The following is a 72,089-nucleotide window of genomic DNA, read 5'->3' as shown; positions in this document are numbered from 1 at the left end:
TGATACTCCTGACGTAGAACAATGACAATGTATTTCTCGTGTTTTATTTGACTGATACTCATTCTGACGTAGAACAATGACAATGTATTTCTCGTGTTTTATTTGACTGATACTCCTGACGTAGAACAATGACAATGTATTTCTCGTGTTTTATTTGACTGATACTCCTGACGTAGAACAATGACAATGTATTTCTCGTGTTTTATTTGACTGATACTCCTGACGTAGAACAATGACAATGTATTTCTCGTGTTTTATTTGACTGGTACTCCTGACGTAGAACAATGACAATGTATTTCTCGTGTTTTATTTGACTGATACTCCTGACGTAGAACAATGACAATGTATTTCTCGTGTTTTATTTGACTGATACTCCTGACGTAGAACAATGACAATGTATTTCTCGTGTTTTATTTGACTGGTACCAAGACGTAGAACAATGACAATGTATTTCTCGTATTTTATTTGATTGATACTCCTGACGTAGAACAATGACAATGTATTTCTCGTGTTTTATTTGACTGATACTCCTGACGTAGAACAATGACAATGTATTTCTCGTGTTTTATTTGACTGATACCCTGACGTAGAACAATGACAATGTATTTCTCGTGTTTTATTTGACTGATACTCCTGACGTAGAACAATGACAATGTATTTCTCGTGTTTTATTTGACTGATACTCCTGACGTAGAACAATGACAATGTATTTCTCGTGTTTTATTTGACTGATACTCCTGACGTAGAACAATGACAATGTATTTCTCGTGTTTTATTTTATTTGACTGATACTCCTGACGTAGAACAATGACAATGTTTTCTCGTGTTTTATTTGACTGATACTCCTGACGTAGAACAATGACAATGTATTTCTCGTGTTTTATTTGACTGATACTCCTGACGTAGAACAATGACAATGTATTTCTCGTGTTTTATTTGACTGATACTCCTGACGTAGAACAATGACAATGTATTTCTCGTGTTTATTTGATTTGACTTATACTCCTGACGTAGAACAATGACAATGTATTTCTCGTGTTTTATTTGACTGATACTCCTGACGTAGAACAATGACAATGTATTTCTCGTGTTTTATTTGACTGATACTCCTGACGTAGAACAATGACAATGTATTTCTCGTGTTTTATTTGACTGATACTCCTGACGTAGAACAATGACAATGTATTTCTCGTGTTTTTTTTGACTGATACTCTGACGTAGAACAATGACAATGTATTTCTCGTGTTTTATTTGACTGATACTCCTGACGTAGAACAATGACAATGTATTTCTCGTGTTTTATTTGACTGATACTCCTGACGTAGAACAATGACAATGTATTTCTCGTGTTTTATTTGACTGATACTCTGACGTAGAACAATGAACAATGTATTTCTCGTGTTTTATTTGACTGATACTCCTGACGTAGAACAATGACAATGTATTTCTCGTGTTTTATTTGACTGATACTCCTGACGTAGAACAATGACAATGTATTTCTCGTGTTTTATTTGACTGATACTCCTGACGTAGAACAATGACAATGTATTTCTCGTGTTTTATTTGACTGATACTCCAGACGTAGAACAATGACAATGTATTTCTCGTGTTTTATTTGACTGATACTCCTGACGTAGAACAATGACAATGTATTTCTCGTGTTTTATTTGACTGATACTCCAGACGTAGAACAATGACAATGTATTTCTCGTGTTTTATTTGACTGATACTCCTGACGTAGAACAATGACAATGTATTTCTCGTGTTTTATTTGACTGATACTCCTGACGTAGAACAATGACAATGTATTTCTCGTGTTTTATTTGACTGATACTCCTGACGTAGAACAATGACAATGTATTTCTCGTGTTTTTTTTATTTGACTGATACTCCTGACGTAGAACAATGACAATGTATTTCTCGTGTTTTATTTGACTGATACTCCTGACGTAGAACAATGACAATGTATTTCTCGTGTTTTATTTGACTGATACTCCTGACGTAGAACAATGACAATGTATTTCTCGTGTTTTATTTGACTGATACTCCTGACGTAGAACAATGACAATGTATTTCTCGTGTTTTATTTGACTGATACTCATGACGTAGAACAATGACAATGTATTCTCGTGTTTTATTTGACTGATACTCCTGACGTAGAACAATGACAATGTATTTCTCGTGTTTTATTTGACTGATACTCCTGACGTAGAACAATGACAATGTATTTCTCGTGTTTTATTTGACTGATACTCCTGACGTAGAACAATGACAATGTATTTCTCGTGTTTTATTTGACTGATACTCCTGACGTAGAACAATGACAATGTATTTCTCGTGTTTTATTTGACTGATACTCCTGACGTAGAACAATGACAATGTATTTCTCGTGTTTTATTTGACTGATACTCCTGACGTAGAACAATGACAATGTATTTCTCGTGTTTTATTTGACTGATACTCCTGACACGTAGAACAATGACAATGTATTTCTCGTGTTTTATTTGACTGATACTCCTGACGTAGAACAATGACAATGTATTTCTCGTGTTTTATTTGACTGATACTCCTGACGTAGAACAATGACAATGTATTTCTCGTGTTTTATTTGACTGATACTCCTGACGTAGAACAATGACAATGTATTTCTCGTGTTTTATTTGACTGATACTCCTGACGTAGAACAATGACAATGTATTTCTCGTGTTTTATTTGACTGATACTCCTGACGTAGAACAATGACAATGTATTTCTCGTGTTTTATTTGACTGATACTCCTGACGTAGAACAATGACAATGTATTTCTCGTGTTTTTATTTGACTGATACTCCTGACGTAGAACAATGACAATGTATTTCTCGTGTTTTATTTGACTGATACTCCTGACGTAGAACAATGACAATGTATTTCTCGTGTTTTATTTGACTGATACTCCTGACGTAGAACAATGACAATGTATTTCTCGTGTTTTATTTGACTGATACTCCTGACGTAGAACAATGACAATGTATTTCTCGTGTTTTATTTGACTGGTACCCCGGACGTAGAACAATGACAATGTATTTCTCGTAATTTATATAACTCATTACCCTGACATAGAACAATGACAATGTATTTCTCATGTTTTATTTGACTGATACTCCAGACGTAGAACAATGACAATGTATTTCTCGTGTTTTATTTGACTGATACTCCTGACGTAGAACAATGACAATGTATTTCTCGTGTTTTATTTGACTGATACTCCTGACGTAGAACAATGACAATGTATTTCTCGTGTTTTATTTGACTGATACTCCTGACGTAGAACAATGACAATGTATTTCTCGTGTTTTATTTGACTGATAATACCCCTTACGTAGAACAATGACAATGTATTTCTCGTGTTTTATTTGACTGATACTCCTGACGTAGAACAATGACAATGTATTTCTCGTGTTTTATTTGACTGATACTCCTGACGTAGAACAATGACAATGTATTTCTCGTGTTTTATTTGACTGATACTCCTGACGTAGAACAATGACAATGTATTTCTCGTGTTTTATTTGACTGATACTCCTGACGTAGAACAATGACAATGTATTTCTCGTGTTTTATTTGACTGATACTCCTGACGTAGAACAATGACAATGTATTTCTCGTGTTTTATTTGACTGATACTCCTGACGTAGAACAATGACAATGTATTTCTCGTGTTTTATTTGACTGATACTCCTGACGTAGAACAATGACAATGTATTTCTCGTGTTTTATTTGACTGATACTCCTGACGTAGAACAATGACAATGTATTTCTCGTGTTTTATTTGACTGATACTCCTGACGTAGAGAACAATGACAATGTATTTCTCGTGTTTTATTTGACTGATACTCCTGACGTAGAACAATGACAATGTATTTCTCGTGTTTTATTTGACTGATACTCCTGACGTAGAACAATGACAATGTATTTCTCTGTTTTATTTGACTGATACTCCTGACGTAGAACAATGACAATGTATTTCTCGTGTTTTATTTGACTGATACTCCTGACGTAGAACAATGACAATGTATTTCTCGTGTTTTATTTGACTGATACTCATGACGTAGAACAATGACAATGTATTTCTCGTGTTTTTATTAACTCATTCCCCTGACGTAGAACAATGACAATGTATTTCTCGTGTTTTATTTGACTGATACTCATGACGTAGAACAATGACAATGTATTTCTCGTGTTTTATTTGACTGATACTCCTGACGTAGAACAATGACAATGTATTTCTCGTGTTTTATTTGACTGATACTCCTGACGTAGAACAATGACAATGTATTTCTCGTGTTTTTTTTGACTGATACTCCTGACGTAGAACAATGACAATGTATTTCTCGTGTTTTATTTGACTGATACTCCTGACGTAGAACAATGACAATGTATTTCTCGTGTTTTATTTGACTGATACTCCTGACGTAGAACAATGACAATGTATTTCTCGTGTTTTATTTGACTGATACTCCTGACGTAGAACAATGACAATGTATTTCTCGTGTTTTATTTGACTGATACTCCTGACGTAGAACAATGACAATGTATTTCTCGTGTTTTATTTGACTGATACTCATGAAGTAGAACAATGACAATGTATTTCTCGTGTTTTATTTGACTGATACTCCTGACGTAGAACAATGACAATGTATTTCTCGTGTTTTATTTGACTGATACCCCCTGACGTAGAACAATGACAATGTATTTCTCGTGTTTTATTTGACTGATACTCCTGACGTAGAACAATGACAATGTATTTCTCGTGTTTTATTTGACTGATACTCCTGACGTAGAACAATGACAATGTATTTCTCGTGTTTTATTTGACTGATACTCCTGACGTAGAACAATGACAATGTATTTCTCGTGTTTTATTTGACTGATACTCTCCTGACGTAGAACAATGACAATGTATTTCTCGTTTTTTTTATTTGACTGATACTCCTGACGTAGAACAATGACAATGTATTTCTCGTGTTTTATTTGACTGATACTCCTGACGTAGAACAATGACAATGTATTTCTCGTGTTTTATTTGACTGATACTCCTGACGTAGAACAATGACAATGTATTTCTCGTGTTTTATTTGACTGATACTCCTGACGTAGAACAATGCCGTTGTATTTCTCGTGTTCTCATGTTTTATTTGACTTACGCTCCTGACGTAGAACAATGACAATGTATTTCTCGTGTTTTATTTGACTGATACTCCTGACGTAGAACAATGACAATGTATTTCTCGTGTTTTATTTGACTGATACTCCTGACGTAGAACAATGACAATGTATTTCTCGTGTTTTATTTGACTGATACTCCTGACGTAGAACAATGACAATGTATTTCTCGTGTTTTATTTGACTGATACTCCTGACGTAGAACAATGACAATGTATTTCTCGTGTTTTATTTGACTGATACTCCTGACGTAGAACAATGACAATGTATTTCTCGTGTTTTATTTGACTGATACTCGACGTAGAACAATGACAATGTATTTCTCGTGTTTTATTTGACTGATACTCCTGACGTAGAACAATGACAATGTATTTCTCGTGTTTTATTTGACTGATACTCCTGACGTAGAACAATGACAATGTATTTCTCGTGTTTTATTTGACTGATACTCCTGACGTAGAACAATGACAATGTATTTCTCGTGTTTTATTTGACTGATACTCCTGACGTAGAACAATGACAATGTATTTCTCGTGTTTTATTTGACTGATACTCATGAAGTAGAACAATGACAATGTATTTCTCGTGTTTTATTTGACTGATACTCCTGACGTAGAACAATGACAATGTATTTCTCGTGTTTTATTTGACTGATACTCCTGACGTAGAACAATGACAATGTATTTCTCGTGTTTTATTTGACTGATACTCCTGACGTAGAACAATGACAATGTATTTCTCGTGTTTTATTTGACTGATACTCCTGACGTAGAACAATGACAATGTATTTCTCGTGTTTATTACTCTTATATTTATTTGACTGATACTCCTGACGTAGAACAATGACAATGTATTTCTCGTGTTTTATTTGACTGATACTCATGACGTAGAACAATGACAATGTATTTCTCGTGTTTTATTTGACTGATACTCCTGACGTAGAACAATGACAATGTATTTCTCGTGTTTTATTTGACTGATACTCCTGACGTAGAACAATGACAATGTATTTCTCGTGTTTTATTTGACTGATACTCCTGACGTAGAACAATGACAATGTATTTCTCGTGTTTTATTTGACTGATACTCCTGACGTAGAACAATGACAATGTATTTCTCGTGTTTTATTTGACTGATACTCCTGACGTAGAACAATGACAATGTATTTCTCGTGTTTTATTTGACTGATACTCTGACGTAGAACAATGACAATGTATTTCTCGTGTTTTATTTTGACTGATACTCCTGACGTAGAACAATGACAATGTATTTCTCGTGTTTTATTTGACTGATACTCCTGACGTAGAACAATGACAATGTATTTCTCGTGTTTTATTTGACTGATACTCCTGACGTAGAACAATGACAATGTATTTCTCGTGTTTTATTTGACTGATACTCCTGACGTAGAACAATGACAATGTATTTCTCGTGTTTTATTTGACTGATACTCCTGACGTAGAACAATGACAATGTATTTCTCGTGTTTTATTTGACTGATACTCCTGACGTAGAACAATGACAATGTATTTCTCATGTTTTATTTGACTGATACTCCTGACGTAGAACAATGACAATGTATTTCTCGTGTTTTATTTGACTGATACTCCTGACGTAGAACAATGACAATGTATTTCTCGTGTTTTATTTGACTGATACTCAAGACGTAGAACAATGACAATGTATTTCTCGTGTTTTATTTGACTGGTACTCAAGACGTAGAACAATGACAATGTATTCCTCGTGTTTTATTTGACTTGATACCTGACGTAGAACAATGACAATGTATTTCTCGTGTTTTATTTGACTGATACTCCTGACGTAGAACAATGACAATGTATTTCTCGTGTTTTATTTGACTGATACTCCTGACGTAGAACAATGACAATGTATTTCTCGTGTTTTATTTGACTGATACTCCTGACGTAGAACAATGACAATGTATTTCTCGTGTTTTATTTGACTGATACTCCTGACGTAGAACAATGACAATGTATTTCTCGTGGTTTTATTTGACTGATACTCCTGACGTAGAACAATGACAATGTATTTCTCGTGTTTTATTTGACTGATACTCTGACGTAGAACAATGACAATGTATTTCTCGTGTTTTATTTGACTGATACTCCTGACGTAGAACAATGACAATGTATTTCTCGTGTTTTATTTGACTGATACTCCTGACGTAGAACAATGACAATGTATTTCTCGTGTTTTATTTGACTGATACTCCTGACGTAGAACAATGACAATGTATTTCTCGTGTTTTATTTGACTGATACTCCTGACGTAGAACAATGACAATGTATTTCTCGTGTTTTTATTTGACTGATACTCCTGACGTAGAACAATGACAATGTATTTCTCGTGTTTTATTTGACTGATACTCTGACGTAGAACAATGACAATGTATTTCTCGTGTTTTATTTGACTGATACTCTGACGTAGAACAATGACAATGTATTTCTCGTGTTTTATTTGACTGATACTCCTGACGTAGAACAATGACAATGTATTTCTCGTGTTTTATTTGACTGATACTCCTGACGTAGAACAATGACAATGTATTTCTCGTGTTTTATTTGACTGATACTCCTGACGTAGAACAATGACAATGTATTTCTCGTGTTTTATTTGACTGATACTCCTGACGTAGAACAATGACAATGTATTTCTCGTGTTTTATTTGACTGATACTCCTGACGTAGAACAATGACAATGTATTTCTCGTGTTTTATTTGACTGATACTCCTGACGTAGAACAATGACAATGTATTTCTCGTGTTTTATTTGACTGATACTCCAGACGTAGATCAATCACAATGTATTTCTCGTGTTTTTTTTGACTGATACTCATGAAGTAGAACAATGACAATGTATTTCTCGTGTTTTATTTTACTGATAATTCTGACGTAGAACAATGACAATGTATTTCTCGTGTTTTATTTGACTGATACTCATGAAGTAGAACAATGACAATGTATTTCTCGTGTTTTATTTGACTGATACTCCTGACGTAGAACAATGACAATGTATTTCTCGTGTTTTATTTGACTGATACTCCTGACGTAGAACAATGACAATGTATTTCTCGTGTTTTATTTGACTGATACTCCTGACGTAGAACAATGACAATGTATTTCTCGTGTTTTATTTGACTGATACTCCTGACGTAGAAACAATGACAATGTATTTTCTCGTGTTTTATTTGACTGATACTCCTGACGTAGAACAATGACAATGTATTTCTCGTGTTTTATTTGACTGATACTCCTGACGTAGAACAATGACAATGTATTTCTCGTGTTTTATTTGACTGATACTCCAGACGTAGATCAATCACAATGTATTTCTCGTGTTTTTTTTGACTGATACTCATGAAGTAGAACAATGACAATGTATTTCTCGTGTTTTATTTTACTGATAATTCTGACGTAGAACAATGACAATGTATTTCTCGTGTTTTATTTGACTGATACTCCTGACGTAGAACAATGACAATGTATTTCTCGTGTTTTATTTGACTGATACTCCTGACGTAGAACAATGACAATGTATTTCACGTGTTTTATTTGACTGGTACCCCGGACGTAGAACAATGACAATGTATTTCTCGTAATTTATATAACTCATTACCCTGACATAGAACAATGACAATGTATTTTTCTCGTGTTTTATTTGACTGATACTCCTGACGTAGAACAATGACAATGTATTTCTCGTGTTTTATTTGACTGATACTCCTGACGTAGAACAATGACAATGTATTTCTCGTGTTTTATTTGACTGATACTCCTGACGTAGAACAATGACAATGTATTTCTCGTGTTTTATTTGACTGATACTCCTGACGTAGAACAATGACAATGTATTTCTCGTGTTTTATTTGACTGATACTCCTGACGTAGAACAATGACAATGTATTTCTCGTGTTTTATTTGACTGATACTCCTGACGTAGAACAATGACAATGTATTTCTCGTGTTTTTTTTTATTTGACTCATTCCCCTGACGTAGAACAATGACAATGTATTTCTCGTGTTTTATTTGACTGATACTCCTGACGTAGAACAATGACAATGTATTTCTCGTGTTTTATTTGACTGATACTCCTGACGTAGAACAATGACAATGTATTTCTCGTGTTTTATTTGACTGATACTCCTGACGTAGAACAATGACAATGTATTTCTCGTGTTTTATTTGACTGATACTCCTGACGTAGAACAATGACAATGTATTTCTCGTGTTTTTATTTGACTGATACTCCTGACGTAGAAACAATGACAATGTATTTTTCTCGTGTTTTATTTGACTGATACTCCTGACGTAGAACAATGACAATGTATTTCTCGTGTTTTATTTGACTGATACTCCTGACGTAGAACAATGACAATGTATTTCTCGTGTTTTATTTGACTGATACTCCTGAAGAAGAACAATGACAATGTATTTCTCGTGTTTTATTTTACTGATAATTCTGACGTAGAACAATGACAATGTATTTCTCGTTTTTATTTGACTGATACTCCTGACGTAGAACAATGACAATGTATTTCTCGTGTTTTATTTGACTGATACTCTGACGTAGAACAATGACAATGTATTTCTCGTGTTTTATTTGACTGATACTCAGACGTAGAACAATGACAATGTATTTCTCGTTGTTTTATTTGACTGATACTCCTGACGTAGAACAATGACAATGTATTTCTCGTGTTTTATTTGACTGATACTCATGACGTAGAACAATGACAATGTATTTCTCGTGTTTTATTTGACTGATACTCCTGACGTAGAACAATGACAATGTATTTCTCGTGTTTTATTTGACTGATACTCTGACGTAGAACAATGACAATGTATTTCTCGTGTTTTATTTGACTGATACTCTGACGTAGAACAATGACAATGTATTTCTCGTGTTTTATTTGACTGATACTCCTGACGTAGAACAATGACAATGTATTTCTCGTGTTTTATTTGACTGATACTCCTGACGTAGAACAATGACAATGTATTTCTCGTGTTTTATTTGACTGATACTCATGACGTAGAACAATGACAATGTATTTCTCGTGTTTTATTTGACTGATTCTCCTGACGTAGAACAATGACAATGTATTTTCCATGTTTTATTTGACTGATACTCCTGACGTAGAACAATGACAATGTATTTCTCGTGTTTTATTTGACTGATACTCCTGACGTAGAACAATGACAATGTATTTCTCGTGTTTTATTTGACTGATACTCCTGACGTAGAACAATGACAATGTATTTCTCGTGTTTTATTTGACTGATACTCCTGACGTAGAACAATGACAATGTATTTCTCGTGTTTTATTTGACTGATACTCCTGACGTAGAACAATGACAATGTATTTCTCGTTTTTTTTTATTTGACTCATACTCCTGACGTAGAACAATGACAATGTATTTCTCGTGTTTTATTTGACTGATACTCAAGACGTAGAACAATGACAATGTATTTCTCGTGTTTTTATTTTTGACTGATACTCCTGACGTAGAACAATGACAATGTATTTCTCGTGTTTTATTTGACTGATACTCCTGACGTAGAACAATGACAATGTATTTCTCGTGTTTTATTTGACTGATACTCCTGACGTAGAACAATGACAATGTATTTCTCGTGTTTTATTTGACTGATACTCCTGACGTAGAACAATGACAATGTATTTCTCGTGTTTTATTTGACTGATACTCCTGACGTAGAACAATGACAATGTATTTCTCGTGTTTTGTTTTATTTGACTGATACTCCTGACGTAGAACAATGACAATGTATTTCTCGTGTTTTATTTGACTGATACTCCTGACGTAGAACAATGACAATGTATTTCTCGTGTTTTATTTGACTGATACTCCTGACGTAGAACAATGACAATGTATTTCTCGTGTTTTATTTGACTGATACTCCTGACGTAGAACAATGACAATGTATTTCTCGTGTTTTTATTTGACTGATACTCCTGACGTAGAACAATGACAATGTATTTCTCGTGTTTTTATTTGACTGATACTCCTGACGTAGAACAATGACAATGTATTTCTCGTGTTTTATTTGACTGATACTCCTGACGTAGAACAATGACAATGTATTTCTCGTGTTTTATTTGACTGATACTCCTGACGTAGAACAATGACAATGTATTTCTCGTGTTTTATTTGACTGATACTCCTGACGTAGAACAATGACAATGTATTTCTCGTGTTTTATTTGACTGATACTCCTGACGTAGAACAATGACAATGTATTTCTCGTGTTTTATTTGACTGATACTCCTGACGTAGAACAATGACAATGTATTTCTCGTGTTTTATTTGACTGATACTCCTGACGTAGAACAATGACAATGTATTTCTCGTGTTTTATTTGACTGATACTCCTGACGTAGAACAATGACAATGTATTTCTCGTGTTTTATTTGACTGATACTCCTGACGTAGAACAATGACAATGTATTTCTCGTGTTTTATTTGACTGATACTCCTGACGTAGAACAATGACAATGTATTTCTCGTGTTTTATTTGACTGATACTCATGAGGTAGAACAATGACAATGTATTTCTCGTTATTTATATAACTCATTCCCCTGACATAGAACAATGACAATGTATTTCTCGTGTTTTATTTGACTGATACTCCTGACGTAGAACAATGACAATGTATTTCTCGTGTTTTATTTGACTGATACTCCTGACGTAGAACAATGACAATGTATTTCTCGTGTTTTATTTGACTGATACTCCTGACGTAGAACAATGACAATGTATTTCTCGTGTTTTATTTGACTGATACTCCTGACGTAGAACAATGACAATGTATTTCTCGTGTTTTATTTGACTGATACTCCTGACGTAGAACAATGACAATGTATTTCTCGTGTTTTATTTGACTGATACTCCTGATGTAGAACAATGCCGTTGTATTTCTCGTGTTCTCATGTTTTATTTGACTGATACTCCTGACGTAGAACAATGACAATGTATTTCTCGTGTTTTATTTGACTGATACTCCTGACGTAGAACAATGACAAATGTATTTCTCGTGTTTTATTTGACTGATACTCCTGACGTAGAACAATGACAATGTATTTCTCTGTGTTTTATTTGACTGATACTCCTGACGTAGAACAATGACAATGTATTTCTCGTGTTTTATTTGACTGATACTCCTGACGTAGAACAATGACAATGTATTTCTCGTGTTTTATTTGACTGATACTCCTGACGTAGAACAATGACAATGTATTTCTCGTGTTTTATTTGACTGATACTCCTGACGTAGAACAATGACAATGTATTTCTCGTGTTTTATTTGACTGATACTCCTGACGTAGAACAATGACAATGTATTTCTCGTGTTTTATTTGACTGATACTCCTGACGTAGAACAATGACAATGTATTTCTCGTGTTTTATTTGACTGATACTCATGAAGTAGAACAATGACAATGTATTTCTCGTGTTTTATTTGACTGATACTCCTGATGTAGAACAATGCCGTTGTATTTCTCGTGTTCTCATGTTTATTTGACTGATACTCCTGACGTAGAACAATGACAATGTATTTCTCGTGTTTTATTTGACTTATACTCCTGACGTAGAACAATGACAATGTATTTCTCGTGTTTTATTTGACTGATACTCCTGACGTAGAACAATGACAATGTATTTCTCGTGTTTTATTTGACTGATACTCCTGACGTAGAACAATGACAATGTATTTCTCGTGTTTTATTTGACTGATACTCCTGACGTAGAACAATGACAATGTATTTCTCGTGTTTTATTTGACTGATACTCCTGACGTAGAACAATGACAATGTATTTCTCGTGTTTTATTTGACTGATACTCCTGACGTAGAACAATGACAATGTATTTCTCGTGTTTTATTTGACTGATACTCCAGACGTAGAACAATGACAATGTATTTCTCGTGTTTTATTTGACTGATACTCCTGACGTAGAACAATGACAATGTATTTCTCGTGTTTTATTTGACTTACGCTCCTGACGTAGAACAATGACAATGTATTTCTCGTGTTTTATTTGACTGATTCTCCTGACGTAGAACAATGACAATGTATTTTCCATGTTTTATTTGACTGATACTCCTGACGTAGAACAATGACAATGTATTTCTCGTGTTTTATTTGACTGATACTCCTGACGTAGAACAATGACAATGTATTTCTCGTGTTTTATTTGACTGATACTCCTGACGTAGAACAATGACAATGTATTTCTCGTGTTTTATTTGACTGATACTCCTGACGTAGAACAATGACAATGTATTTCTCGTGTTTTATTTGACTGATACTCCTGACGTAGAACAATGACAATGTATTTCTCGTGTTTTATTTGACTGATACTCTGACGTAGAACAATGACAATGTATTTCTCGTGTTTTATTTGACTGATACTCTGACGTAGAACAATGACAATGTATTTCTCGTGTTTTATTTGACTGATACTCCTGACGTAGAACAATGACAATGTATTTCTCGTGTTTTATTTGACTGATACTCCTGACGTAGAACAATGACAATGTATTTCTCGTGTTTTATTTGACTGATACTCCTGACGTAGAACAATGACAATGTATTTCTCGTGTTTTATTTGACTGATACTCCTGACGTAGAACAATGACAATGTATTTCTCATGTTTTATTTGACTGGTACTCCTGACGTAGAACAATGACAATGTATTTCTCGTGTTTTATTTGACTGATACTCCTGACGTAGAACAATGACAATGTATTTCTCGTGTTTTATTTGACTGATACTCCTGACGTAGAACAATGACAATGTATTTCTCGTGTTTTATTTGACTGATACTCCTGACGTAGAACAATGACAATGTATTTCTCGTGTTTTATTTGACTGATACTCCTGACGTAGAACAATGACAATGTATTTCTCGTGTTTTATTTGACTGATACTCCTGACGTAGAACAATGACAATGTATTTCTCGTGTTTTATTTGACTGATACTCCTGACGTAGAACAATGACAATGTATTTCTCGTGTTTTATTTGACTGATACTCCTGACGTAGAACAATGAACAATGTATTTCTCGTATTTCATTTGATTGATACTCCTGACGTAGAACAATGACAATGTATTTCTCGTGTTTTATTCAACTGGTACTCGAGTAACGTGAGTAGAACAATGACAATGTATTTCTCGTGTTTTATTTGACTGATACTCCTGACGTAGAACAATGACAATGTATTTCTCGTGTTTTATTTGACTGATACTCTGACGTAGAACAATGACAATGTATTTCTCGTGTTTTATTTGACTGATACTCCTGACGTAGAACAATGACAATGTATTTCTCGTGTTTTATTTGACTGATACTCCTGACGTAGAACAATGACAATGTATTTCTCGTGTTTTATTTGACTGATACTCCTGACGTAGAACAATGACAATGTATTTCTCGTGTTTTATTTGACTGATACTCCTGACGTAGAACAATGACAATGTATTTCTCGTGTTTTATTTGACTGATACTCCTGACGTAGAACAATGACAATGTATTTCTCGTGTTTTATTTGACTGATACTCCTGACGTAGAACAATGACAATGTATTTCTCGTGTTTTATTTGACTGATACTCATGACGTAGAACAATGACAATGTATTTCTCGTGTTTTATTTATAACTGATACTCCTGACGTAGAACAATGACAATGTATTTCTCGTGTTTTATTTGACTGATACTCCTGACGTAGAACAATGACAATGTATTTCTCGTGTTTTATTTGACTGATACTCCTGACGTAGAACAATGACAATGTATTTCTCGTGTTTTATTTGACTGATACTCCTGACGTAGAACAATGACAATGTATTTCTCGTGTTTTATTTGACTGATACTCCTGACGTAGAACAATGACAATGTATTTCTCGTGTTTTATTTGACTGATACTCCTGACGTAGAACAATGACAATGTATTTCTCGTGTTTTATTTGACTGATACTCCTGACGTAGAACAATGACAATGTATTTCTCGTGTTTTATTTGACTGATACTCCTGACGTAGAACAATGACAATGTATTTCTCGTGTTTTATTTGACTGATACTCCTGACGTAGAACAATGACAATGTATTTCTCGTGTTTTATTTGACTGATACTCCTGACGTAGAACAATGACAATGTATTTCTCGTGTTTTATTTGACTGATACTCCTGACGTAGAACAATGACAATGTATTTCTCGTGTTTTATTTGACTGATACTCATGAGGTAGAACAATGACAATGTATTTCTCGTGTTTTATTTGACTGATACTCATGACGTAGAACAATGACAATGTATTTTTCGTGTTTTATTTGACTGATACTCCTGACGTAGAACAATGACAATGTATTTCTCGTGTTTTATTTGACTGATACTCCTGACGTAGAACAATGACAATGTATTTCTCGTGTTTTATTTGACTGATACTCCTGACGTAGAACAATGACAATGTATTTCTCGTGTTTTATTTGACTGATACTCCTGACGTAGAACAATGACAATGTATTTCTCGTGTTTTATTTGACTGATACTCATGAAGTAGAACAATGACAATGTATTTCTCGTGTTTTATTTGACTGATACTCCTGACGTAGAACAATGACAATGTATTTCTCGTGTTTTATTTGACTGATACTCCTGACGTAGAACAATGACAATGTATTTCTCGTGTTTTATTTGACTGATACTCCTGACGTAGAACAATGACAATGTATTTCTCGTGTTTTATTTGACTGATACTCCTGACGTAGAACAATGACAATGTATTTCTCGTGTTTTATTTGACTGATACTCCTGACGTAGAACAATGACAATGTATTTCTCGTGTTTTATTTGACTGATACTCCTGACGTAGAACAATGACAATGTATTTCTCGTGTTTTATTTGACTGATACTCCTGACGTAGAACAATGACAATGTATTTCTCGTGTTTTATTTGACTGATACTCCTGACGTAGAACAATGACAATGTATTTCTCGTGTTCTCATGTTTTATTTGACTGGTACTCAAGACGTAGAACAATGACAATGTATTTCTCGTGTTTTATTTGACTGATACTCCTGACGTAGAACAATGACAATGTATTTCTCGTGTTTTATTTGACTGATACTCCTGACGTAGAACAATGACAATGTATTTCTCGTGTTTTATTTGACTGATACTCCTGACGTAGAACAATGACAATGTATTTCTCGTGTTTTATTTGACTGATACTCCTGATCGTCGTAGAACAATGACAATGTATTTCTCGTGTTTTATTTGACTGATACTCCTGACGTAGAACAATGACAATGTATTTCTCGTGTTTTATTTGACTGATACTCCTGACGTAGAACAATGACAATGTATTTCTCGTGTTTTATTTGACTGATACTCCTGACGTAGAACAATGACAATGTATTTCTCGTGTTTTATTTGATTTAACTATTGTAATAATGTGGAGATTAAGGGTAAATATTGAAAAGACGAAATGTATGGCTTTAGCAAAGGTCGTAGAAATTAATAATGTAATTCAATCAAAACACACGAATGACGTAAATCTTCAAAGAAACAGCGCAAGTGTGTTTGTTTACACCAAAACGCGTGGCATGGATATCTTTAAATATACTAACCACAGTGACGTCACGCGATTTTGAGGTACAAAAGGGAACTAGTATAAACTGAGAGATAACAAGCACCTGTAAGAAGGCTCTATAACTGTAGATATGTTATGCCTTCATCAACAAAGGAACGTTTTATAACCAAACAAGGACATAGTCATTCAGATCCCCCGCCAATGGAGATATCAAAGCTGAAGTAAGTTTGATTTTGGAGACTTATGTGTATGAAAAAAAAACAGGAAAAAGGAAGTTGAGCGAAAGAAAGATGGAGTATAATTCAAGTAGAGTGGGGCTGCAATTGTTGAATCAGGTATACAGCCTTGACATTTATATTAGACTATATACACAAAGATGGGTGGAGTTTTGCAAAGTAATATTTACCATTTACCATGATATATTCAGCAATGTTTCCATGGTAACGGAAAAAGTGCAAAAAAATGAAAACCTAAAAATAGCAAAAGGCACTACTAGACCATAAGAACAATGTGTCTATGAAGTTTCGTGGAAATATCTCTGCTGGTTTTAGAGTTATGCTCCGGAAACGAACCTGGTACAAAAATATGATATTTTCAGCAATGTTTCCATGGTTACAGAAAAAAGCACAAAAAGTGAAAACCTAAAAATAGCAAAAGACACTACTAGACCATAAGAACAATGTGTCTATGAAGTTTAATGGAAATATCTCTGTTGGTTTTAGAGTTGTGCTCCGGAAACGATTCTTACACAAAAATCTGCCATTTTCAGCGATGTTTCCATGGTTACACAAAAAAGTACAAAAAGTGAAAACCTTAAAATAGCAAAAGGCACTACTAGACCATAAGACTAATGTGCCTATGGAGTTCCGTGCATATATCTCAACCGGTTTTCCAGTTATGCTGCGGAAACGAACCTGGTACAAAAATATGATATTTTCAGCAATGTTTCCATGGTTACGGAAAAAGTGCAAAAAATGAAAACCTAAAAATAGCAAAAGGCACTACTAGACCATAAGAACAATGTGTCTATGAAGTTTCATGGAAATATCTCTGTTGGTTTTAGAGTTGTGCTCCGGAAACGATTCTTACACAAAAATCTGCCATTTTCAGCAATGTTTCCATGGTTACAGAAAAAAGTACAAAAAGTGAAAACCTTAAAATAGCAAAAGGCACTACTAGACCAAAAGACTAATGTGCCTATGGAGTTCCGTGCATATATCTCAACCGGTTTTCCAGTTATGCTGCGGAAACGAACCTGGTACAAAAATATGATATTTTCAGCAATGTTTCCATGGTTACGGAAAAAAGCACAAAAAGTGAAAACCTAAAAATAGCAAAAGGCACTACTAGACCATAAGAACAATGTGTCTATGAAGTTTCATGGAAATATCTCTGCTGGTTTTAGAGTTGTGCTCCGAAAACGATTCTTACACAAAAATCTGCCATTTTCAGCAATGTTTCCATGGTTACAGAAAAAAGTACAAAAAGTGAAAACCTTAAAATAGCAAAAGGCACTACTAGACCATAAGACCAATGTGTGTATGAAGTTTCGTGGAAATATTTCTATTGGTTTTAGAGTTATGCTCCGGAAACCATTCGTACGGACGGACGGACGGACGGACGGAACCCATTTGTATATTCCCCGCCAACTTCGTTGGGCGGGGGATAATAAAACACGTGTCGATAACTGCAGAACACTTGCGAAATGCCGACAGTTTTCGACACCACTAGTAACCTCGTCAAGGTCAAATCGGGTTACTAAAGATTAGTATGGGAAGTGAAAAACATCGTATTCATACAGCTAAAACATTTCAAGATGAATGGCAGACCGTTGCTATACAGCGCTATGGACTATGGTAAATTAATACCTACCTTAACTTTCCCGTAAAACGGCAGAAATTCAACAAGAGATCCCAGAGGGATCTTGGCGCCCACCAAAGAATGATCTATATCTAACAATGGAAAGAGGGATCTTTTCCCTGCTTTTCAGACTTTTTCAAACATACTACATACAAAATTTAAGAGAGCTCGCTTCACTAATTACTGAGAAACAACAGCGGTGAAATCCAAGATAGAGGCCGGTTGGCCATCTTGTTGACCGATCAGTCCCAAAGGTACTATGCACAACTAGGGTCCAAGGGGAACCTACAACCTATGCATGGAATTTGAGATATATCCCTTCAGTAATTTCTGACAAATAGCGATAACTATCAAAATCCAAGATGGCGGCAGGTCGGCCATCTTGTTGACCAATCAGTTACGAAATGCGAAATGCAAAACTAGGGCCCTAGGGGAACCTACATATGAAATTTGAGAAAGATCCCGTCAATACTTTCTGAGAAATAGCGGTAACAAACTTTAACTATCAAAATCCAAGATGGCCACCGGTCAGCCATTTTGTTGACCGATCAGTCCCAAAATGCAATATGCAGAACTAGGGTCCTAGGGGAACTTACATATGGAATTTGAGAAAGATCCCTTCAGTACTATCTGAGAATTAGAGGTAACAAACTTTAACTATCAAAATCCAAGATGGTCGCCTGTCGGTCATTTTGTTGACCGATCGGTCCCAAAATGCAATATGCACAACTAGGGCCCCAGGGGAACCTACATATGAAATTTGAGAAAGATCCCTTCAGTACTTTCTGAGAAATAGCAGTAACAAACTTTAAATATCAAAATCCAAGATGACCACCTGTCAGCCATTTTGTTGACCGATCGGTCCCAAAATGCAATATGCACAACTAGGGTCCTAGGGGAACTTACATATGAAATTCGAGAAAGATCCCTTCAGTACTTTCTGAAAATTAGCGGTAACAAACTTTAACTATCAAAATCCAAGATGGCCGCCGGTCAGCCATTTTGTTAACCCCTTACTCCAAACTACGCATTTCTACGCATTTTCGTGTCGGTGTTATAAAAATCGCAATATCTCCCTTATTTGTTGAGCTATCGGGATACTGTTTACATCCTGTAAAACTACAGATAATAGCCGACAACTTTTGTTCTGAGAAAAAAATCATTTAGCATCGTCTTTTTTCTCTTTCAATGATTTAAAAATTCATGCCAACTTAATTCCGAGCATTTTGAAATTGTTGACGTCGTGTGTCAGACGGCGTAACCGCCGGAGCGAAGATCCGACATTGCATCTCGAATTATGCAACAAGTAGCAAGAAATAATACTTGTATTTCAAGGATTTTGTAGTTGATAATGTCAATTTTATGTGTGACTAATCATATTGAAAGAAATCCGTTCTAACATTATTTTTTCTCGTAGTATTAGTACATGTAATAAGTACCGTGTGTACTACACAGTAAACTTCGACAAAATTCTAATACAAAATAAACAAAATATCTATTTAACCATACATACCAAGAAAGCCGAGAAACCACTGGTCAAAATACACAAATTTGTAATTCATTACATGCCGAAATAAGTTTTCTATTGCCTCTACAAATCAGCTAGTAGTTTCGACGGAAATCGCGGTCCGGTTCAATTTCTAATATGTTGACGTCATTGGTACAAAACAAGCACCTGTGCGATGAAGATGGGTATCGATTCTGAGTTGATTTTCTCAAACGATATAAATATAAGATAAAATTCACACAAGAAACATATTCAATTTATCATTAGAATAATGAACATTGTTTGATATTTGACGATCAAGAACAAGAATTATATGATGCAAGCTGACGACAGCGATCGATATCTATTTATAGTAGTAGGGTATTTCCTGACCGGGACAGCCACTTTCGATTTACAACACGGCCATGTGCAGAATGAAGATGTACATGTATGTGGACATTTTACCTAAATAGTTACCTAAACAACATGACCAACCTTCTGATTATGATATTCAACGAACAAACTTTGAAGTGATATCAACGTTATTGATGATACAAGCCTACATAACAGTTGTTATGAACATACATTGACAGCTGAATTATACTGTAACTGCACCACTTCCGGTCATGGCCGAAGACAGTCGATTCTATGATCAGCTCTCCGATTCTACAAGCAATTGTGTGAATTGTGTGGATTCAGACGAACTATCGTACACCAATGTGAACTCTAAAACGATGCAAAACCCTTACACGTTCAATGCAAGTAATCAATCTGGAAATAATGATAATTCCGAAGAAAATTGCGGTGAGTACAGTTTACGTAACACCAGCACGAACACAAGTAGTCGTACAGAAGCGGACACTTCCAACACTGATCAATCATGTCCTGATATAAGTCAGATACAGAATCAACAGTTTATAGACGAACTTGACCAAACCCTGTATAATTTGCCAAGAGATTCCTATATACCCAGATTACTGACTTTAACAAAGCATGATGATAATGTCCTCCAGTGGTATAGGCAAACATTGTTCAAACGAGCACAAACTGTTCCAAACTGTCCGCAACGTACCCTTATTTCGAGGAAGTCTACCCAAACAAGTTCCAAAAGTGAGAAATATGCCAAAGACTGTCATATTATAAATATGTTTATATGTGGAGACGATTCAGAAATAAACAGTGTATTTACTAAAGGTAGAGATGAGGCTCTAGACCATGAAACCAGACCAAAGGAAATTCTAAGATCGCTCCAATGTGATAATAATGCTCAAAGTACTACTCCAAGTACCTCACAAAACCACTCTTCTGTAAACCTGAACACGTCAAGAATTCCGAATCCAACATTACATACAGTGTTAGAACGTTTAGACAATATTGAAATGACATTGAAGTGTAATACAGTTACGGAGAAAAGATTAATAAATGAACTTGAAAGTATCAAAAAAGAAAACGAAAGTCTTTGTGTTATCATAAGGGACCTTCGAAATACAATTTTGAACAGTGGAACTTCTACAACGTATGCGTCAATTTTGAAATCGCCGAAAGTCGACAGAATACCGCCCGTTCAGAGCCCCACCGATACCGTACTCACATTACCGAGTGATACAAACGACTGTTCGAGTGAAAGCGCAGCCAACCATGCAGAACGAGGAAACGTAGATAGCTCACTAACTGACAGACCGGTTTCAAGTGCGTGTAACGGTACCGGTACCGCTAATAAAAGTGTAAACACAACACCGGGGATACAAAACAGACAGACGCACGCGAACGAAAGACGTGAATATACACCAACCACGTATTTAAAATCAAAATCACCCGAAAAACGTGAGCACCGAAATAACTATATGAAAACCAACGCATATACCAATACTAGTGAACTTACCGAACGTCAAAATCACGGTGGTCCACCAACTGACGTCTTTGTAGGAGTAAAACGGAGAAAATCAGCTCGGTTGTACCTGTGTGGCATCGGTGACGAATCCACAGAATCTGGTATTACTAGATATGTAACGGACAAAGGAATCAAAGTCACTGATCTCGTACTATTCATTAACAAAGGGAATACATATTCGGCAAAACTCAACGTCAGCACGGATAACCCAGATATCCTTCTTAGAGACGATTTCTGGCCTGAGGATATCCTATGCCGTCCCTGGGTAAACCGTAACCAATGGGAAAAGCAGAGACAGGAGACATTCACGCGTCGCAGTAGCGGTTCGCGACGAAGGTTTGACTCTCGTAGTAATCAGAGAGGGACATACCGTTATAATAGATCACGTCAAAATGACTTTGATACAGAGTGTAGTTATAATCGTGATTGGAAGGAGGGTTTTCGCCACAATGAAAATGACTATGAATATCATGAAGATTATAGGGATGAGACACGTCATTCTGAATTTGACTATTAATCAGACAATTTCAATGGTAACTACCAAGAAGATTCCCATCGCCGAGCACATAATAGTGATAATGAACAATTTGTGAACAAACAATGGGCGAAGAGATCGCTGGGGAACAGAACGATACAAATAGAACAATTAAATGGATTACAGACTTTACAAAATGAACAATAAAAATCTACTTATTTGCTTACTATTACTCTTAATGAACTTGTCTATCACTACATGGAATGTAAGAGGTATCGGATCTTCGGGTCTATGTGTGAAGAAATTTATGAGTGAAACAGCTAGTGACGTAATTATCCTCACGGAGGCAAATGTGGACAACGATAAGTTGAGTATTCTTGATGATATTCATTCAGACTATTTTGTTGCTCCAAGGCCTAAGCCCACAGACGGTACAACGGATAAACAGAAGACTGTTATCATGATTAAAAATACAATATATCACAGCGTAAATATACTTGAAAACTCATGTACGGATCGGATCGTCGTTATACAAATAAGTAACAACGAAATTGATTGTCTTACTATAGTTGGAATATACATGCCCAGTAACAATGACTTGAATTTATATGGCTCAATATTACAGCAATTACGAGATACTTGCCTCTTTTACTCACGAACCGGAAAAGTTATCATAGCGGGAGATTTGAATGCGCGATTAAATGAAACCCCAGAACACTACGCTTTGAAGCACAAATCCAACGAAATGAAAACTTTAATAAACGACACGAATCTTAAAATTGTAAACTTAAACAACATTTGTACTGGATACAGATATACTTTCTCTCCAATGAAATCTATGTTGGATTATATATGTATTGACGAGCAGCTTCGACCTTATTTGCAACATGCAGAGATATTTGCGACTGCAGAGACAGATATCGCGTCGGACCACTTACCAGTAACGTGTTACTTATTAATTCCTATTCAACATACATATTCCAATGAACCAATACTATCCGATGATTCGCGATCTTGGAAAAAAGCAACTGTTGAGAACTTGATTCTGTATCAGCGCCAACTCTCAGAAAGGCTCAAACTACTCGAAGATATGCCTCTTAGGACTCAATATGATATAGACGCTTATACAGAAATACTTACCTTGTCGATAATCATGTCAGCAAACTTGACAATACCCCCCACCCCCCCCCCTCCACCCCCCACCCCCACCCCCCCCCCCCCCACGTCTCAAACCGTACTGGACACGTGATGTCAGAACCGCTCACAAGCATGCGCTAAACGCAAGGAAACAATGGATTTACGATGGTCGACCAAGAGGATTTCATAACAAATCATATAAGGAATATAAGGAAGCAAAGCGTTTATTTAGAACTACTCATGATTTAGCCTACGAACAATACAGACAAGAGCTTGAAATGGAGCTTGAAAATACAGCGGATTGTGACATTAGGTTGTTTTGGAAAATCATTCGCCAAAGAAAATGTCCGAAAACAGATCGAAGCCAAAGAATAATTTTTAACAACAACCCTCATGATACACCACGGGAAATATCTGAAGCATTCGCAAGATATTTCGAAGGAATATATCAAACTCCACTATTTCGAGAAAATATTATGACACTATCCGAAGAATATACAGATCAAGAGGCTCAAAATATGCTCAACGCACCGTTTACATTCAATGAACTCAGAGATGCTATTCAGGATACTAAACTCAACAAGGCACCAGGTGTTGACAACGTATGTAACGAACATCTGAAATATGGAGGACGCGATTTACTGTTATGCACTCTACGGTTATTAAAAGCAATCCAAACATGTCATTTTATTCCGAAGACATGGAAACGCGACATCATTATTCCTATATACAAAGGTGGAAACAAATCCAAACAAAATCCGGACAATTATAGACCAGTTTCGCTGCTACCAGCATTATACAAGATCATGGAAAAGTTGCTTCATTTAAGACTTCAAGATTGGCTCCTACTGACGAAAAACAAACTGTGTATACAACAACAAGGATTTCAAAAGAAATTAAGTTGTGAAACTGTAGCATTCAACCTTCGAGAATGTATTCATTACAATATCGAAAAACATAGCAATGTATACGCCGCTTTCCTGGACACTCGTAAAGCATTCGATACAGTATGGCATGAGGGAATTCTGAAGAAAGTGTATGATTTTGGCATAAGGGGACACACATTTGAAATTATTCGTAATTCCTATACAGACATTTCAAGCGCCGTAATGACCCATGGAACTCGATCTCGCTGGATTGCAGTACGGTCCGGAATCCGTCAAGGAGGAGTGACGTCAACATTTTTATATCTGATTTATATCAATGACCTTTTGAAGGAATTAGAATCAACAAAGTTTGGAGCAAGAATCTCTGAGATAAATTGTGGTAATCCAGCGTTAGCAGATGATCTGGCATTATTGGCTACAAATTCTGCGTCATTACAAGAATTTTTAAATATATGTGGGCGGTACTCGAACACATGGCAGTTCGAATACAATGCAAGTAAAAGTGCAGTCCTAGTCTTTGGAAAAACTACTATTAACCCTAACTACAATTGGACATTGAACACAACAAGTCTAACAATTGAAACTTCGTACAAACATGTTGGAATGCTGATAACTTCTAACCTTAAAGTTGGTGATGCAATATCAAATGGAATTCAAAAAGGAAGGAAATCATTTAATCTTATGACAAAGTTTGGTCAAGATTGCAAAACTACAAACCCTACGGTAATCGCCGGGCTATATAGGAAAGTCATCCTACCCAGCGTTTTATACGGGTCACAATTCTGGAATAAACTACTATTCAAAGACGTTCAACGACTCAATGTCTTCCAACATGAAATCGTTAAACGAACCCAGTGCTTTATAAAACCTACTCGATCAGACATTGCCGAGCCAATGCTCGGAATGCGAAGAATCGGCGCAGAGATCGACAAAAAAAACCTACTATTTCTACAAGCTATTATCGCTTTGCCATCAAAAACATTAACAAAACAAATATTTTTGTCGCGATTATACCAGTATTTGGATCAACCTTCTGTACAAACTGGATTTATTCCTGATATTATAAAGCTTTTGAAAAATTATACTCTTCAGTGTCATCTTATAACATATGTAAAGGCAGCACAATTTCCCTCCAAAATTATGTGGAAAAGGATAGTTAACTCATCGATATCTAACAGTGAAAATATGTTATTAAGAGATCGAATGCACGCGGAAGGAGATTTCCTAAGATTCCAATATATACATTGCACATACAGTTCACCTCATATATTATGGAAACTACATTGCACACCCACAACACGATACGTTGCCAAAATGCTAGCCTTTGCTCCAACTTGGAATGAAACAGTGTGCGAAAAATGTGAAGAACTGTATATAGATCCCGTCTTACATTTTACTACTAAGTGTCAGCATACAAAATTGGACAGGATTCAATTCATGGAGAAGGTTCTCGCGACATATGGACCGGAAGTGTGCACTTATATTGATGATATATCCCACGAACACTTTTTGAGAATACTGTTCGGAATGGACTGCCAAGAATTCAAAAATATGTTTACCTCAAGGGCAGAATATATGCTGTATAAAGACGGCGTACAATTTCTGGAAATTTCGTCAAGACATTTTCACCAGTATAAAAACTTGTTCTGAAGAAGCCTTGTTAAAATATCCTGTATGTAGACTTTAATAGAATCTGGCTACTCATTTGATATGTAAAACTGTAAAGTTTTGAGAAATCCTTTTATTTTGTAAATCTCATCTTTGAGGAATAAAAAAATTGATTGATTGATTGATTCCAATTATAAGGCACATTTATGTTGAGTAAGTATATTTGAATTTCTCTATACAAAATATACAAAATACATTATCAGGTTGTAATTCTAGAGCAAAATTCATAAGAATGAATTGCACTGTGATATACTTCAATGTATATACATAGCATGTTTTGTATTATAAATATAGGTACCCCCCCCCAACACACACACACACACTTTTTGTCTGTGGGCCTATTGAAATAGCATAACATCTGTTTATATGGGTTTGTGTAAGTAATTGTTACATGAATGAAAAGGCTCTGTTATTTAACAAATAAATTCTACAGATTTAGACCATTATTTGACCAATATACAATGTACATATGTTGTGGTCACAATCTATTTCCACCCCTACATGTAGATGTACAATGTATAGTGTTACTGCATATTCAAGTTGCTAAAATGGTATTAACATGCATATGTTTGATATGTCTTTGTCCAAATTCAAGCAATACATGAACATTTATGTCATGTCAGATTTTGTTCTAAAATGGAATATACAACAAATATAAATAATTAAGTAGTAGATATACAGTGTATATACGCAATTGTATATGGTTTTAGTGGTATTTTATGTATAACTGGTAAGATGTATAAGTACTGTGTACATGGACCATGTATATATTTGTAGGCGGTATTCAAATTCGCAGTTGATCAATCCCTCAGTTCAAGGTTTACAAACATGTACTCCAATGATCTGTCTCTTCATTATTTACTATAGAACACCAGAAATTGATACCCAGAGGATTTATGTACAAGAAAAACATATTATATTACATTAGTTAAATTGTGAAGAAAAAGATAAAATAAAAATAATATCTCATCTTCTTTTCAGGGATTTTTCTTACCTGTAATGATCAGTTATTAAATTATACTGCCAACCAGAAGTTTTAATGGAAGATAGGTGAAACTTTGAGAAATCCGCTAGATTATATTACTGCAAAGGTAAGAGCAAACATGTTTCTTAAGTTCAATTAATCAGAAATGGATCACAGGGACCTGGCACAAATTTTTTAACCAACAGTATACATATATAAATTATAGTATCATACACATGTATACTCATTCTGTTGGTTAAAACATTTCGTGCCAGGTCCCTGTGTGATGAATCAAGAGTTTTTTGGAAACTTATTTTGGATCATTTTTTTATATATATAGAAAGGTGTTTTCACCATTTTTCACATTCATGATAACACCTTGGAATTTATACCGAATATGCATCTTTATTAGTCTAAGATCTATTTTTAAGTGTAACTTTCTAAGCACTGGTGTATTCAATATGAGCAAGATTTTTTTTGAAAGGTATTTAACTATATACATGTACATATATGCATGTAACATGTACATGTATTTATAATTAGTTACTTAGAGTGTACTATACATTTCATTTGATGCTTGTACAACCAGGGACTGCCATTCAAATGATTTTATGATTCTGGATGTTTTTCACAATGTTTGTTTTATTTTTTACAGGTACATCAGTTTGGACTACATGTATCTGGACATCAGTGGGTGACAACCTTAGGAAGATAACCAATCTCCTGTTATGAAACTGAAACTCAGCCAGTTCATCACCATTTTCCAATCTGCATTATTAAAAATACCATACCTGTGTCTGACTTTTGAGTTCTTTCTAATTTAATTCATACAGTTGTGAACTTTTACAAGTTATTGTGTTCAAAAAACATGACAGACACAATGTATAGACACATGCACATGGATATTCTATACATAAATAATGCAACCAAAGGCCAAAGATACAAGATATATGTACTGTCTACAATTCTGACAAGTCACAACACACATGTGCATGTACACCACAGGACTTTGGTTTTTATAGATATACAGTACACGGACACCTCATATATGTGTAACACAGTATTGCCCGTAAAAAGAGGTGTCTAAGGCCTGTGGTAGACGCCATTTATATATTTATCTGCAATATGATCAAGACAACATGCATGTACATGTATATGTTTGTAGATACAGCAGTGTATCTATGAAATGGACAAGACATATACGTGCAGTGTATCAACTAACTAAAGAGGAAATAACACACATGTACCAATGCATGGTATATACATTATGGTCAAGACACATCACAAATGTACATGTATGTACATTTGTATACATATATATGGGGATTTAGTGGATGGGGGGGTCTCCTGTCCTATAAATTAGCACCCTCTTTGCTTAGCTACATGTATAAAGCTATATACATGTAGATAGAGAATTGTACACATGCATAACATTTAACCCTATGAAACATTGAAATGTATATATATATATGCTTTATTTTCTTGTTTTAGTAAAGGTACAGGTAACATGCATAATTTGTTTCCATAAACGTGCAAGTCCCTGACTCTTACAAACTTTTGATTTGTCAACAATTATTCTGTTGATGGTATTGATACTTTTGTGTCGAAGTATAAGAAAAAGGTTATACTAGGTACATTGATAAATTAGTTGCCTTGGTAACTAGCAAATTACTGCAGTGTGCACACATATGAAGAGTACTGCATTGCAATTTTGATTATATCCATATGTAAACCTATTCATTCTGAACTTCTTGATTTCGAAACACGTGCGCTATCGGCTTACTACATATGACGGAATAGGTAAGAAATGATGTAATGTTGAATATTATTGACATTCAAAAACTGATCTATAATAATAAGACCCGTGCATAAATATAAAATATTTAAAATATTTAATGTTGTTAACAGTTAATGAGAAAAACAAAACGTTGTACAACATAATAGAATATATCTTTCCATGTTTCATTCGACTGGAGACCCACATAAATGTTTCTACATGTATGAGCAGAAAAATGCATTTTTGTGTAGGCTCGCTTTCGGTTGCCATGGTAACATTTTAGTCCCATACATAAATGATTTCTCTTCAAAAATCAATATGCATTTTGAAAGGTAACCAAAATTATAATATAAAACATTTTTGCTACAGTGAAAGCAAGACAGATTATAGCGCTAAATCAAAACATTTTCAAAAATCATTGGTTTGGAATATTTCTTCGTAACCATGTTAACAACCAAAACTAAATTGAAAATGTGACATCCAATGGAACTTCCGTCTCTTCTTTAATAATATACTTGATTATTAAGTTGTTAAATGAACATTTAAATCACTTTCATCGGCTTAAGAACTTTAAATGTAAGAAACTTTAACATTTTTATGAAAGTCCCAAATTCCGGTTACTATGGTAACGTCATGACGCAAAAACATAAGTTTTCATACCAAATCTGTAAAGGGTGTGATCTGAAGTTCCTAAATATATATGGGTTGATCACCATAATGTTGATGCAAAAGGGTGAAACATCACTTTGAAACAAAACATTGGGTTTTCATGAGTTCCACAAAAAATTCTTGGGAGTTAAGGGGTTAAGCGATCGGTCCCAAATGCAATATGCACAACTAGGGTCCTAGTGGAACCTACACATGAAATTTGAGAAAGATCCCTTCAGTACTTTCTGAGAAATAGCGGTAACAAACTTTAACTATCAAACTCCAAGATGGCCACCGGTCTGCCATTTTGTTGACCGATCAGTCCCAAAATACAATATGCACAACTAGGGTCCTAGGGGACCTTACATATGAAATTTGAGAAAGATCCCTTCAGCACTTTCTGAGGATTAGCGGTAACAAACTTTAACTATCAAAATCCAAGATGGCCGCCTGTCGGCCATTTTGTTGACCGATCGGTCCCAAAATGCAATATGCACAACTAGGGCCCCAGGGGAACCTACATGTGAAATTTGAAAAAAGATCCCTTCAGTACTTTCTGAGAAATAGCGGTAACAAGAATTGTTAACGGACGGACGGACGGAAGGACGGACGGACCACGGACGAAAGGCGATTTGAATAGCCCACCATCTGGTGATGGTGGGCAAAAAACAGCTTGCCGGTACTACAGTTCAAAATTCATTCCAATGCTGAAGATGTCGTAAAGGCGGTAGGAAAAGCGCCGAAACATTCCGTATAAGTATTACCTCTACGAAAACAGACGATACACATCGAAAGAACAACAATGGGGCACCCTAGGGGTACATATTACATGCGAGGTGTCGATAACTCGAGAGTATCGATAATAGCTGACTTTGCTCTAGTATCTAAAAATTTGAAACGATAAAGATAGAATGACTCTTTGTAAATTTCGAACGTCAAATCACGAATTTATAGTTGGAACTGGTAGATGGAAAAATATTAGTTATGAGAAAAATATCCGCTCTGCACTACTCAAGATATAGGTGACAAATTCCAATAATTGCTTAAATGTCCATCATTATCTAGATATAGGAATTCTTTTAATTGATAGCTACTTTTGGAAAAGACTGTGCTGAAATTTGACGAATTAATGAATTCCACCAGCATTGCTTCATTAAAGAAACTTGGTATATTTATAAGAATGATTTACAAAAATATTTACCCTCCTTCACGAAATATGAATGAATTTGTATGTTTAACTTATTGAAAGTTTCCTTTACTTACCATGCAGATTTATCACAATGAACAATTAACTTTAAATAACTACACATGTAACTTAAGTGTACTGAAATGGATGTCAATATGTCTGTATTGTGTATTTTCTCTATACATTGTAAATGTGAAAGAGAATTAAGTATGAAAGTTGAAAGCTTGAAAGATAGAAATGAATAATGGAAGGTTTATCGATTGAACAAAAACAGCATGACGAGATACACAGCGTCTAGTCCTAATAGGAAATCAAAGAAGCCTAGATACACAAGCAAAAGTAATTATATACGCTAGGTTACCTAAGGTCGAACTTTCAATATTTATGTTTTCATTAACATTGCCTTCAGGTTGAACAGCCTAATATATATTCCATACACAACTCGTCCACTTTTACTGCTACACCTTTACATGTATGATATCTAATCATTTGATGATAACTATTAAATAAACACGTATTTACGTATCATCGAAACATCGCAAAAGAAACATTCACTGGTTGTAAGAGTCTTACAGATCAAAATAAAAAAGACGACAAGTACACTTGAATTTGCTTTACTGAACACATATGTGTTTTATTTGAATATCGATATTCACAACTTTTTGTTTTTATCCCGCTTGCCTTTCTACTAAAGAAAGGTTCTGTAGTAACGGTAGGAGTCTTAATGAATAGAAACCTGTCGAATATTTCTAAATCCTTTAGTTTTATTGACATCTGAAGTAAATAGATAAATTGTCTATTATTTAGTAAGTTTGCATGCATGTATTGCAGAATGTCGTCATTGATCATGAAAATGAATACCAGTGACTCTGTCCCACTAAAACTGAAACACGGATGTTTTCTCACGGACGCGTCCCCTGTCTTACGTAGAGCAGTGAAGAGTTTTGTTTGTCAACAACTGTCAGTGGGTGTATGGTGACAATGGCGTAGTTAGCATGGCTGTGACCTTCACATTGACCAGATTCGGGGTTAAAGGTGAAAGCGAAGCATGCGCCTTCTTTGTGACATTTCTCTCCACATTGACCCAAGTTGGTCTTTGTTGTTTTGAAAATGTCAAAAGTTGGGATCCTGGTGGCACCCGTAGCCTTCCAGCTTGTCGGCTGTTTTCCTGTGAAATTAATCAAAGTATGCAGTAATTTACAATGCACGTGGATTCGTGTGTAAAGGTGTTTTATAGGAATAACGGTAAAAGCATGGATCACTCAATGTCTTATAATAAACGACAAGTTATCACCAACGACCATTTACGACGCTTGTGTTTTACATTCTAGTCTGCATGCGATGTATTGTCATGCCCACAGGCTAGGAGCACAAAATTGATATTCAGAGGAACTCTTGTCATGACAACAGCCACAGAACACCATAAAATATATACTAATTCGATACATAGTAATTACGGCTCAGTGTATTGTATAAGAACATAATTTTCAAGATTACGAAAATATCTGGTTGTAGCCATTTAATTACATGGAAGTCACTAGTTAAGATATCTGGAGGATATATATATGTATGTGGTGACATCAGTAATGTTGTATAAGTAAATGACAGCCACCAAAGAGATAAAGAGACCATTACTTTAGATATCTGGCGTCAGCCACTTCAAATGGCGGTCAAATACATATCCCAGACATCTGGCGGCCGCCGTATAGATATCAGATAATTATACAACCAGATGGCATTGCTTCATACTCCGGAAAAATATGTTTCTATGTGGTGACAGCCCTATCTCTAAATGTCTCTAATCTCTAAAATATTTTCATGATCCAACAAAATATGTTTGTATTCAATTCGCTCCCTAGATAACAGTTTTATTAATAAAGGAAGAAAACCACAGCGTGGATTAATCCACATGACTCTACAATTACATTAAAAAGGTTTACTTATACTTAAAGAGAAGATACAAACCTTTGTTGGAAAGCGGGCAGCCGAAAATTTCAAATCTGAACGCACAAGAGGTTGCGCAGCTTACTGCAATAACCCGGATGTAAGCAGTCTCGATTACTGAGTCTAGGGATGCTGTAACAATACTGTGATCATCTGTATTGCCATTGAATATCTGTGGACAATATGATCAGTCAGAATAACTATGATGTAAAGAAAATGTTAATCATACACTTACAGTCTCCTGTATACAAGAATCGGATAATACTTCGATACGAGTACCAATTTAGGGAATGACAACTTTCGTATTATATAGCCACTGCTGTAAGATGCTCTATTCATGTTATCCTAGCAGCCAGTAAATCCTCTTTAGGACCCCGCCCTTAGTCCGTAGATCAGATCAACATCAATTATACGAAATATTATTTTTCCGATGATGCTTTCCTCAAAAGTTGGTAGTATTCCGTATAGAATTTAAGGAGGAATAGCAATTTTAATAAAATAGCCTTTTATAAAAATTTTAATAAAAAGCCTTTGTATAGAATATTAAATGAAGCACCCTTTCTGACTGACGGCACATGTTCGTACGACGAGCGACGACGGGGGAATCATGAAAGCAATAGGTCATCCTGGCAAAAGGGAATTGGCAATGTGTTTATCAAAAAAGGATATTCCTTTTTAGCATGGATCCTATGGAAAGGTGGGAAGACAGCTCCTTTATGTTCATAGCCGAAAACATCCTGAGTGATATCATTTATCTAATCCGTGCCAATTGCATAAATGAACAAACGAATACGTTAAAGGGATGTTCAATAGAGTCTCACCCTGTCGGTCTCATTGGCTTCCTTGACGGTTGTCCATTCGGCACCATCGTAACTATATTTGACCTGGTAAGTCATCACGTACTGGTTAAATCCAGATCCTCTACTTTGTATCGCAAATCCAGTTATCTTTGAGGCTTCCCTCAATCTGACCTGGAAAAATTTAATACGGGACAGGATTTTACCAAAAGAACTCGGTCGATAAAATATATTCCAAAGATATTAACATGTTGATTTCTCTTCTGAAATGATAAAAACAAAAACAAAACAAAAATATAATCGGCCACGTGCACTGTCGTAAATATTCCTAGCCAAGGTTAAAACAATAATATAAGCATATAAACTTTAATCGAAAATAAGTCATACTTAATATCACGTTATGTACATATGAATGAGAAAAATTAAAAGCGAGTGTGTGAAATTCTTTCCATTTATAAAGCATTGATGACTATATCAAAAAGATAATAATTGTTTTAAGAAGAGCATGTGTAATATAATAATGGAAAAGTTAAATTTAAATATATTAGTTGTACCATTGAAATACATATATGTTTTAACAGTACATGTATGTAGTCACAGTCCATGTCTGTAAATGTGGTCTAGCCTTAGGGACCTGTCGTCGTGTCGCGTAACATGTTGTCGAGACATTGATGAAAGCTATTTAACCAAACAGTTACACATGACTATGATTTATCATGTCTGCTAATGATGTAACTTAGAATGACTCTGTGATTAACATTGATTTATAGATATTACTCAACACAAACATGTAGGGCTATTTAAAAGGCCATCAAACCATGCATAGATTGTCAACTTCCCCCAGTACTTGACCATGAGTTAAACAAAGAAACACCTCCCCCATTGATAACATTTACATGTAAATTACCTGGAGCATTGAACCAATGAAACCATATCCCCAAGGGGACGTCCATCTGGCATACTTCGGGAGACATCGGACGTCCAGATGATAAGGCAAATTCGCTGTGATGTCGGAGTCTTTAACTCCAAGATTGCCTGTCACAAGGGGCGAGTTACATGGCGCTACGGTATAAAAGTTATAAATGTTATTAATGCTACGGCATAAAAAGTTGGAACAAAGGTCATCAAGGACGTGTAGGCGATGTGATTAGACTTGCACGTGCAGGTCTACTTCTTACGCATCGTTTGATTGCCCACTGCAGTGACCAAACATTTCCACTAATTTTATTTTTGCAGATAGTGTCTGAGTGTATCTTTAAAGTATACTTTTATATATATAGTGAATGTGGTTTTCATGATGTACACATACGTTAGAAGTTGAATAAATCTATGATTCCTATATGGAATTATTCTTCATTTCCTGAAGTTCATTGAGGTGTTTTGGTACGATCTGAGATCTAAGACTCAATGCGTCACACCACTTTCTAACCAATTCCTGGGTCATCTTAACTAATGACAAGAAGTCAGTTAAAAGTACATGTATTTGGCTATTTGATTCATGTGACCTTTAGTTAAGGTAAAGTTTATTCATTTGAACACGTTTTGCAGTCATTCATCCCAGCATGTTATAAGCTCACAGACAGGGCTGTACGCCTCTTATTTATTGAACATGTAGAGATATGTGTATATCTGTATAGACCTCATGGTTATCTGGTTTAGAGGAAATTTTGTTTAAAAGAAAATTTAATTCAAATGGCCTTGACTTATGACTTCAATATGTCCTCACAAGCTATTCATCTTAAAAAAATCTAAATTTATATAGACACTTTAGCCAAATGACTAAAACAGTTGACCATGAAATCAAACTTACTTACATCACAGATTTCGACAGGACTGGCGTCTCAATTTTGAGTACAAAAAAAGGAGTATCTGTTTACATACGTGTACATATTTTGTTCAGAGAACATCCATGTAAGCTTCAATAGAATAATCTTATACTATGAAATAATGAAATCAAAACAATCAAAGTTTGTGGATGAACAGATATATAGATAGATTTAGACAATAAATAGATAAATAGTACCAGGTATGAAGATATCCTTATAATATTTCAATGATTTATGAAATATACATACCATACCACAAAAAAAAACCAAAATATCAATGTCCACATAATTTTTAAAGTTCGTACAGTATACTGTATTTCCTGAATAAATGTATTCATACATGTACCTCCTAAAATTTAAAAGAAACGTCAAGAGGAATCTGAGTTTACATGCTGTCAATATATTGATAGAATAAACAAATTTGTGTGTATATTGGTTTAGTAAAATACCTTTCAGTGATTTACCAGATAATTTAAAGCATATCATGCAGCTTTAAAACTGTGGCTTATTTGACTGTCATTAATCAAAATCAAACACGAAAGTACATTTTGCACAAGAGAGCTTAAAACAATTTTTTAACAGAATGGATATAAATGATTGATTTAATTGTAGCTTTTAATTACTGGGCCACTATGTTGTGTCAGATATGTTGTATTCTCATTATTTAATTTGTATTAAAATATGGCTGTGATGTCATCTATTGTTATAGCTTGAGGTATAGTAAGAGCAAAGTCTACTATTATCACCTACTACTGTGGAATAGTTACCTTTTGCTGTGGAATAGGTGAACTATTCCACGGGAAAAGGTAACTATTCCACAGTTGAAGGTAAACTTAGAGACCGGTGAACATAGCTTAGCATGTAGTCTGAAATACATCCTCATTCACTAAATCCACGGAGAGATGGATTAAATATTAACCCATGTACTTGTCAACGTTGTCGTGATGTATAACGTATTTTCATAATACCGATATATACAATTTTCATCACTTCATTCAAAAATAAATTTCATCATTTCTTACACAGCCTCTGTAATCACAATCAAGAAAAGAATTCACCTTAACAAATCCAGAGGAGAGAAGATTAAGATTAAATTCTTTGAGACAAATGCTGAATTCTCTGCTAAAATGAAATTATAGATGCAATGCTTGACATGATTTTTTTTCTATATTTCGTTATCCAAATCACTTCATATTCCATAAAAATGGCATCTATCAAACAAATTTACATCCCAACACCTTTAATGAAGATAATAATCTCAAAGGAATACTTTCAAAAACACACTCTTTTGCCACACGATGTCACTTTTTCTATATGTACCGGTAGTATTATGAACCAAAATATGGGATTACTTTGTTGGTTTTTTGTTGACATTGTAAATTTTGATTAGCTCCCTCTAAGGGCTGTGCTTCATGGAAAAAGATTTTTACCCAAATCACTTTAAATTTATATCCAGAAATCATCACTTCTGTGTTCAAAATCTTGATACAGAGCTACATATGTATGGTCCTCCATGTTGAACGGTTAAAACTAAACTGAGTAAATGTTTCAGTGTGAGTACCATATAGTACCTGAGAATGGTTCTGTACTATTTTTCTATATTTTCTATTGTGTTTTTCTATATTCTGTAGTATTTGTCTATACATCATTATTTAGTGCTTTTCTATAGCGCATCTATCTGTTGACAGCTGGTAATTAGATGGGGGACACGCTGGACCCTTAATCCGTGAAGTAATTAATTATCTACGGCCGTGGCACTTATCGTCTGCGGGGCTCCCTCAATTTTATTGCCCCCTATTTGAGAGGTATTAATCGCCTCCCATCCCCATTATCTATAACAAATGGCTACATCGGTCTGGAAAATCTGCCAGTGTCCACATCTATATTACACACGGTCAACATTTACTTGTGGCTAATCGTTTTTCTAAGTGTTATGTTTTAGTGTTGTTGTCAATTTTGGTAACCAGAGCCCACCGCTCCTGCAAAGGATCGAGGTGCTCCTGCAGCGCTCCTGCGCTCCTGCAGCGCTCCTGCAGGCTCCTGCAGGCTCCTGCAGCGCTCCTGCAGGGCTCCTGCATGTTTGGTATAAAAAAGGCACGAAACTGAAGCTCGTGGAGTTCAAGTGTTAGCTGGTTTGAATGACGGAGTTCAGGTGTTAGCTGGGTTAAATGACGGAGTTCAAGTGTTAGCTAGTTTGGATTATTGTTCAAGTGCACGTTTCTATGCTAGAGAGAGCGGAGTGGTTATCCTGTGAACTGTAACTGTATCCTGTAAATGCTATTGTTGCTGAATACACGTGGAACTTTATTACGGCGTTGAATTGTGTTTTACTGGACGACCCACTCTATTTTAATCAAAACTCGGGTATTGTGGCGGGTGCCTGACGCTACCCTAGAAGGCATCTACCGAGGGCTGCGGGCTGGGAATACTTAATTATATAACTACCGCAGTTTTTACGCTGCAATTGGTGGCAGCGGTGGGATTAGTCTGAGATTATTCACGTCAATTTGTTATGAAGCAGGATAAATCACCTCTAGTGGATTCAGGACTCGACGTATCGCCGTTTAGTCCGCGTGACACCAGCACACCCAGATGTAGGATGGCGGCTAGAACTCCCCTAAACAGGAGCCGTCAAAATAAAAGATTCAACGTCCTTCACAGATCCGATCCAAAAAACGCGACAATATTATGCTGTTCGCTGTTGATGTGCACATTGTCCTTAATAATTGTGCTATCTGGATTAGCTATTTTGTTGATGTACTGGAGCCATGATAACGTCCCCAGTGACATGCAACAATATACAAAGCTAGGAATGCCCTGTGGACTCTTTGTTTTATTCCTACTCATGATGACAGTGTGGAATACTTTTAAATTCAACAGGAGTAAGGACCATGCCAATGCAAGTGAGGTAAATGTCTGCCGAAATTGCAATAACTTTCCGTTCCAAATACCACGTCAGTTTGAATACAAAGTACAAAGAACTTTCAGTGGAAAACGTACAGATATATGGCCAGAGTTCATCGATTATTTTGAAAACATTGCCGACCTTAATTTGTGGAACGATGAAAAGAAAAGACGAATTATATTAACTACTCTACGCGGTCAGGCTTCGACATATGTATATGGTCTACAACCGTTATACAAAGGCAGCTATAATCTTTTGCTGCGGAAAATGGACGAACGATTTGGATTCAAAGCCATGAAAGAAACCTAGGTAAAAGAAGCCAGATTACGACGACGAAACAAAGGAGAGCCACTAAGAGATTTTGCCCAAGCCTTGGATGATTTGTACAGGCGTGCCTATCAGGACAAACCTGATTTAGCAAGAGAACATTCCCTTAAGGCATTTCTAAATAAGTGTGGCGATACTGAGGATTTTCGTCTCGCGGTAAAGAGAACGAAACCGAGGAACATTTCAGAGGCAGTGTCCAATGCTATTCATGAGGAATGTTTACGCGCTGGGGAAAGAGAACTACAGAGAGAAAACATGTCAAATATGAGACGAGGTTTTCGAAGTTTTAATGAAGAGAGAAGATATATGAACAATGTTCAAAGAAGAAACCGTGTGTGTAAGGGAAACACACATAATGGCATGTCTCATCAGAGTAATCGGAGCTCTGAAAAGAACCCGACAAGAGACTATGATCGCCCAGGTCATGTAAGTGGACTAACTCAACATGACAATCGGGCAAACACGACTAAGGGGATAGGGGATAAACGGGTAACCGATTGTACCAGGGAAAATCTCCGAGCCTCTTGTCGGGAAACGGGATATAACCTCAGGTACAAAAGGTCGACCAGAACACTCCATAAACACCCAAGTCGTGAAAAACTCGTAGTCAATGACAGGTCCCTTACTTCCGACGATCGGAACCTGTGTCAGAAGCCATATAAGGCTCGGAACAATATTGGAAGTGGTGAACCAGAAGTGTCAACTACTGCCGATAGTGAGCATCGAAAGTCAATAGAAGACTTCACTTCACATTGTATGCAATTATACAAGGAAGTTGACGAAGAAACTTATTCCGATCCAGAGTCAGGAAGTGAAAGTGGTTATGAAACACTGACAAGCGTGAAACGAGAAATGAGAAAGAAACTATCCAAACGTAAAATTACCCACGCGATTAAAAGAGAAAAAGACTGAAACGGTGAACTGTGACATTCTTGTGGATCATTACTAAAGCTGAACTGTGACAATTTTGTGGATTATTACTAAAGCTGAACTGTGAAATTCTTGTATTATTACTAAAGCTGAACTGTGCCATTCTTTTGGATTATTACTAAAGCTGAACTGTGAAATTCTTGTATCATTACTAAAGCTGAATTTTGACATTCTTTTGGATTATTACTAAAGCTGAACTGTGACATTCTTGTGGATTATTACTAAAGCTGAACTGTGACATTCTTGTGGATTATTACTAAAGCTGAACTGTGACATTCTTTTGGATTATTACTAAAGCTGAACTGTGAAATTCTTGTATTATTACTAAAGCTGAACTGTGACATTCTTTTGGATTATTACTAAAGCTGAACTGTGACATTTTTGTGGATTATTACTAAAGCTGAACTGTGACATTATTTTGAATTAAAATAATTATCGAATTGTGACATTCATCTTGGATTATATATTAACGCGGAACTGTAAATTCTATTTGGATTATTATCATAGTAAGGCAGTGGCATTAACGTTGATCAATTTTGATACTAAATGCTTTGAATGTCTTCCTCGTCAGATTACTTTACCTCCATTATAATTATGCATCTAATATGTATAATCAGATTAAGTTTTCTTCTATCGATAAATGATAAGTGTAAGTTACCTTTACGATATATAAACATGTGACTGAAAGTGTGTGAGTATCGTTATATGTACATGTACGACTCATCATTCGAGTTTCGTGCTAGGAATTTCTGAAATATTGAGCTTTGGATTGATTATGTAAAATTGGACTTTCGGTCAACGAGTTACTATTTGTTTCATAAGTTGTTACAAGTTAAGTTGTTCAGGCCTCTTAATTAGATGATCATGAGTTGATATTGTTAACGTAGACGGGTAATTCCAGTATAGTATTTGTATTGCTACAGTAGTGTACATGAAACAAAAGATTGTAGTTAACATTTGATTTTACTGGTATACGTAACACGTGTAATGTTAGTTTATAATTTGTAGGAACGAGGTAATGTCTCAGTAGTTTTTGGACATCGATGATTATCATGCCGAATAGGCGTGAGATTTGTTAGATGCTATTTAGTTTTGGTATGTGTTGTAAATAATGATTTTTTTGTATTCATATTCATAATCACGTTAACATCTTTATAAGGATAAGGAGTTTTAAGACAGCAAGCGTTTAGCTGAACAGTGAAAGTTCAGTGTTTCAAAGGAGGGGGAAGTGTACTATTTTTCTATATTTTCTATTGTGTTTTTCTATATTCTGTAGTATTTGTCTATAGATCATTATTTAGTGCTTTTCTATAGCGCATCTATCTGCTGACAGCTGGTAATTAGATTGGGGACACGCTGGACCCTTAATCCGTGAAGTAATTAATTATCTACGGCCGTGGCACTTATCGTCTGCGGGGCTCCCTCAATTTTATTGCCCCCCTATTTGAGAGGTATTAATCGCCTCCCATCCCCATTATCTATAACAAATGGCTACATCGGTCTGGAAAATCTGCCAGTGTCCACATCTATATTACACACGGTCAACATTTACTTGTGGCTAATCGTTTTTCTAAGTGTTATGTTTTAGTGTTATTGTTAATTCTGGTAACCAGCGCCCACCGCTCCTGCAAAGGAGCGAGGTGCTCCTGCAGCGCTCCTGCGCTCCTGCAGCGCTCCTGCAGGCTCATGCAGGGCTCCTGCATGTTTGGTATAAAAAGGGCACGAAACTGAAGCTCGTGGAGTTCAAGTGTTAGCTGGTTTGAATGACGGAGTTCAGGTGTTAGCTGGGTTAAATGACGGAGTTCAAGTGTTAGCTAGTTTGGATTATTGTTCAAGTGCACGTTTCTATGCTAGAGAGAGCGGAGTGGTTATCATGTGAACTGTAACTGTATCCTGTAAATGCTATTGTTGCTGAATACACGTGGAACTTTATTACGGCGTTGAATTATGTTTTACTGGACGACCCACTCTATTTTAATCAAAACTCGGGTATTGTGGCGGGTGCCTGACGCTACCCTAGAAGGCATCTACCGAGGGCTGCGGGCTGGGAATACTTAATTATATAACTAACGCAGTTTTTACGCTGCAATTGGTGGCAGCGGTGGGATCAGCTCGCAGTTTTTCGCTACAGTTCTTTCAAAAAAGCATTCAAAATATGATTCTTTATTTCCGAGTGAGGTAATGAAATGAATCATTAATAGGTATCAATGTTTAAATAGGTAGTAAGGGTTTATCTGGAGCTGTGGAATAGTTAAACAATACCCAGTGTAATAGTGGAGAGTACCAGTGACTTTCGGTACCATGTTTTAAGTATGAGAAATACCTCAAACTGTGGAATAGTCAAGATAATAAATAGTTCTCGGCCCTTACGGGCCTCGAACAATTCATTATCTTGACTATTCCACAGTTTTCGGTGTTTCTCCTATACTTAAGTTATTTACTTGTAGGGGCCGCGGTGGCCGAGTGGTTAAGATGTACCGACATGATCAGGTCGAGCGCGTATTTAGTATAATCCATGCCCCAAATTATCCAGTCGAAGTAGCGGAAGTGCATTTTAAGGTTGCTCATAATTCTATATTCACGCGCGACAAATTATTTAGATGTGGAATTTCGGATACGAATGTATGTCCTGTCTGTAAACAGGCAACGGAAACGTTATGGCACTTGTTTTTAGATTGTCCCAAATTAAATGAATTTTATGTGTTTTTTAATGATTTTGTCAAAAAGTTTTTTTCTGGTACTAGTGATGAAAACAGAAATGGTATAGACTGGCAACGTTTGATATTGCTTGGATTTTATGAGAAGTGGAAGAATGTAAATCATCATGTAGTTAACTTTACCTTAAGTGTTGCCCGATTTTGTGTTTTTAAAAGAAGGAATATTGTCATGTGCAATGAAGGAAATGTGGATATTATCAATTTTTTCAAATTCACGTTCAAACGTTTGTTCGATATATTTTTCATTATTTTATAAGTACGCATAAAAGAGTTTTTTTCATAAAGTATTTCATCTCTTCAAATGATATTATCGTACTAGACGACTGTGATATTCAAATTATTTTTTAAAACTATTTACGAAGTTGTGAGTCCTATGATCATGTATTGCCTGTATTTACAGTATTAGTGCAGATGTTTTTATGATTATTTTTATTTGTTTGTTTTGTGAGGAACCTCGGGGGACCCAACCACCGGGGCCCTATTGACGGGAAAAATAAAATTATTTTTATCCTTGGAAAAAAAAAGATGTACCGACATATTACCACATGCCCTCCACCTCTGGGTCGCGAGTTCGAATCCCATGTGGGGCAGTTGCCAGGTACTGACCGCTGGTCGGTGGTTTTTCTCCGGGTTCTCCGGCTTTCCTCCACCAACAAACCTGGCACGTCCTTAAATGGCCCTGGCTGTTAATAGGACGTTAAACTAATCAAATCAAATATTTACTTGCATTTGCTTAATACCTTTTAGTGTCTATCGATAATGTTAATTGTTACGTATACAGCACATTGATTATACTTTACAGTCTGTATAACCATACTTATCAAGTGCTGAATGCTAGTAAATTAGAAATGAACCATTAGCTTATTTTTTTCCAAACTGGAGATTATAGGCCAATATAAATTGTTAAATATTAAAATCAACACAAAGTTATATTATTGGTAAAAAATATATATGTAATAATGAAAATGATAATCGCTTTATTAGTTATCCATATGAAAGATATATCTTTCTCTTCATGAAAGATATATTTTTTAAATGCACTTCTCCAGTAATATTTGAAAAAAATATATTAATTAAACAATGACTTGAAATATCAATCTTAGTTCGAGGCCCGTCAGGGCCGAGAACTATCCATTATCTTGACTATTCCACAGTTTTCGGTGTTTCTCAATACTTAAAACATGGCATCTACGAACCTGTACTCCCCGACTATTACACAGGTCTATTGCATGTGAGAACCGGCAATCACTGACAATTCTTGACCTCTGTGCAAGTAGGGTCATATTTTATGTGAATTTATGTATTAAATAAAAGTGGTATAAAAGTGAATTTGGAAGATGTTCCAATATTTACAAATATCCACTTTGTATTGAATAGTAATATTAATATATATCTATGCCGTGCCGTGTTTTATTCGCGTATGTAATATATATATCGTATGTACGTATATGTTTGTGTACCCGTTAGTAGTGTTCACTGACGGACTTTTATGACGGACAGGACATGTGACTGTTACGGACATTAACGAAGTTGTTCGATTGGTCGGTATTGTCAGTACTATATATCTTTTTGTATTTCAGGATATTTGAATTTCGTCTCTGTTCTTTGTTTCTTTTGCTCGGTCCCGAAATTTAATCATTTGGGTAAGTCTTGCTTTTCGGTTGTTCTATTATTTGTTCTCTATCTTGGTTAATACATTATTATATTCTCCCAGTATGAAAATGGTTTGAATGTGATTACTATAATTTAGATAATTTTAAAATATGAAATATATACGGATATATGTACATGTATTGTATACATGTGATCCGATTGTAATTGCCTGAATGTCCTGTGTTTACTCTTGTGTTATTCTACCTGAATGTGAGTATGGAGTGATCGTGTTCCTGCCCTGCTGGTTACCTGCTTTGTGGTTAGTATTTTCACTATTTTAGTTGTCTATTTTAGCTGATTTTCTTTATTCTGGTTCTTGTATGGTGGTATATAGGTGTAGTTTTACTTCGCCGGTGGTAGTTGATTTTCTGAATTGACCAAGATACTATAACCGACATTACACATCATGACTTCCATGCGTTTATTTACCTAAATGTTGTTACAGTATTTATGTTGAACTCCTGCGCCTGCGATACGCTGTATTTTCTATTCCGGTTTCTTTCATTTCGCGTAACATCGATTTATTATTTCTTATCTTTAGAAATTATTCGAGTTTGGGTTGTTTGTATTTATTTTCCGTATTATCGTATACACACATGTACTTTATGTTTATTATTTGTAGGTTATTTCATGAGGTAGTATTGTGTATTGCTTTGATATTGGTAAGTTGCCTGCCCTTTGTGCATGAGTTATTGATTACCTCCCTTTACTTGATCTATTCTTGGGTATATTTCTATTTGCAATTTAGAATTTCAGGAATTGGTGTTTTCTTTTCAGTTTACCTAGACTCTGTCGCAAATTTTTTTATTCGGTGTGAGATACTGTTGTAATTTTCTTTAAATATTTATACATTCAGACTTTAGTTTTGGTTTGACTTGTGTTTACTTTGATTTCAACTGTATGTTTACATTTAAAGTATTTTGTTGAATATTTTTGTGAATGTCAAGCTTCACGCGGACTTTAATATTCCCTAATTTATTTATTTTTGTGTGGTATTTCTTACTCCTGTATTTATGTTTAATTTATTATTTTCACAGATAATTGTACTTTGATTTATAGTTTATATTTGTTTCAGGTTTTTGTTTTTTCCTATATTTTTCCAGTTTTCAGCATATTTTTGGACTTTATTTTTTAAGCGGTGCCAGTTAACATATTTTATATTGGAGTTTCATGACTGTATTACTAGTGTTTTTATGCTTGTGTTTTTTGTGTAATATCTCAACTATGGCGCAGTCAAAGGAGAAACAGCTGGAATATTTAATTGATGCTATCTCGAGTATGGATCTTAATCCGGAATTAGAATCCAAGGTTGCTGCTGCCAAGTGGTTAGTTGATCTTATAGCAGGAGGGAGGAGCAAAGTCCAAAGTTATGAAGCAAGAGATGGATGCACCCCTTTTACCTGTAGATGATCAAGGTCAAGTTCACCGTGAAAACATAGTTTCTCCAAACACGTCCAGTTCTTTCTATGTACCGAAAATCTCTATATTTTCTGGATCCCCACAAGTACCCAATGGAGAAGTATCTTTTGAGCAGTGGATCTATGAGGTTGAGATGTTACAGCGAGAGGCTGTGTACAAGGAACAAGCCATTTTCCAGGCTGTGAAAAGATCTTTGAGGGGTGAGGCAGCAAAGACAACCAGGAGACTTGGGTCTGCAGTTACATTACAGCAGGTTCTGGACAAGATATCGGCTTTAGAGGATTTGTTAGCTACTTTCTATTCAGCAAAACAGACAGATACAGAGACAGTGACATCCTGGGCTAGTAGACTTGAAGATATTTTGGACAAGGCTAGGACCAGATGATCTCTTACTCAGCCACAAATATTTGACATGCTGCAGACCAAATTTTGGCGAGGGCTCAAGTAATCACTTCGTGATGTGACAGATCATAAGTTCGATAGCATTATGGATTATGACAAGCTGCGTATTGCTGTGCGCCAAGTAGAACAAGCGGATTCATCACCTGAGAAGCCAAAGCCTGTCAAGGTTGCTATGCCTCATGGAGATGAGATGAAGGAGATGAAGACCTTGGTGAAGGATCTCACTACCGAGATGTCTAAGCTGAAACAGGAGTTAGCCGCGTTACAGCTGAACAAGAAATCGACTTATAATCGACAGCCTGCTTATAGGAATTTTAATTCGCCATCCCAAACGTTTGGACGACAGGACAAGCCTTTCCCAGATAATGTCAGTTGACCGGTATGCTGGAGATGTGGACAGCCAGGACATATGAAGCGGGACTGTAGGGTGAACCTCGAACACAGCCGGAAGTCTTTAAACGCTCGGATACCTACAGGCCTTGGGCACCAGTAGGCATGACTTGACGACATTGCCCTGTTATACCTGAAGATAATTGCACTAATTCAGCATTAGTTGGACAGTGTACTGAGGAACAGCTGAAGATTTCTGGAATTGTTATTACTGCATTGTTGGACACAGGATCTGCTGTTAGTACCGTTAGTCGACAGTTTTATGACAGTAATCTCAGTCATTTGCCACTACAGTCTTTAGGTAGCATTTTGGACATTGAGTGTGCCGGAGGAGAGGCATTACCTTATGATGGTTTCATAAACACAGATATAGAGACTACGATTGAGGGTCACACTACTCCAACGTCAGGACTCCTACTTGTTGTACCGGATACCAGATATAATTTCAAGGTGCCAGTGGAAGTTGGGACCAACATCTTAATGGAGATTATGAACTCTTGTAAGCAAGTTTATGCTGATAAGCTGATGGAAGGGGCCACACTCTCAACACCTTGGTATGTGACATTTAGATGTATGGCGTTGCGTCAGCAAAATCTTACGAGGAGGAAATTTTGTCTGGGCGTGGTCAAGAATGCAGAAGGTGCACCCGTCAAGATATCTCCTAACAGCCAGGTAACCACCAACGGCTATGTGGATTGTGAGTTGGAGCATACACCTACCAGTGCTTACCTCAAATCGTCAGAGGAATCATCTTTAGCAGACGATTTGGATATTTCACCAAGCCTTATCCAATACAGCTATAGGAGGAATGGTGTTGTACCTGTAACCATATCCAACATCACAGCCAGGAATGTTACTATACAGCCACAAGCAGTTTTATGCGAGATTCAGCCTCTTAAAGTGAAGTGATGTTTGCGAGATGGTGACATGGATTCAGCAGATAAATCAACTTCGATGGATGCTGATATGGATGCATTGTTTAAGATGAAGTTTGATGACAGATTATCAGACGAGGAGCTCAGTATTGGGAAACAGTTAATCACCAGCTTCTCGGATATATTTTCTAAGGGAGATATGGACCTTGGTCATTCCTGTTCATCATGGTATAGATTTGACTGATGAGGTGCCGTTTAAGCAGGGTCATCGCCGTATCCCTCCAGCGATGCTTAGCGAAGTCCGTGATCATCTACACCAACTGTTGGATATTGGTGTGATACGTCGGTCACATTCACCGTGGGCTTCAGCTGTTGTGTTAGTCCGTAAGAAGGATGGACGACTACGTATTTGCATTGACTACCGTCAATTGAATTTCAGGACCATTAAGGATTCATATCCACTCCCTAGAGTTGAGGAGATCCTTGATTCACTATCAGGCTGCGACTATTTTTCTACACTTGATATGAAAAGTGGGTATCATCAAGTTGAACTTCAGGAGGAGCATAAAGCTAGGACTGCCTTCACAATTGAACTTTTAGGGTTCTATGAATTTAATAGGATGCCTTTTGGATTGGTTAATGCATACCAGAGGTTGATGGAGGAGTGCCTTGGAGAGTTGAACACCACTATATGTTTTGTTTACATTGATGACATCATTGTGTTCTCCAGGACATTTGAGGAGCATACGGAGCGATTACAACAGGTTTTTGAGAGGATCAGATACCATGATTTGAAGCTGGCTCCACAGAAGTGCTCCTACTTTAAGAAGAAAGTGAAGTTCCTTGGATTTGTGGTTTCGAAGGATGGGATTGAAGACAATGCTCTGGAGTCTGAAGAATTAGGATCTGTGCAGACTGTGGATGGTGACAATCGTCGTCAGTCTGTGACAGGGGAGGTAGCACCGCCCGGTGACGACCAAGTCTCTAGGGATGATGAGGCTGGGGGCGCTACTGTCCATGTTGAGGAAAGACATGTACCTACTCCTGCTGCTAGACGATCTAGTAGAGTACGGCAGCCTCATGTGTGGCAAAGGTCTGGAGAGTTTGTGATGAGTCAAGTGTATCCAGGAATCTCAACGGACTGGATGTCGCGAGCAGAGTATTTACAGGGACTTGTACAGCAAGGGATACTCTCGAAGGATCGGGCATCGGATGCACTTGTGAAGATTGTATGTGGGGGTGGTGTGTCTTAGGTTTTTGAACATATTCGGATTGTTTTATTTTATATTTAGCCTCTAGTGAAATTTGTGAAGTTGTACATTTTCATGGCAGAAATTTCATATTGATATTGTGAGTAGTCATTTTAGATGTTAAACTTAAATATGTTTGTATTTCCTGTTATATGTTGTATACTTGTCAAAAGACGAGGACGTCTTTTTCAAACCAGGGGGAGTATGTAGTCGGGTCATATTTTATGTGAATTTATTTATTAAATAAAAGTGGTATAAAAGTGTATTTGAAAGATGTTCCAATATTTACAAATATACAATTTGTTGTGAATAGTAATATTAATATGTATCTATGCCGTGCCGCCTTTACTTGCGTACGTAATATATCGTACATATTCGCGAGCGCTGCGTTTGTCTATATGTGTATGTACGTATAAGTTTGTGTACCCGTTAGCAGTGTTCACTGACGGACTTTTATGACGGACAGGACATTTGACTGTTACGGACATTGATGAAGTTGTTTGATTGGTCGGTATTGTAAGTTAAACGTATTTACTCTATATCGTCTCTGTTCTTGGTTGGACGTTTCTTTTGCTTGTTCTTTATCTTGGTTAATACATAGAGAATACACGGTTAGTATCTTACAATACAAGGTTTATTTTGGTGCGAGACTTAGGAAAGCCGAGATGACGAGGCTTTGTCGAGTCATCTCGGCTTTCCGTGTCGAGCACCAAAATAAAACTTGTATTGTAAGATACTAACCGTGTATTCTGTTTATCCTGCAACCATTATGGCTTTCAAAACGAAAGCAAATTGACAGTTCCTTACTTTGTTTCGCTCGAAGCGAGACGCTTCTTTGATGCGGAGGTAAAGATTCATTCCCTTAACCGAATGAGAGTGTACTCCTTTTTACTGCCGTGGGAAATAAATAAGCGCATTCACAAACAGTAACCGTAATTCTATTCAGGGTGATATATCACTGAAAGGAAATGAAAATACTCAAATAACAACCAATACCCATTAAAGAATTACTTAACAATACATACCTTTGTCATGAGCCAAGAACAAGACGACACCGCCATACGAGATTTTCGATATCGTAAAAATGACGTCATTTCGATGAATATAATAATTTATCCTGCAACTGTCCCGCATACTGACCGATAACTACTGCCGGATAAACTTGTGCTTTATCCGTCAATACGATATGCTTTATCCGTCAATACGATCACGTGAATTTGTTCCATATCTGACGGAACTTTTTCTAACTTGACCCAGAACTTGAACCTTCCGGTGAATGAAACGTCATTCAGTCCCGCTAAAACGTGACGTCACATTCATCGAAATGACTGTCAATTTGCTTTCGTTTTGAAAGCCATAATGGTTGCAGGATAAACAGAATACACGGTTAGTATCTTACAATACAAGTTTTATTTTGGTGCTCGACACGGAAAGCCGAGATGACTCGGCAAAGCCTCGTCATCTCGGCTTTCCTAAGTCTCGCACCAAAATAAACCTTGTATTGTAAGATACTAACCGTGTATTCTCTATATATTCTCCCAGTATGAAAACGGTTTGAATGTGATTATTATAATTTAGATATTTTTGGAATATGAAATATATGCGGATACATGTACATGTATTGTATATATGTGAACCGATTGTAATTGTAAAGTGTAAAGTGTGTAAAATGTATAAGTTACATATATCTGAAATGAAGTAAGAATTGTGTGTTCTTTTATATTGCAGTTCAATCTGTTGCCTTACGATTGACTGTATTCACGACATACGGAGTATACATTGTAGTGTACACATTGATACACCATACGTATTGTAAGTGTGTGTTTTTACTTTTATGTATCGTATCTAGTTTGCAATAGTACGTTTTCGGTATTATGTGAAATGTAAAGTTTGTCTTTGAAAGTTATTCGCGTGATTCGTTGTTGAATTAAATATATATGATTTGAGAGTTGAATATACTAATCGTGTTTTTATTATATTTACAGAATGTCTTTTAAAAATGGAATAAACATGAAAGAGTCTGAACCCAGCGGGTTTGTTGTTTTATGAACATATTCCACCCTCTACACAGTGTAAAAGTTATCTCCCGTAGTTATGGCTATTGCCGATAGGATTACCAAGGTATAGTGTTCCGGTTATCATGATAACCACAGTAACTGCATAATAATTCATATTGGCTTCGTGGCCGATATAATATGCATGAGCGAGGCCTCGGCTGCAATCTCATTGGCCGGCTATAAAAAGTCCACAGACGTATTGTGACGCCGCTGAACGGCGTGGCTTGGGGTCCCGGAACTTCAGATGCCCGGGTCCGGATTTTACTCACGCCGCTGCGCGCCGTGTGCAAAAAGATGAAGAACGCTGAAGAAAGTTCACGTGTTGTTTTTAACATACGTCGTAAACTGCACCTAAGATACCTTTGTTGCACAAATACGGGACGTGCCACAACAATGTATGTGAAATCGATAGTAATATGTTTAGGACATTTAAGTGATTCCTCCCTTTGTTTTGTATCAATCGTAATTTGTTTAGGACATTTAAGTGATTCCTACTTTTGTATTGTCACAATGACAGCATTCAATTTCATACCTACACTTATGACCTCTCTGTTAACAATTGTAAGAAAATCTGATTTTTCTTCCTGTGCTTTCAGCATTTACAGCTATCTACGAATAAAGAATTACTGCAAACTTGGAGTTTGTTTTTGGTAGAAGCGACACAGTAAATGATTGTTGCCAGACTGTCCCCAGTGAGAACCCATGCTGCGACCGCAGGTAAACAACGCGTATCCAGCATCCGATGTACTATCGACCTAGCCAGCCCACAATCGATGTCAATGACTTCATGTCGGCTCTTTGCAAAACTTGAACGAGTTTGAAGACTATGTTACCGTAGTGGTGACATCATATGATAAACACCCCCTCCCCAGATGTGAACTTTGAATACAGTTCAAGAAACTGAACTTTGTGAATAGGCCTAATCCAAGTGTTGACATTTCATTTAGTAAAGCTGTGTTGACATTTCATTCATTAAATCTGATTAACGTTTTAGAGACGATTATTAGCTACCCAATTAGTGAATCATTTCTATTTTAATTAACAAGACTTTGATTTCTGAACAAGTTTAAATTTAGAATTTAGAAATTGAACATTTAACATTTAACACAAATCAGAACAAATATTTTCATTATTGCCTAGTAGGCAAAGGTTTCATGTGTTGAGCATATTTTATCGAAATTGATTTGTTGTGTCATTTAATTATATATCATTCGATTGATACAAAACTTAAAGTTGAATTTGAGAAACATTTTATATCCTTTCATTGTGTGTTTAATTGTACATATATATATCTGCATAGAAAGGCTACTTCATTAATGATCAGTCACACAAAGAACATAGTTAAAAGTAGCTAACAGGATCAAATTCCTATTTGAATTGAAATCAGAATTTGGTATATCATGTGACGCCTTTGATTTTTGATTTTAATTGATAATCATTTAGCGATTAGTGGTTTTACAGACATTGAGTTATTTAATTTGTATTGACATTATTACCATTGAATGTTGAACTTTGATTACTATGTGAATTTATCATTTTGTATGTTTAATGCTTAGTTACTATAGGATTAGTTTAAATTTGTTGCCTATACAGTGTGTACATAACAAAACATTAGAAAATGTCTCACGGTAAGCCTGAAATTGTGACCGATCCGTCCGATTCTATAAATCAGGCCGCGTTACATGAGGATTCAGGTTCGAATGATGGCATTAGCGATTCTGAGACTTCGCGAGTGCGTAGGTTAACCGAACAAGGTAAAGAACTATTTCGACAGAATTTAAATGAATTATGTTATAAAGCTGACCAAAAATGGTTAGTGATAGAAAATATTTTATTTGATTTGAAGGAATCCGAACTAGAAGTTAGAACATTACGACAAATGAAAACTGATGTACAAAAGGTGAGAAAAGAATTTCTGGATAAGTCTAACGCAGTGTCAGAATTTCTTAACAGAAATAGGTCAGAGGAAAGTGTAGATGAACTTAAAACACACGAAGAATAAATGGAACGAAAGGTAAAGATAATAGCCAGACTAGCTAAACGAATAGAGGACGCATTGTTAGACAAGACGGAGACTGCCTCAAGAAGCTCCAGTTCATCAAAGGTAACAATTCATAAAAGGGAGGCAACCCTCGCGAGAACACGAGTAGATTTTCTAAGAAGGGAAGTTGAAATAAAACAAGAACAACTGAAGCTCCAGGGTGAAATGGAAATTTTAAAGCAAAGCGAAGTTGTCGCGCGAGCTGAAGTTGAGGCTGAAGACGCTGATGATCCAGATAACAGTAGTCACTATATTTCACCAAGGGTTGAAACCATGACTGGACCTCAAAAGGTACAGAGTTATTTAGATGAGCTTCCTCCCATTAGTCAACCTACGGTCACGGCGCAAACCGGATTTCCGTTCAATACTATGGTCACATCGCAAACAGGATTTTCATATAACCCCAACGCAACGACATTTCAACAAAAAATGAACACTTCAAGGTACGCGTTGCCTAATCCTACGCATACTGTTACGACAGCGCCAACAGGGTTATTCGCCATTATGCCTACTACCATGGTCAGTAGTTCGAATCATATTCCGCTCACAACCACGGTGCCTATAACGTCAACCGTCAGTAATCCAGTTAATCCGATAGACAATTTAACTGTATTCTCAAACTACCTCATGAAGAAAGAGTTGATGATTTCAAGATTTACCAATTTTACCGATGAACCAGAAGCATATAATGCATGGAAAATGAACTTTGAATCCATTGCGCGTGATCTATCGGTTTCTCCATTCGAAGAGCTACAAATTCTTGTCCGGTGGCTTGGACCCGAATCATCTAAGTTCGCGAGCAATATACGTCAAGCTAATGTAGAAAACCCATCTGAAGGGGTTCAAATGATTTGGAATCGACTGAACGATAGATACGGAGCTGCGGAGCTCGTAGACAGTTCCCTAAAGAGTAAATTGGAAAAGTTTCCGTCGCTGACAGTCAAAGATACTAAAAACCTTAGCCGATATTCTTACCCAGATTGACGGGATCAAAAGAAATTCGCAATATGGCACTATGTTCTCATATTATGACTCGCCTGTAGGGATCATACCCATCATCTCTAAGTTACCTCACCCTTGGCGCGAAAAGTGGACGACAAGAGCTCCCGACTACAAAGGAAAATACGGAGTGCCATATCCACCGTTTACCGTCTTAGTTCAGTTTGTACAAGACCTCAGTCGTACCCGCAACGACCCAGGCTTTCAATACCGCGACGTAGCTTCAAAGAAGTCAGAAGTAGTTAAACCTGTGTCCGTTCATTCGAAGAAGACCGAGTGTGGAGGTGTTACGCGGGAAAATGTTCCTAACGGCCAAGCTAGCAAAAAGTGTCCCCTACACCCAAATGACTTCCATGTAATCAAACGTTGTAGAAAGTTCTGTTCGCTTCCTATAGCAGAACGTAAATGCTTGATAAAGGAGATCGGTCTGTGTTACCGCTGCCTTGAGTCAACCCATCTAGCTAAAAACTGTAAAGCAAAGCTAAAGTGTGAAACTTATGGGGGATCCCATTTAACCGCCCTTCACATAAAAAGAGATGGCGGGAAGAAGGAAGGCGGGGAGAAACCAGTTGACGATAATAAGGTTAAAACTGTTAACAACATGTGTACGAAAGTCTGTGGACCTGAATTTTCTGGTAAATCGTGTGTTAAAACTCTTTTAGTCAATGTTTACCCTGATGGACATAAAGAGAAAGCAAGACGACTATATGCTATTCTGGACGACCAGAGTAGCCAAACTTTGGACAAACCAGAGTTCTTTGATATGTTTGATACAAGTACTACGACAATTTCCTACAACATGTAACGGTGTCTCGGTGAACACAGGCAGATGTGGCCGGGATTTTATAGTCGAACCTATAATCAAATGCAGCGTTGACAACGCTACCAACATACATTTCACGAGAGTTATAGAGTGTGGTGATATTCCTGATAATCGATCAGAAATTCCCTCACCCAGGGTAGCCCAAGCTTACCCTCATCTATCCGAACTTACTGCCGAAATTCCGGACATCGATGATTCGGCCGACATTCTGCTCTTGATTGGTCGCGATCATGCAGATGCCCATCACGTTCTGTCGCAGAAGACTGGTCCTTATGGATTCCCGTTTGCTCAGAAGCTTCCGCTTGGCTGGGCCATCATCGGTGAGTGCTGTTTAGGCAAGGTCCATCAACCTTCAGTGATAGTTACAAATAGGACACACATCTTTCCGTCAGGTCAAGGTACTACCTACCCTCCATGTCCGACACATCGCAAGATTACGGAAACTGATGAAGATCAGGACAGTCTCAATAAGCAGGATCCTATCTTCCAACTTACTCGCGACGACAATGAACTTGGATTGTCCGTTGAAGATCGTGAGTTTCTGGATATTATGGACAGAGAATGTTTCAAAGAGGATGGTCATTGGACGGCACCACTACCTTTCAGGAAAGACAGACCCAAATTACCTAACAATCGTGAACAAGCTCTGAAAAGGATGAATTCCCTCGCATCAAGCTTCAAGAAAAATCCGACTAAGAAAGATGACGCCATTAAGTTCATGGAACGCGTTCTCAAAAACGGACATGCTGAAAAGGCCCCACCTCTAGAAGAAGGTGAGGAATGTTGGTTTTTACCGATCTTTGGGGTATACCATCCTCGCAAGCCGACCCAGATTAGTATGGTATTTGACGCTTCCGAATCTTTCGCAGGGAAGTCGCTCAACTCTGTTCTCCTATCAGGACCCAACCTGACTAATAGTCTACTAGGTATTTTACTTCGGTTCCGTAAAGAACGTGTTGCGGTAGCTGGTGATGTCGAACAGATGTTTCACTCGTTCAGAATCAGAAAAGACCATAGGAACTTTGTACGTTTCGTTTGGTTCGAGGACAATGAACCCGAAAAACAGCTAGTTGACTACCGGATGTGCGTTCATCTGTTTGGCAATTCGCCATCTCCGGCAGTCGCGACATGCTGCCTCCGTAAGTGTGTTGGTGACTCATGCGACCCTAATGTGAAGGAGTTTGTAGACAACAATTTCTACGTGGACGACGGTTTGGTTTCGTTTACTATAGGACAGGAAGCACTTGATGTTCTCCTGCGCACTCAAGCTACTCTGATGGAACAAGGGAAGCTGCGCTTCTACAAATTCGCCTCTAATGATCCACATGTGATGGATTCCTTTCCCCCGAGCGACAGAGCTAAAGACCTCAGCGACATAAACCTTGAGCTCAGCGCTGCTCCTACTCAACGTAGTCTAGGTCTCGGCTGGAACCTTGAGTCAGACACCTTCGTCTTCAACATCGCCCCAAAGGACCCCAGGTTAAGGTTACGAAAAGAGTGATACTCTCAGGCTTGAACAGCCTCTATGATCCTCTTGGGTTCTTGGCCCCCGTCATTCTACAAGGACGGTTTATCTTTCGAGATGTCGTTAACTCCACCTCAGGATGGGATGAAGCAGTTAAGCCGGATGTTGAGTTAAGATGGAGAAACTGGTGTCACTCCCTACACAACTTATCAGACTTGAAAATACCCAGGACATTTGTACCCACGTCATTGAAGGATAGTGATAGGATGGAGTTACATACCTTCTCGGATGCCTCTGAAAAGGCAATTTCCGCGGTTTCCTTCCTTCGTGTTACCAGTGGTATAGACACCTTCGTTGGATTCGCCTTTGGTAAATCGAAACTATCTCCATGTCACGGGCATACGATACCGCGTTTAGAACTATGTGCTGCAGTTATGGCTACGGAAATCGCTCAGTTTGTAAGTGAGCAACTTGACGTTACGATTCACGAAAGGAAGTTTTTCATAGACAGTCGTGTAGTACTCGGGTACATCTACAACAGGACCAAACGTTTTCATACCTACGTGTCAAACCGCGTCCATCGTATTCACCAGGAAACCTCACCTGAGGAATGGAGTCACGTTCCAACAGACCAGAATCCAGCAGACATAGGAACAAGATCATGTATGACAAATGAACTCTCAGATGGAATGTGGTTGAATGGACCTACCTTTTTGCGAGACGCCAGTGATGTGAATGAGGTAACGGAATACCCTCTACAAGATCCCGAAGACGACAAAGAAATCAGATCGGAAACTATGAAGACCTCTGTCGGTCACACTCTAGGTCTTGAGAGGTTCGAACGATTTTCCTCGTGGGTCTCAGTGGTTCGAGGAGTCGCCAGACTACACAGTTATGTCAGGAAGAAGCAAGGACGTCCGCCGTACGACGACACGAGAAGATATAGATCGACAGAGACTTACCTTATAAAACTCATGCAGAACGAGAAGTTTCCTCAAGAAATTGCTAATCTCCGCAGTAAGAAGCTTGTGCCAAAGAACAGCCCGTTAAGATACTTAGACACTTACCTCGACGATGATGGCATTATACGCGTTGGTGGTAGAATCCGCACAGGAGATGCATTATCTGGTCAAGAAGGACCCATTGTGATCCCTGGGAAAACTCACCTGTCCCGACTGATTGTGCTTCACTATCATGAGAAAACAACGAAACATCAAGGTAGAAAGATCTTGGAAGGTGCAGTCAGATCGACTGGTTATTGGATAATTGGTGCCAAGAGACTCATTTCGTCAGTCATCCACTCATGCGTCATCTGCAGGAAACTTCGCCGGAAATTTGAGTACCAGAAAATGGCTAATTTACCTGAATTCCGCACGCAACCTACTCCACCGTTTACCTACGTAGGTGTTGATACCTTTGGTCCGTGGCAAGTTTCGACTAGGAAAACACGTGGTGGTGCAGCTAATGCTAAGCGATGGGCGATACTTTTTACTTGTATGACCAGTAGAGCCGTGCACATAGAACTTGTAGAGGAGATGTCTTCAGCAGCGTTTATCAATGCTCTTCGCCGTTTTGTCTCATTGCGCGGAAAGGTTACACAGTTCTACTCTGACAGAGGTACTAACTTTGTCGGCAGTACAGACGCGCTTCAAATGAACACCGTAAATGTCGAAAGTCCTACTGTTAAGAAGTTCTTGGTAGAAAACTGTACTACATGGATCTTCAATCCACCACATGCATCGCATATGGGCGGTGTCTGGGAGAGAGCCATCGGCACAGCAAGGAGGATTCTCGAAGGAATCATCGTGTCAGAATCACGACGGAATCTTACTCATGACATTTTAAGTACATTTATGTGTGAAGTATGCGCGATTATCAACAGTCGACCTATCGCGCCCGTGTCGGTCGACCCCTTGGAACCATCTGTGTTATCTCCGTCAGTTCTCTTAACTCAGAAAGTGGATGTGGACTTGGGACCATTTGAGGAAATCGACATCAAGGACGCGTATAAATCAACTTGGAAACATGCGCAAGTTCTAGCGAACCAATTCTGGAAAAGATGGCAGATCGAATATCTACATTCGCTTCAGTCGAGACGGAAATGGCTCGACACTAGAGACAACATTCAGGAAGGAGATGTTGTTCTACTGAAAGAGGAAGGTACAGTTAGGTACGACTGGCCTCTAGGACAAGTTCTTCGTACTTTTCCGAGCAACGATGGAAGAGCTCGCAAAGTTGAACTTCAAGTAGTTAGGAATGGTCAAAAGGTGACTTATGTGAGACCGATTACTCAGATTGTGTATTTGTTTTCGAAGTAGATGTGTGGCGTCAATGACGCCAGGCGGGGAGTGTGACGCCGCTGAACGGCATGGCTTGGAGTCCCGGAACTTCAGATGCCCGGGTCCGGATTTTACTCACGCCGCTGCGCGCCGTGTGCAAAAAGATGAAGAACGCTGAAGAAAGTTCACGTGTTGTTTTTAACACACGTCGTAAACTGCATCTAAGATGCCTTTGTTGCACAAATACGGAACGTGCCACAACAATGTAAGTGAAATCGATAGTAATATGTTTAAGACATTTAAGTGATTCCTACCTTTGTATTGTCACAATGACAGCATTCAATTTCATACCTACACTTATGACCTCTTTGTTAACAATTGTAAGAAAATCTGTTTTTTTCTTCCTGTACTTTCAGCATTTACAGCTATCTACGAATAAAGAATTACTGCAAACTTGGAGTTTGTTTTCGGTAGAAGCGACACACGTATATACATGTATGTTTGAATAGTAACGGCGAAATCCATCTATAGATGTACAACGTCCCAAAAAGAGAGACTTTTTATAGCCGGCCAATGAGATTGCAGCCGAAGCCTCGCTCATGCATATTATATCGGACACGAAGCCAGTATGAATTTTTAATTAGATGATTGAAGATGTTTGTCATAATAGGGCTTATATCGTCTTAATGACGGCACTTTGTATAGATGTATAGGATGATTTTGTAAAGGAAAATTATCGCTCTTTCCAACGGTAGTAACCGTTTTTATGACGATGTACTAGAAATGTGTTTTTATAGCCGCTAAAGGTAGGCGGGTTGGAAATTTTAAGTTTCCATCCTTCTCGTATATACAGTAAAACCCCTTTAACTCGAACTGCAGGGGACCAGGTTCATAGATCGAGGAATACGGGGTATTAGACTCATCCGAGGTTTGCCAAAATAGGCATATGCACTGGCCACAGTCTGTGACGAACCTTGCATGTCAAAAACGTTTGAAGTATTGTTTTCCAGCATTTAAAACATTTATATATATATGAGGGCGATATTCAATCGTTCAACGTTGTGAATTGCTGAAAATTGCTATTCTGTGACAAACCTTGCATGTCGATAACGTAGTAAGTATTGTTTTCCAGCATCTAAATTATTCATAACGGTGATTTTCAATCGTAATGTTAATAAAATGTGAATTTTATAAAAATGCACGTTGTGATATGCTGAAAATTGCCACAGTCTGTGACAAAGCTTGCATGTCAATAACGATTTAAGTATTGTTTTTCCAGCATTTAAAATATTTTAACGATAATTTTCGATCGTAATTATAATGTTAATCAAATGTGTATTTTATAAAAATGCATGTTGTGAAATGCTGGAGAGAATTTGAAGTGTAAATTAGGCAGAACAAATATCTAGTTAGCTATCTACATGAAGGTCAAGAGGTACAGTGCAGTATATTGATTAAAATTCGCCAATTCGCAGAAGATTTTAAATGATTTAAAAATAATGCATAAGCACTTGCTAATCAAAATATTACCGTATTTGAAAGGCACTAATGTAAGAGAAAACGATGCTTACAGAAACCGGGAAAGTTAAATGACCAAATTCGTAAAAACAACAATATATGGAACGCATTGATTACAAATAACATTGATGTGCTGCATATGTATGAGCTCTGTCCTTTCAACCTTAACTTAAACTGAATTATTAAATAGACTAGCAACCGTAGGATGGAATTTAATACCGATAACATAACGAAATGCGGAGCCGTGACTGGTTAGGACAATCCTGCATATGGATGAGCTCTGTCCTTTCAACCTTAACTTAAACTAAAACATTAAATAGACTAGCAACCGTAGGATGGAAATTGAATACCGATAACATAAAGAAATACGGAGCCGTGACTCGTTGGACAATCCTCATTTCTGTTAAATAATCAAATTGACAACTTCCGCATCCATATGATAGAAGCACTGTTCGACGAATAAATGGTTTCTTTACTATGCATTTGACGGGAACGGGATATATTTCTGTTCGAGGAATGAGGGGTATTCGACGAATAGCAGTTCGAGCTATCCGGGGTTTTATTACATAAATTATATAAGGGCATGGTCGGGACCATGCGATCAGTTCGAGGAATGGGGGTATTCGAAGAATGCGAGTTCGAGTTAAAGGGGTTATACTGTAATAGTTTCTTAAAATGAAATGAAAGAAGTGGTTTTTCTTATTAATGTATTCTATTTACATCGTAGGAATCATGATTCAATATTAAGATTGATATTTCAAGTCATTGTTTAATTAATATATTTTTTTCAAATATTACTGGAGAAGTGCATTTAAAAAAATATATCTTTCATGAAGAGAAAGATATACCTTTCATGTGGATAACTAATACTGTGATTATCATTTTCATTATTGCATATATATTTTTTACCAATAATATAACTTTGTGTTGATTTTAATATTTAACAATTTATATTGGCCTATAATCTCCAGTTTGGAAAAAAATAAGCTAATGGTTCATTTCTAATTTACTAGCATTCAGCCCTTGATAAGTATGGTTATACATGACTGTAAAGTATAATCAATGTACTGTATACGTAACAATTAACATTGTCGATAGACACTAAAAGGTATTAAGCAAATGCAAGAAAATAACTTAATACAAATTAAATAATGAGAATACAACAAATATCTGATACAACATAGTCACCCAGTAATTAATAGCTACAACTAAATTAATCACTTATATCCATTCTGTTAAAAATTGTATTAAACTCTCTTGTGCAAAATGTACTTACGTGTTTGATTTTAATTAATGACAGTCAAACAAGCCACAGTTTTAAAGGTGCATGATATACTTTAAATCATCTGGTAAATCATTGACTGAAAGGTATTATACTAAACCAATATACACACAAATTTGGTTATTCTATCAATATATTGACAGCATGTAAACTCAGATGCCTCTTGACGTTTCTTTTAAATTTTAGGAGGTACATGTATGAATACATTTATTCAGGAAATACAGTATACTGTACGAAGTTTAAGAAATATGAGGACATTGATATTTTGGGGTTTTTCTTGTGGTATGGTATGTATATTTCATAAATCACTGAAATATTATAAGGATTTTTTCATACCTTGTACTTTTTATCTATTTATTGTCTAAATCTATCTATATATCTGTTCATCCACAAACTTTGATTATTTTGATTTCATTATTTCATAGTATAAGATTATTCTATTGAAGCTTACATGGATGTTCTCTGAACAAAATATATACACGTATGTAAACAGATCAGATTTAGATAGTCCTTTTTTTGTACTAAAAATTGAGACGCCAGTCCTGTCGAAATCTATGATTTAAGTGAGTTTGATTTAATGGTCAACTGTTACAGTCATTTGGCTAAAGTGTCTATATAAATTTAGATTTTTTTAAGATGAATAGCTTGTGAGGACATATTGAAGTCATAAGTCAAGGCCATTTGAATTAAATTTTCTTTTAAACAAAATTTCCTCTAAACCAGATAACCATGAGGTCTATACAGATATACACATATCTCTACATGATCAATAAATAAGAGGCGTACAGCCCTGTCTGTGAGCTTATAACATGCTGGGATGAATGACTGCAAAACGTGTTCAAATGAATAAACTTTACCTTAACTAAAGGTCACATGAATCAAATAGCCAAATACATGTACTTTTAACTGACTTCTTGTCATTAGTTAAAATGACCTTATACAACTGTAGTATTAAATTTAATACAAAGTATAGGGCTTCAAAGTATGTCGAATAATTTAATCAATTGCATTGATCTCTATTCAAAGTCACAGGGTTCATATAAGCTATTTGTAACAACTTCCTGTTAATATTATAGCTAAGAGTACTGAGATTTAACCAGCGTTATGTTTGTATTTTAAGTGAATCCAAATTTGTCCCGGTAGCAAGTGATCAATGCGTTCTATTGGACCTTTGCTTTCAATCACAATGAATCTTTGTAATGTATATAAAAAGAACAACAAAGGTATAAAATATCCAAGGCGTTTAACAAAAGACTTAAAAGGGCATGGTTATGAGGTTATTGGTGGAGGACAGATGGTAGAAAAGGTCAGTCCATATGTCTGGTGAAGTATTTCAAGTATAAAATAACGGGAAAACTTAGTTCAGTATCAGTAAAGGCCAAGTGTTGCTGATGGATATTTTGTCATGAAATTTTTAAAAATTTAAGTATAGAAAATATACAGCATGACAGTTAACTTAAGAAACCTGATGTACTGTTTGCCATAATTTGCATGTGTTAACACTTCCTTTCGGATAAGATCATTGGATAATACCGGTATGTGAATGAACTTAGAGGAAGCTGTTCTATGCTTTATCTTAATTAACAAAATACAATGTACCATATAGTTTTGAAATTGGGACCATTACATTTCATGATTTCGAATAACTTATAGCTTATAACTTACAGTACTTTGATTAATTAGATGACTTGAAGATGTTTGTCATAATGGGGCTTATATCGTCTTAATGACGGCACTTTGTTTACATGTATAGGACGATTTTGAAAGGAAAAGTACCGCTCTTTCCAACGGTAGTAACCGTTTTTATGACGATGTACTAGAAATGTGCTTTTATAGCCGCTAAAGGTAGGCGGGTTGGAAATTTTGAGTCTGTGAGTTTCCACCCTTCTCGTATAGTACCATGTAGAATATGATTTTTATCGGGTTTTTTATCCAGGCCTCTAAAACGTTTAAAAATGGTCTTAGGGCACTCTGGTGGGTCCATGATTATATAATATGTAACTAATTCTCAGATCCCTGTGGATATAACAAGTTGAAACAAATTTGAGAGTTCTGTTCATAGTCTAGGAAAGGCACACTCAAGTTTTTTACCACTTCTTAACACGCATCAGAAGACTGCAAAAAGAGTGTATTTTGAAGTATATTTTTATATCTAAAGAATGATGTGAACTTTATTATGGAGTGGTGGCGCCACCGGATGCTAATACAAATGGCGGCACAATTGTTATCATACTATAAATCACGACCAGTTTTTTTTTTTTAATTTTTTTTACTTTTATAATTTCTTAAAGAACGGATACTTTTTTTACAATTTTCTACCGTGTGTTTTATCATTCATTTTCCGATGCACCAGTAAATTTTGGACAAGAACATCACAAGTTATTATATAAAATTTTAATATTGGGCTGCATAGCTACATCCAGTAGCAATGAAATGAGTGTAAATATATCGTGAAAACTTCCGTGATCAGAGATCAGTTCTTATACAGGAAAAACAACACTCAGGTTTACCAAATAATCATAATCACTTAAACATTGAACATTATTATATGGATATAAAAAAAATGCATTAATGAAATTGATATATGTATCTTACAATGTGTGACTGAATGTATCTGCTATACAAAAAGATTTGATTTTGATACATATATGTGCCATGTAGCCCTCGTAGTATGATCCAAGGCACAAGTATCGATATCTTTATTACTTGCTAGTTCATACCATTTGGCAGTACAATCAAACTACTGTATATATAAATATTTATTATATTAACTTAAGTAACACTGTCCGGGCTGGATGGATAGTGAATATTGAATATGGAGTATTCACTATATTATAATGTTATAACATTTTTTGTCTATTATTGATTTAATTGAATGACCTAACTATATACATATTAGAACTATACACATTGAATGACTCCAATTCTTTTACAAAATTGCATTCAATCTTCCCTTAATAATTGTTCTTAACCAACAATTTAAGATGATAATGCTCAGTGATGGGTCAGTGTGAACTTTTTGGTCCAATATCTCGTAGAATTATGTATGTTAGTCTGTCAACAAATGCGCATGACTTTAATCTCTCACTGGAATCATTAGCAATATTAATACTAAATAATTCAATTTCAATAAACATATTTTCTAATAAAAATAAAGTTGGAGTTTTTCTCCTTTAAGTATTTAATATTGTAATTACAAATGTAATCTAATTTGCACATAACTGAATGCAGAACTTATGTAGATATATTTTATAAGGTGACTTGGAAAGGACTTAAATAGGTTTAGCCTGACTTTCAATCCATGTGATGTATACAATATCAAATAAATCTTTTTGAAATTAAAATATATAGTGAACTAAATTAATTTCGTTCGTACAGACGGAAGCTAATACACAGACAATTGTAATATTTGAAAGTGGATTTCTTTCCTTATGAAGCAAAAGATACACTAGTGACGACGTTTTAGTGCTCATGTCAAGCATATACTGAGGGCGACCAACAGGATAACAATATAAGCTGAATGAGATGCGCCATGTCAAACGTTAATCGATTCAAGGGCATTAACGAGATCAAGTAATGGTCTGTTAATGCCACTATTTGAGATCCAAGACGTATCACAACGGAATCAGTTTCTGACCAATTACACACAAATATAATTAAAATCCTTAATTAATTCATCGCAGGTAGATAAATATTCATTCAGACATACCGCTCTGAGAATGGACCCTGACCATAGCCGTGAAAAAAAGCCACGCTTCTAGAAGTCGAATCACGATTCTTGTTTGCATCTGAAGTGTAAAATAATTCCATATTGAATACAAAATAAATAAAGAAGTACGAAATAAACCTTATATAATTAGAAAAAGAAAACATCACAAAAATGTAAACAGTTGATATTACCAAAGAACAAATGTTTGGGGACGCAAAAGAAATAGAATGTATTAATTAATTAATTGTGGAATCTGTAAACGAATATGTAATATCTACATATTACGCAATACTTACAGTGAATGTTGGGTTTAAGAGTCTGTCCACCTTCGATAAAGTGGACATATTTATTTAGGTAATATTCACAGTGGTTATATAAATGTTACCGTGAATGTTTAGTCTCCAAGTCTATCTAGCTAACTTCAATAAAGTTTATATAAATGATACTCACTGTGGATGTTTGGTCTCGAAGTATATCTAGATTCACTAAATATAAGATGTTTATATAAGTGTTGGGTCTAGAAAAACTTCCCAGCTTCGATCACATATAAATGTTCTTCCTATCCAATCACTGCTTTAGTAGTGGCCCAATGCCGCTTACTGATATTTATTTCACTTATACAGGCTAATTAAGGGTGTGATGTTGTGGTATCCTAAGCATTATACACATGTGATATGTGGCTGTACATGCAGTACAACCTCTTGTTGCGTTACTGCGTCACCAGAGTTTTCGCTGTGAAATGTTAATGTTATTTTGATAAACTAGCCTGGTTTCTCGATAAAAGACAAAAACAACAGGGTATGCGTTAAAAATATCGCACAATTTCTATGTATGTCATTGAATTTATTTTTAAAATACAGAATATTATAATTATCTGAGTGAAATAAAACGTCGAGGTATAAGGGGAAACTACCCTTCCATATGAAGGATATGGATTTTCTCCCGGAGGGTCACTAAATATTGTAATACTTGCGGCTTGCCATGGAGTTTGCAACATTTTGTGATCCCGATTGTATGAACGTCTGCTTCAAAGCACGTATAAGGGGTAATATGATACACAATTCTCATATCTCAGAGATTTATATCCTTAACAGAGTTTTACATAATTGAGAATGTGTTGCTTATTTAACATAAGACCAAATAAAAGAAAAGAATACAAAAGATTTAGACTTTATCATCAAACGCATTAAGAATGATTAATTAATATCTGTTTATATTTCTTAACATACTTGATTTACAGTCTGTTTCTGTTGTATTACTGAATGTTGCATTAGTATTTCTTAGCATAATCTGGTGTTTCATATTGAAACAGACTATAACTAAATTTCAAAAGGTTCCCTACATGAACACCTTCCTTTAGTATAGGATTCATATAAAATCTTAGATAAATAGAGTGTAAGCTAGGTCTGGGGGCTAATAGTGTAACAAGAGGGAAGAAAATGTAGCATCCAGACAGGGATTCAAAACTGGGACTTCCGACCACACTTGTCGAATACTGTACCACTGAGCTATATGATTGTTGCATATATTTAAAGATAACAAAACTGAAACGGATAAAACATTTTATATGTGATAACAATCCATTTTCGCGCATATTAAATCAGCCGTTAACGACTGGTATTTCCCAGAATACCAGAAAATGTATGTAGATTTATAGGTATATCGTCTAATAAAGCAGAGTACTAGTAATTTATCTGTCTCGAGTACTTCAATTAGTTAATCAATATTTGTAACCTTTTGTAATAATTTGTCATGGGATTTGTATATCTATACATCATCTATATATATCTATACATCTATATTTTTACACTTGCTAGGCTTGTTCACTATGCGCAAATACTAGCCGATTTTGTTTACCATAACTGCATGGTAACATTGAACTTTGAACTTGCGTATGAAAATGTTCTTTGCAACGTAAAGGGGCTACTTTTTTTTAAAGGAACACATGGCTTTGTTTACATTTTGACGCAACATTATGTGTAGACTACATTTGTATATTGTTGTTTTTCATAGAATTTTGGAAAAATCAAACAATATATACATGTTTTATTTATGATACAAACATTTTTTAAATTAACAATTGTATAAAGAAACGGGAAAAAATATCCAGATCCGGGCGACGTGTAGTGCTATCATTTTTGTTAAAAATGATGGATGTCAAATGTAAACATTACCCCTGTGTCTGTGTTCGTCCTACGATCGAGCCTTTGGGGTGGACGGGCGTGAGACCCTCTGATAGAGGTCAGTTATAAACATATCCTCTTGTCTTTGTTCTTTGAGAATTTAATCATGTGTATTATAAAACATGCACCGCTAATAATCCACGTGTTGACAGTTACGCGTCACCACAAATACATTGTATCCATCGAACACAAATTAATTTGTTCCTTCAATCGATGGCGATGGATCTAAGCGTAGATTATATAATCACATGGCTCCCAAGGATGTAATATCGTCAAGTCAGACGACAATCTCAAACACATAGTATATTTTATAATAGTTGTGATATTGATATATTCATGAGTCTAGAGGAGTCAATAAGCCGTCACAAAACAAATGGAAATGTGTATGTAGCCGGTGACTTAAGTTATATGTGCCGTAACTGGTCGAAAATTTGGACATGTTATTTTTTCTTCAATTATCTATTTAAAACCATAAGTTTTAATGAATAAAGCTGTGAAAATCATTCAAATGAACCGACAATCATATATAATGCCTTAAAATCGTTAGTTAGAACACATGGGTTATGCACTGTGAAATTCTTGTTTTTTTATGCCTTATACATGTTTATATGGAAATATACCTTCAGAAATCACTTTACAATTACTAATAATACTGTAAAAATGTGCAATGAAATTGTGGACACCAAGATGGCTTCATGGTCTGACCGTATGTACTCATTTCATTACACTGAAGATGTTAATATAATGATTTTTGGCAGTACTGCCAAAAATCATTTTCAGTCCTTTTTGTACTTGTAAAATTAAAACCTATGCATTGAAAGTATTGTAATTCTCAAAATGTTGGTAACTTTTGGAGTTGAATAACATATTAAAAGCTCTTCTTGATTCGTGACTATGAAAAATACGGCACATATAACTTTAAATGCTCGAACAGGAACTAGGCCAGATTATATTGTAAATGATGGGCTTGAAGATGAATTGTTTGATGATATGTTTTATAATAACGATTCAACTAGTTGTCCTCGTAGTAATATGGATAAACATGTAAATACATATGGTAGAAAATTACTTACATTGTGTAAATCTACAAGTATGCGAATAGTTAATGGTCGTCATACAGGCGATGAAGATGGAAATTATACCTTTTGTAATAACAACGGAATGAGCCTAATTGATTACCTATTAGTTGATTGTGATTATATTTCAAATGTTTTAAAATTTGGCACGAGCGAGTTCAATACTATGTCTGACCACTCACCGTTGTGTCTTTCCTTCAATATGTGTAACACTAATATGTAGTGGTATTACAACAAAAACTGTGAGATGGAACAAAGACAATGTAGATATAATATGCAATGACCTTCAAGCAATAGTTGACGACCTTCTTAATATATGTGATATATCGTTAAATTCTTAAGAAAAAAATTATGAATGTGTAACCAAATTTTGTGGTGATATAAATCATGTTGTTTTACCAAACTGTAATGTTAAAAATACAAGTAATATGAATCAATACCCTCAACAGTATAAAGTTGATAAAGAGGACAAACCATGGTTTACTGATGAATGTAAAAATAGACATAATGAGTATAAACGTGCAATATTTAATTTTAATGTGAACAAGACACTTGATAATCATGCGGTTCTTATAAGTAAAAAACAAACATACAACAAGTTGGAATATAGACTTAAGCGGCAATACAAACGACAAGAAGGTGATATGGTAGAGTTTCTCAGAAAGAGTAACCCCAAGAAATTCTATAAATATTTTTCAAAGCGTAAAAATCATGTATCCCAACCACATATTAGTATGGATGAATTTTTAGACTATTTTAGTAATATTAGTAGTAACATTAATACAGATGACACAAGTGACGAATTGTCGCATAACGATATAGATTCAACAATATTTAATGAATTAGATGAACCATTTTCTGAAGAGGAGATACATTTTGCAATTCGTAATCTGAAAAGAGATAAAAGTTGCAGTAAAGATCTAAATTTAAACGAATTATTCTTAGATTGTGAATATATTTTGATACCTTGTATATCAAAACTCTATAGTTTTGCAAAGTTGAAGTGTGTTCAAACTTGTTCAATTACTCAGTGTAAATAATGTTAAAGTTTTAAATAATCTTGGAAAATTCATAAAACTTGCATTCCAGAAACGTTCTCAGTCTCTTAATACACCGTAACTGTATAGTATCTGATGTATAAAAACTGTGTGCTAATGTTAGTGTTTTATTGTATACAATCACTTTCCTGTACATGTTTAAATTATTGAATATGTATTAAAATTGTACTTTGTGTCTTTTAAGCCACAAGGCTTACGGAAATAAACAAATTGAAAAAAATGAGCTACTTGAACACCGGTGTTTTGACAACAACGGCAAACTCCAATGTGTAAGCGTGCGTCAGCTTCGCCTCGCTGCACGATAACGGTCACCGAGTTCACACATGTGGCCGAGTACAAATTATTTATGTTATTGCGCAATATATTAAATCTAGCAAAATTGAATATATGTTTAAAGTTCTAATCTGATAACATGAAATAATCTCTGAAATTTACTTTGTTTGTCATGTTTATTTTACAATAAAATATTGAACTTTTTTGTCGTCGTGGATGAATAATTCTATCTTACGTAAAGAGTCATCATTCGCTGTTCAATTGAGTAAGCTCCTCCCACTTTTGACCGAAACTGAGCGAAATCCAATCCCTATGTACGTATTTAGATATGAGCATGACAACCCACGCAGAACAAATTACGTATCCTCTATCACTGATATCACTGAGGTCAATCAAACTTCAAAAGGCTTCTCTACATAAACATCTTCCTCTGAACTAACCAAAGTTGGTGTTCGGGGAAATCGAAAACCGGCACTGCGTACATACACTTTCATATGAATTTAGACATCACTGTTTATAAATGAATATACCGCAGTCTCCGAAAACACGGACCTCGCACTACCTACACGCAGCACACCGCATACATGGGAGGCCGTCCTTACATGACCATAGCTGTTAATAGGACGTTAATTAATCAAACAAACAAACAAACATTATAAATAAAATACGTTTAAACGTACGATTCCAATAATCATTTCCAATGGATTATTTCTTTTTTCAAATCAATACGCAACGTCAATGTCTCTATTGTTTTAGTGCCATTCTCGAATTTTGTCTTCATAATGACATAGGGAAAAATAATCGTCCAACAGAAAATCATATTAAGTATGAAAACAAAGGATTTTTTAAAAATGCGCATTAGATTAGCTTCCCCATGCAGCATTTCAATATTGTGAAGTTGTGGTTGGTTCATTCCCCCTTTTGTTTGTTTTCTTAAAGGGGAGACTATTTCTTAGTTGATTACTAAAGTATTTATACATAGGTCGGACCATTTACTACTTTATTCTTCATATCAAACTGAATATGTATAAAAAAAAAAGAACAAACAAATATAACTTCTGTACATTTTCTTCGGTTTGGGAACTAAATTTTAGGTAATGATATTGCTACATTTCCATATGTCACGTTTCGATGACTAGATGTGTCCAAACCCGCTCAGATCATGTTTCTTTTGGGCAAACTCCAAATATTGATAATATCAGCTTTCCTCATGAGGCTGTAGCCCTGGTAATAGTTAAAAAAAACACAATCTTAAGTTTCGCTTATAAACCCCGAGAGAACTCTTCAAATCACAATAATAAGTCAAAGATGAATGATACACTGGGATCTGAGAATTAGTTACAGATTATATAAACATGGACCCACCAGACACAGGGATATGAGAATTAGTTACAGATTATATAAACATGGACCCACCAGACACAGGGATATGAGAATTAGTTACAGATTATATAATCATGGTCCTACCAGACACAGGGATCTGAGAATTAGTTACAGATTATATAATCATGGTCCTACCAGACACAGGGATCTGAGAATTAGTTACAGATTATATTAAATTATTATTATCTAAATTAAAAAAACGATAAAAATCATACTCTACATGGTACTATATACGAGAAGGGTGGAAAGCCTTAGACTCAAAATTTCAAACCCACCTACCTTTAGCGGCTATAAAAACCACATTTCTAGTACATCGTCATAAAAATGGTTACTACCGTTGGAAAGAGCAATAATTCTCCTTTCAAAATCATCCTATACATCTATACAAAGTGCCGTCATTAGGACGATATAAGCCCCATCTTGAAGATCATCTAATTAAAAATTCATACTGGCTTCGTGGCCGATATAACATGCATGAGCGAGGCTTCGGCTGCAATCTCATTGGCCGGCTATAAAGTCTCTCTTCTCGGGACGTTGTACATCTATATATGGATTTCGTCGTTACTGTTCAAACATATACATCTGTGGACTTTTTATAGCCGGCCAATGAGATTGCAGCCGAAGCCTCGCTCATGCATATTATATCGGTCACGAAGAACAAGAACAAACATTTTTGTATCCATCAGAGCAAATTTAAAATACGCTCTCTATCTGTATATCCATACCCTGTATGTATTCGAACAGTCTTGAATATGAGAATTATTTATTCATAAATGTAACTGATGAACCTATATGTATAACATATAATGTAATGTATGGGGATTGGACTGGGTCGATCATCGGTGACCAGGTAGCTGATCAGTTGGTAGAGCACTCGGCTAGTTTTCTGAGGGTCCCGGGCTCGAATCCCGGTCTGGCCGCTACATTTTCTCCTCTCCTGTTACAGAATTGGCGCCCAACTAAATAACCCACGGTGGTGGTGTTTGGAATTGTCTCGTATGTCTTCGAGGGCGAAGACTTTGAGAAAGGAGGGAAGAGTGTAGCGGGATTGGACTGGGTCGATCAACGGTGACCAGGTAGCTCAGTCGGTTCATTCCCACTCACCCAACATGTTGTGTTTGCTGTATAAACAATACCTGAATTTACCTGTGCAAAAGTTGGCTATAGTCTGTATCAACTATGTCACCGTCCTTACATACATAGCTTATATGTGTGCAGGTAAAAATGGAGAAAATGTATAGTTGTACAGTAACCACTATTAAATGTATTGGAAAAGATAGGATTTAGGTGGTTCAATTATATTAAAATTATTTAGTGAATGATGGATATAAATTCTCCGTAAAGACAAAGCGAAATGATAGATGTTATTGGAGATGTGTTGATCGCCAGTGCCCAGCAACCATTACAACGCTCACCAACATCCCTGTAACATTCGGTGACGCACATAATCATCTAGGAGATGTTGTAGGTTTGGCTGCCTTTGCATTACTCAACGACGTGAAGACAAAAAATGTCGGGAAGATGCAGAACCCATTTCATCATTGTTTGATAAAAAAAACTTGGAAAATTGTGTGATCATGAATTCGACGATGATGTGGCCTCCATGATAGAAAGAATCCCACCATTCAACAGCAGCAAATCAGCACTCTACAGGAGTCGTGCCAAACTCATTCCAAAACTACCAACAA

At 36.2% G+C, this 72,089-nt stretch overlaps 1 protein-coding gene and 1 long non-coding RNA gene across 2 annotated transcripts; one reads left to right on the top strand and one right to left on the bottom strand.

Annotated features, from left to right (window-relative positions):
- The first annotated feature begins 23,840 nt into the window (after positions 1 to 23,840).
- LOC138326086 (uncharacterized) lies at positions 23,841 to 28,161 on the top strand. The gene is made up of 3 exons (XR_011208869.1): positions 23,841 to 26,249; positions 27,227 to 27,336; positions 27,865 to 28,161. It is a non-coding gene; the product is annotated as an uncharacterized lncRNA (long non-coding RNA).
- A 3,267-nt stretch (positions 28,162 to 31,428) lies between these two features.
- LOC138326368 (lactadherin-like) lies at positions 31,429 to 65,007 on the bottom strand. The gene is made up of 6 exons (XM_069272480.1): positions 64,879 to 65,007; positions 64,429 to 64,507; positions 34,469 to 34,623; positions 33,586 to 33,735; positions 32,786 to 32,936; positions 31,429 to 31,988 (listed from the first exon to the last, which is right to left on the bottom strand). Exons 2-6 carry the CDS (start codon positions 64,505 to 64,507, stop codon positions 31,723 to 31,725), a joined length of 801 nt encoding a protein of 266 aa, XP_069128581.1. The 5' UTR covers positions 64,879 to 65,007; the 3' UTR covers positions 31,429 to 31,722.
- Between the last annotated feature and the right edge of the window lie 7,082 nt (positions 65,008 to 72,089).

This window comes from Argopecten irradians, chromosome 6, assembly GCF_041381155.1.
Source record: "Argopecten irradians isolate NY chromosome 6, Ai_NY, whole genome shotgun sequence".
In the NCBI taxonomy this organism is placed as follows: domain Eukaryota; kingdom Metazoa; phylum Mollusca; class Bivalvia; order Pectinida; family Pectinidae; genus Argopecten; species Argopecten irradians.
Note: the sequence above shows the minus strand (reverse complement) of the source record. Positions and strands in the feature narration are given on the sequence as shown.

What these genes read in the sequence shown, in the direction of transcription:
- LOC138326368 (XM_069272480.1), bottom strand. Translation starts at nt 64,507, where the DNA reads ATGCAAACAAGAATCGTGATTCGACTTCTAGAAGCGTGGCTTTTTTTC. An exon ending in TCATTGGTTCAATGCTCCAG is followed by an intron (nt 33,736 to 34,468) that starts GTAATTTACATG and finishes AAATTTTTCCAG; the next exon opens with GTCAGATTGAGGGAAGCCTC. An exon ending in CTGCCCGCTTTCCAACAAAG is followed by an intron (nt 31,989 to 32,785) that starts GTTTGTATCTTC and finishes TTAATTTCACAG; the next exon opens with GAAAACAGCCGACAAGCTGG.